Below are 72,089 nucleotides of genomic sequence, written 5' to 3'. Positions count from 1 at the left end.
ATAACAACTAGTAGATATTTGACTACTCCTGGGCCCTTAGTTGTGGTCTTTGTATGTCTATTCCCCACATGAAAAAGTGCCAAGGTGAGCTCATAATGTGGAGGTTGTGAGGAGGGGTGCATGGAATGTTTGCAAACTGTTGGCATCGTCTGCATCTTTTTGTGAAATGAAGGGCATCAACCTTGAGTTTTAACTAGTAGTAGCCAACACGCACCACCTTGGTTGCAAGGGAGCCTCCCCTGGTATGGAGACCGCAGATGCCTTCATGAAGTTCTCTCATGACATAGTCAGCCTGTTGGCAGTTCAGGCACTTTAGCAAGGGTGTTGTCAACCATGTTTTGAACAGCTCGCCATCAAGGATGGCGTAGTAGCTGGCCTTGTGTTTCAGGCATCGAGCTTCATTCTTGTCTGATGGCAACACCCCCTGAATTATGAAATTCTTATAAGGGGGGTCATCCAGTCTGGTTCCTCCTCTTCTCCGGCCATAACTTCTTTAGTGTCTATGGTAGGTGTTTGAAGCATCTCCTGGATGATAGTATTAAGGTGCTCGGTCTTTCTAGTGCTAGCCCGCTTGGAGAGCAAGTCTTGTTAGAGCTAGGGGAAGCAATATGAGCAACATGGTGAACAACATAAAGGCTAAAGCTTGAAGCTCAAGGAAAGCTTGAAGATGTTTTGACTTTTACATGCCTAACTCCCTTGAGTGGCATTTGTATTGGTTGTTATTGTGTATGTTTCATCTTAGTACATATGATATTTGTATTGCATCATTCATCATCATGGTTAGTGTGAAGAAAAGTTTCTAAGTTAGAAAAGTTTCTTCAAGAGGCAAAACTCTTTGTTTTAATTTATTACAGGTCTATTGAAGAGTTGAGTCTCGTATCAGTTTAATAGATTATCAATATCTTGTAATCGATTACTATTAGTCGATGAATACGACTAACTTTTGTGTATAAAACCTGTGTAAATTGTATCAAACTTCCCCAATTTATGGTTATTCTGTAGTGTTATAAGTTCTTTCTGTTAAGTATAGGTAATAAATACTTAGTACTTCCATTTTGTGTGTTTAATAATCATTTTCTCTCAATTTCAGGTTAATTAGGCAACTCTGAAAAGTGTTGTTTTTCACCTTCTCGCTAAGCCAATCTGCTGGCTTAGCGAGCGTCCGCTAAGCGCAACACTCATTGGCTAAGCGCAAGGAAGAATCTGGAAGAAGATGAGTTGTACAGGTTTGCTGAGTGTAGAAGCAAAGCTTCATGGTAAATCAAGAGTGATTCAAAGATGTTTTGATGATAACAAAGATGATAACAAAAGATGATGACAAAGGTGATGACAAAAAGCTCAAAGGTCAATAAAAGAATGAGTTCAAGATATTCAAGATAGAATCAAGAACACTTCAAGATTCAAGAGGAAAGTTGATTTCAAGAATCAAGAATCAAGATTCAAGAGATCAAGATCTCAAGATTCAAGAATCAAGAGATCAAGATAAGTATGAAAAGGTTTTCTCAAAAATTGAGTAGCACATGGTTTTTCTCAAAACATGTTTACCAAAGAGTTTTTACTCTCTAGTAATCAATTACCAGATTGTTGTAATCGATTACCAGTAGCAAAATGGATTTGAAAAAGTTTTCAAACTGAATTTACAACGTTCCAATTAATTTCAAAAAGTTGTAATCAATTACAATGTTTTGGTAATCAATTACCAGTGCCTTTGAACGTTGAAATTCAAATTCAAATGTGAAGAGTCACATCCTTTCACATAAAAGCCTTGTGTAATCAATTACACTGATGTGGTAATCGATTACCAGTAATTGTTTCTGAATAAATCAAAAGATGTAACTCTTCAAATGGGTTTTGACTTTTTCAAATTGGTTTTAAGTTTTTCTAAAAGTTATAACTCTTCTAAATGGTCCTCTTGGTCAGACATGAAGAGTCTATAAAAGCAAGGCTTTGATTTGCTTTTCAATACACTTTTTCAATCAATCATATACAATCCTTTATAAGCCTTGAATCTCTTTGAACTTCTTCTTCTTCTTTGTGCCAAAAACTTTCAAAAGTTTTCTGGTTTTCTAAACCTTGAAAACTTGTGTTATTCATTCTTTTCATCTCTTCTCCCTTTGCCAAAAAGAATTTGCCAAGGACTAACCGCCTGAATTCTTTTTGTGTCTCTGTTCTCCCTTTTCCAAAAGAATAAAGGACTAACCGCCTGAATTCTTTTGTGTCTCCTTTCTCACTTGTCAAAGAATTCAAAATGACACAGTCTGAGAATTCTTTTGATTCTTCCCATTCCCTTATACAAAAGTGTTCAAAGGACTAACCGCCTGAGAATTCTTTTGTATCCCCATTCACAAAGTATCAAAGGTTTAACCGCCTGAGATCTTTGTCTTAACACATTGGAGGGTACATCCTTTGTGGTACAAGTAGAGGGTACATCTACTTGGGTTGTTGACTGAGAACAAGAGAGGGTACATCTCTTGTGGATCAGTTCTAGTGAAGGGTACATCCACTAGGTTCAAAGAGAACAAGGGAGGGTACATCCCTTGTGGATCTTTTCTTGTAAAAGGATTTTTACAAGGTTGAAAGAAATCTCAAGGACCGCAGGTCGCTTGGGGACTGGATGTAGGCACGGGTTGTTGCCGAACCAGTATAAAAACTCTTGTGTGTTTGTCTCCTTCTTCCCTACTCTTTTACTTTCCGTTGTGCATTTTAATTTTTGCTTTTACTTTTGGTTAAGTTTTAGAAAAGTAAATTTTTAATTAGTAAAGGTTTAGGAATAATTAATTCAACCCCCCCTTCTTATTTATTCTGAGGCCACTTGATCCAACACTAAGTGCACTTCTTCATCTCACTAACCGCACCGCTTCAGTCCATCCGCTGAGCGAGAAAAGCACGTGCTAAGCCGAAATTCACTAATGTGCGCTAAGCGGACGAGCACAAACAAGGCCACCTATTTAAGCCTGAAATCAGATTTTGTGAAGTGAGTTTGGGGCTGAGAGATGAAGCTTTGCATGTATAGTGATTCTAGAGAGAGAAAGGTCCAAGTTCCAGAGAGTTTTGAGAGATTTTGTTGTGTGAAGATCTGCAGAGACCAGAGCTTGAAGCAAAAGTCGTTCTGAGAGCTTGAGATGAGTTTGTGAGTGGTTATGAGATCCTAGAGGTGAAGGAGACATCCTCACCACTTGTATGTTTGCAATCTTTCATCTTGTTCTTCTCTTTGTTGTAAAGGAGGCTTCCTGGTTATGGAAAGCTAAAATCCTTTGTTGGATCTTCCTTGTAGGTACTTGATGTAAATATCTTTCTATCTGTTTAATGATGTTTTGTATGTTCTCTGCTATCAGCTTTTCATTCTAGTATGCCTTTACCTTGATCACATAGATGCATGCTTTGTTAGGGTCATTCAATAGTGGAAACTGGTCTGATTCTGATGATTGTGATAGGACAGGGCTAAGTTGTCATACTATCATGAGGAATCGGGGTGCGATAATTTAGTTGTAGTATGTTTGTCTTAATGCGGTCTTGGTTGAGTTTAGTCCAACAAGAGGAATCTAAGGACGATGCTTGATCCGGATTAGGCTAAACTATCATGAGGAATCGGGGTTTAGCATCTCAGGAGACACCATAGAACACATGAGCATTGTTAGATAGAAAATATCCTTTTAGCATCAGGCACCTATTAGGAAGACCAATGCGTTTTCTACTTGTTTTTACACATCATTTCTCTCGCGTGATTTTCCTTCTTGCATAGATAGTTTACATACATGTTCATATTCACACTTAGGTTTTCACACCAGACACCTATTCATTGAAATAGCTTACCAAGTAATACAAGTTCCCCGAGAGTTCGATACTCGGTTCTTACCATTTTATACTACTTGTGCGATCCGGTGCACTTGCTGGAAGCGAACAGTTACACTATTGTTTGAGACAATAACTAATTTATTTAGGTGTCTCTACTTTAATCGATTACCAGGTGGTTTAATCAATTATTTCTCTTTCGCTTAGTTATTCAGAAGTGAGCAAGAACACTTTAATCGATTACTTTGAGTATCTAATCGATTACAATGTTCTTGAGTTATTTCCCGATGTTGGTAAAAACACTTTAATCGATTAAAAATATTATCTAATTGATTACTTTATTGAATTAATTGATTGCCTTGTAGATTTAATTGATTACAAGTGGTTATAATTGTTTTTTCTATAAATAATCAGCTTGTGTTCCCCTCCACATACATCAAGAGAATACTCAATATCTTGAAAATAACCCATAAGCCTCTGAATGAGCTAAAGATCTCGAGTTGTCATTAGTTAATAGAGAAGAGAAGAAAATAGCTTTATAGTAGCTCACAACTTCTTAGTCATTTGATTGTGAAGACTTTTTCTTAGAAGTGAGTTATGTCTCTTGAGTTGAAGAAGAACACCTCCTCAGTCCAGTAAGGTTGTTTGCGAAAAAGATTGATCAGGTTTTATTTCTTTTTATTGATTTTTTCTATGTATGGTTTTACACGTCTTTTGGTTATGGATGAATCGCTTAGGGCATGCTAGAATAGGGTTTTCTAATTTGGGCTAAGAGCAGGGCTCTCTTAGGCTTATATTCACAAATGAACCTAGTGTTGGGTGCCTTAGTCTCTTTTTCCAGGGTGGGAATTGTAGATTGCTTGTGATTGCTTGTAATGATTCTTGATGCATAGTGAAAATCTAATTCTAGTTTTGGATTAGATAACTGGATTAGCTTCTCTAGCAGTAGAGAGTGAACTAGTATAAAAAGACCGTGTCTTTCTTCTCTTGATCTAATCTTTTTCTCTCATTCAAGTATTAATCAAGTTTTATGAAAAGATTCAAGATTTATATTTGTGAAAGAAAGGATATTAATGAAGGATCTTTTTTAAGGGTGGATTAATTAAGTATTGATTACGTTCGATTCATATATATTTTTGTTGTATGATCCATACAAAAGTTTTTTTGTAACTATTTTTAAAAAGGTACATTTTGTTTTGAAAACCAATTCATCCCCCCTGTCTTGGTTTATTGAGTTTCATAATCTTTTTTCTATTGGTATCAGAGCCAAGTCTTGAAAGTTACTCAAGATCACAGTTTTTCTAAAAGGATGGGCTCAAAACAAATCACTTTCAAAGAGGGTGCATCTTTGAATCGACCTCCTTTGTTTGAGGGTGAACATTTTTCTTTTTGGCAAAAGAGAATCGAAATCTTTATTCAATCAATTGACCCCAGTGCATGGAATGCCATCATTAAAGGTCCTTTCATTCCTACTAAAGAACTGAATGGTGAATTAATACCTAAAGAATGGGATGAAATGAGAGATAATGAGAAAAGAAAAGTGCAAGATGATCAAAAAGCTAAAAACATTTTCATTTCTGGTTTGTCTTCTGATGAATTCGTTCATACTACAAGGAGCAAAAGTGCAAAGGAAATTTGGAATATGCTTGAAGTCACCTATGAAGGAACAACGGATGTGAGAAGAGCAATAAAGCACACTCTTGTATCCAAATATGAAGTGTTCTGAATGAAGAATGGGGAAACCATTTTAGACATTCATACAAGATTCACTCATATTGTGAACTATCTCCTGGGTCTAGGAAAAACTTTTGAAGATGAAGATCTGAACATCAAAATTCTAAATTGTCTTACAAGAACTTGGGAACAAAAAATTACAGCAATCAAGGAATCCAAGAATCTAGCGACAATGACAATGGAAGCTCTCTTCGGAAAATTGCTTGCCTATGAACATGAACTGACCTAACAATCGTATGCAGAAGAAACATAAAAGAAAAGGAAAGGAATAACACTAAAAGTTAACTCCTCAAAAGAAGAATACAAAGATAGTTCCAGCAGTGAGGAAGATGTAGAGAATTTCAATTTGATGGTAAGAAAATTTGGAAAATTTCTCAAGAAGTCCAAAGATAGAAAATTCTCCAAATCCTCCAAGAAGATTGAGAATAACAACAACTTCACATGCTTCGAATGTTGTAAGCAAGGTCATATCAAATTTGAGTGTCCTATCTACCTTAGAAAACATGTTGGCTAAAAGAAAGGAAAGAAGGACAGAAATAAAAAGAAAGCCTACATAGCTTGGAAAGACATTGAGTAAACAACCTCTGACTCTTCCAGTGATGAAGAAATTGCAAACATATGCTTAATGGCAAAGTCTATGAATGATCCATCAACCAGTGAAGAGAGTGAGGTAAATCCTGAATTTGAAGAACTTTTAGAAGCATTTAATGAAATTCATGAAGAAGCTCAAAGGCTTGTTGTTTTAAACAAAAAGCTGAAAAACGACTTCAAATTGCATATCACTAAATTTGCTTCAACACAAGTTGAGCTGAATAATTTAAAACAAGAAAATGAAAAACTCGTTCCAAGTTGTAAAGCCACTGGTTGTGATTATACCTCTACTTCTTTTTACATGGATGATTACAAGTCTTGGCAAACCAAGTTTGAAAATTTTAAAAAGGATCACTACTCTGAACGTATGAAGTTGCAAACTAAGCTTTCATATCTTAAAGATATGTTTGGAAAATTAAACAAAGGAAAGAGTGATCTTAATCACATGCTCAGTGTGCAAAAACATACTACAACTAAGACCAGCTTGGGGTATAACAAGCAAACCACCTTTTCAAAGAAAACTAAGTTTGTATCCTCAAAAGGGGTGAACCCAAACAAGATCTCCATAATAAGGAACATATGCTCCAAGAGGAAAATGTACTTGGATTCCAAAAGATTTATTTTTTAAGATTAACCCCATTGGACTCAACTTAAATTGGGTACCACCTCTCTCTAATTGATTGTCTTATAGGTGTGCCTAAAAACAAGGGACTCACTATGGTACTTGGATAGTAATTGCTCTAGGCACATGACAGGTGACAAGTCCAAACTCTCTGACTTTGTGTCAAAAGATGGGGGATATGTCACCTTTGGAGACAATAATAAAGGAAAAATAATGGGAGAAGAGAATATTGGAAATCAATACAAAACTCAAATAAAGAATGTTTTATATGTGGATGGACTAAAGCACAACCTCCTAAGCATCAGTCAATTATGTGACAAAGGCTTCAAAATTGAATTTAACAAGAATTGATGTCTTATAAGTGAAGCTATGTTAGGGGAGATTGTCCACATTGGCAAGAGAACAAGTAATATCTATATGCTAAACACTGAACATGCATCATTTCATAAGTTGAGTTGTTTGGTAAGATAGATGATTCTTGGTTGTGGCACTATAGGGCTCCACACATTAACATGCATCATCTTAATCATCTAGTTAGGAAAGACATAGTAATTGGTCTTCCAAAACTGAAGTTTGAGAAAAATAAATTGTGTGAAGCTTGTCAAAGAGAGAAGCAAGTTAAAAACTCCTTTCAAAGCAAAAACGTTGTTTCTACTTCAAAACCCCTTGAACTACTTCACATTGATTTATTTAATCCCTCTAGAACTATGAGTTTAGGTGTAAATTACTATGGCTTAGCAATAGTGGATGATTACTCAAGGTTCACATGGACTTTGTTTTTGAAAACAAAAAATGAAGCTTTTGAGGCTTTTCGCAAACTTGCCAAGATGATTCAAAATGAAAAAGGTCTTAACATTGTTTCACTTGGAAGTGATCATGGAGGTGAATTTCAAAATGAGTCCTTTTAAAACTTTTGTGAAGAAAATGGAATTCACCACAATTTTTCTGCCCAAGAACACCTCAACAGAATGGTGTTCTGGAGAGGAAAAATAGATCGCTAGAAGAAGGTGCAAGAACCCTTCTAAATGAAACAAGGTTACCTAAGTACTTTTGGCTCGATGCTGTACATACTATTCGTTACACCTTGAACAGAGTACTTATTAGACCTATTTTGAAGAAAACTCCTTATGAACTTTACAAAGGAAGAAAAATGAATATTTCTCACCGAAGATTTTTTTTATTGCAAGTGTTTCGTGTTAAACAACGGTAAAGACTCTCTTGGAAAATTTGATGCAAAGGCTGATGAAGCTATCTCTCTTGGTTACTCATTGCATAGTAAGGCATATAGAGAATTCAATAAAAGAACTCTGAATGTTGAAGAATCTGTACATGTAGTTTGTGATGAAACTAACTCTATTGTTCAAGAAAATCCTTTAGAATAAGATGCATGTTTTCAAGAAAAGGATTTTTCTCTTGAAGATGACATCAAGGCTGAAGAACTTGAACAAAGCAAAGAAATCTCTATGACAATGCCTAAAGAAGATCCTAGAGATAGAGAACTCAGAAAGATCTCTCCTTGGATAACATAATTGGAGAAATTTCAAAGGGTGTCTCTACGCGTTCTAAACTCGAGATTCTGTGTAACAACATGGCTTTTGTTTCTCAGGCTGAACCAAGAAACATTGATGAAGCCTTGTGTGATGAACATTGGTTAATGGCAATGCATGAAGAGCTAAATCAGTTTAAGAGAAATGAAGTGTGGGACTTAGTTCCTAAATCAACCTCTCACAAGTCAATCGGAACCAAATGAGTGTTTTGAAATAAACTTGATGAATCTGGCATCATAGTAAGCAATAAAGCAAGATTGGTTGCAAAATGATACAACCAAGAAGAAGGAATTGACTATGATGAAACCATTGCTCTAGTTGCAAGGTTAGAAGTTACAAAATTGTTGTTTGCATTTGCATGTATTACGGATTTCAGACTTTTTCATATGGATGTAACGAGCGCTTTCCTCAATGGTCACATTGAAGAAGAAGTGTATGTAGAACAACCACCATTTTTTTTTTTGGACTATGAACATCCTAACCATGTCTACAAACTAAAAAATGCTATATATGGTTTGAAGCAAGCACCAAGGTCATGGTATGATAGATTGGACAGTTTTTTAATTGAGCAATCTTTCACTAGAGGTCAAGTTGACAAAACTTTATTTATTAAGAAATTAAACAATAAATTGTTAATTGTTCAAATATATGTTGATGACATTATATTTGGTGCTACTGAAGAAACCTTGTGCAAGGAATTTTCATGTTGTATGCAGAAAGAATTTGAGATGTCTATGATGGGAGAATTGAACTTCTTTCTAGGACTCCACGGCAAGAAGATGAAACATGGAACCTTCCTCAGTCAAACCAAATATTGTATAGAATTGATTAAGAAATTTAGTATGGAAAAATGCAAAGAAGCATCTACTCCAATGGCTACTTCAACCTACCTTGACCTAGATGAGAAAGGTAAATCAGTGGATGAATCAAGATATAGAGGTATGATTGGTTCACTTCTCTACCTAACTGTAAGTAGACCGGATATCATGCTAAGCATTTGCTTATGTGCAAGATACTAGTCTAATCCTAAGTAATCTCACTTAACTAGCATTAAAAGGATCATTAAGTATCTTAAGAACACAACTAATGTAGGTTTGCAGTATCCCAAAGGTGCCTCCTTAAATCTATCAGGCTTTTCAGATTCTGATTTTGCAGGATGCAAATTAGATAGAAAAAGCACAAGTGGGACATGCCACCTATTAGGAAGCTCTCTAGTGTCTTGGAATTGCAAGAAACAAGCTTGTGTAGCACTTTCTACTGTCGAAGCTGAATATATAGCTACATAAAGTTGTTGTGCTCAAAGTCTCTAGATGAAACAACAACTTGAAGACTTTGGAGTAAACCTTGATCAAATTCCCCTAAAATGTCACAAAACAAGTGCTATCAATCTAACAAAAAATCTTGTCATGCATTCTAGGACCAAACACATAGATATAAGGCATCATTTTCTTAGAGATCGTGTGTTAAAAGGTGACTACTGCATTGAGTTCATAGATAGTGAGCATCAACTAGTAGACATTTTCACTAACCACTTGCTAGAGATATATTCTTTTTCATTAGAAATGAACTAGACATATTAGATTCATTTAGCATAAAATGACATTTTGTTTGCATAGTGTGTAATACACATTACTACTCATATCATTTGTTTTCATTTAGTTTGTGTCTTAGTTTATTGATTGATATGGATACTCACTAGTTTTTCAGAAAATCACATGATTTTCTTAGTTATTTCATGATTTCTCTTTGTTATAATTGATTACGCTTCGTTTTAATTGATTACTGTATGATATCTGTTTGGTAAGTTTTTCAAAACTTTCTGTTTGATTTGTTTTAAAAATAGGTATTATTTGCGTTTATAAAAATAATATGTATGATTGCATGGTGTTATGAAATAGTTTTAAATTTTAATAGTAAATATATGAATTTTGTAGTTGTTTATGTTTATTTTATTTCAATGAAAATAGTCATATATTATTTAATTATGTAATCATATATGGTGTTATGAAATAGTTTGAAATGGTGTTATTTTATTTCAATGAAAAATAGTCACATATAATTTAATTATGTAGTTGTTATTTTATTTACGAATTTTGTGTTTGAATTATGTATTCATATATGATGTTATGAAATAGTTATAAATGGTGTTATTTTATTTCAATGAAAAATAGACGTATATAATTTAATTATGTAGTTGTTATTTTATTTATGATTTTTGTGTTTGAATTATGTAGTCATATATGCTGTTATGAAATAGTTATAAATGGTGTTATTTTATTTCATTGAAAAATAGACATATATAATTTAATTATGTAGTTGTTATTTTATTTATGATTTTTGTGTTTTAATTATGTAGTCATATATGTTGTTATGAAATAGTTATAAATGGTGTTATTTTATTTCAACGAAAAATAGTCATATATTATTTGTAGTTATAAATTTTGTAGTTCTTTATGTTTATTTTAATAGTAAATATTGAATTTGACCAAAAAATGCATGTGCGTCAAGATTTGCCGATTATGGTTAGAACTAGAGGGTTAGGTCATGCCTTAGGTAGGATTATAGGCAAAGCCCTGGGGAGAGAGGATCATCATGATTTAGATGATGTTCCCCAGGGGCAAAGGCCTACAGCATTCGTACGTAGGCAACGGGAAGTTGCCCCTATTGCTGAGGATGATCCTGTGTTGCATGAAGACGTATATGCACATGCTGCAGAAGCTATTCATGATGTTGAGGGATTTCCAAGTGGGCCGCGTGACCCATCAGTGCTAACTAACTATGGTGACCATGTTGCAGTCATCGTATGGAATGGAGAGGTATTTAAAATTTTAAATTAAACTTATTTGTTAAGTATTTGTTATTATTTAAATTTGTCATAATTTTAATTATTATTTTTATAAGTTGTCGAATCATTTTTTTTTTCCGCAGGAACGTCTTGAATTGAAGTTATCCTCCCATGGAAGGAAGGTTCAGAAATTTGGGAGGCCTGCTCTAGAAATTGAAGGGCTAGTCGCTGCCATAGGATTAAGTCCTTTGATCGCATGTTCAGTAGACACTGGCGATTGGGGACTTATATCCGCTTTTGTGGAGAGGTGACATAAGGAAACTAGCAGTTTCCATCTTCCTGTTGGAGAGCTGACCATCACTCTGGATGATGTGGCGTCTCTGCGTCATCTTCCAATTATAACACAAATGATTGCATAAATTTAAAATTATGACTATCTTGAATCTACCTGAACAAAATGATTGCCATAGACGTGACCGATACATATTATCCGATGCACAAAAGAATCTGTTGGTGGTTGACTTCTAAGAGGAAAGAATGTCATGCTTTGTTGTTGTGACAACGATACAAGGATTACATTATACCTTGATGCACTATGCTTCACTGAAGAATTACTATTTTGTACAGAATGTAAAGCATCAACATACTCCTAGTAAGACAGATCACACTTTGTTGATATTTGGTTTTTGTTCATTGGTTTCTTTTGTGCACCTTTTGTGTTGACCTTTTTTGGAGGAGGACACATAGAGTTTTGATCAGGGTATGCAATTTCCTGAAGTTTACTCTTTAGAGAAACTTTACCACAAACATCAAGTTCCTCAAATCTCTTAGATATGGTTTCTGATGGAAGCTTGCTTGTGGGGCTTCAATGGAGGCTGGATCTTTGAGCTTCAATGGGGTCCTTTAATGGTGATTTTCCACCATTGAGATGCAGCGGAAGACAAAGGAAAAGAGGTGAGAGGAGGCGCCATCCATTAAGGAATAAGCCATGGAAGAAGGAGCTTCACCACCAAGATGAGCCATGGATAAGAAGCTTGGAGAGGATGCTTCAATGGAGGAAAAGAAAGAGGGAGAGAAAGAGAGAGGGGGGAGCACGAAATTGAAGGAAGAAAAAGGGAGAGAAGTTGAACTTTGAGTTGTGTCTCACAAGACTGTCATTCATCAAAGTTACAACAATTGTTACACATGCTTCTATTTATAGACTAGGTAGCTTCCTTGAGAAGCTTTTTTGAGAAAACTTCCTTGAGAAGCTTCTTTGATAAAACTTCCTTGAGAAGCTAGAGCTTAGCTACACACACCCCTCTAATAACTAAGCTCACCTCCTTGAGAAGCTTCCTTGATAAGATTCCTAAAGAAGCTAGAGCTTAGCTACACCCCCCCCCCCTATAATAGCTAAGCTCACCCCATGCCAAAATACATAAAAATATAAAAAAAAGTCCCTATTACAAAGACTACTCAAAATGCCCTGAAATACAAGGCTAAAACCCTATACTACTAGAATGGCCAAAATACAAGGCCCAAAAGAAGGAAAAACCAATTCTAACATTTACAAAGAAGAATGGATCCAACCTTGACCCATGGGCTAAAAAATCTACCCTAAGGTTCATGAGAACCCTAGGGCCTTCTTTAGTAGCTCTAGCCCAAGCCTCTTGGAGTCTTCTATCCAATACCCTTGGGGGGTAGGATTGCATTTTCCCCTCCACCTTGGAAAGGATTTGACCTCAAATCCCGAGGTTCTTCATACTCTAGGCTCCTTCCCTCGACACCTGTAAAAAAAACATATGTATTAGTGGTGTTGGGTATGTTAGAGTAGGGTAAGGTCTGAAAACCCCTTTCATGGACATCTTCCTATGAGGGAACATGGTTCCTCACCAACTCAATGAGTGGTGCTACAAGTATAGAAAAATATGGGACAAACCTTTTGTAAAAGTTTGTTAAGTCATGGAAGCCCTAGATTTCCCTTATACTTGGTGGAGGGGGCCAATCAGGAATGACCTTTATTCTCTTAGGGTCTGTGGGAACCCCTTGATCACTATTTAAAAAATTAAGGAAAGTAATGCAATAAAGCGTACCTTTTTCTGTATTTTCATGTTGATTATTCCAACAAAAAAATACGACAAACCTAAAGTGTCCCATATGAGCACCTAAGTTTGTATTAAAACCAAAAATAAGAACAAACCTACCTAATGAGTCCCTATGTACATCAATCATGAAGACGTTGGGTGCATGACTGATTTTACAAAAGAGGGTTGCAACACTCAACACATTCATCATATCACTTATTGTAGGGATTTGGTGCCTAATAATACCTATTTTGGGCACCAACAAAGCACAAGGATTTAAGCTCTTACGAACCAAACCCTCATCCAACAACTCCTTTACTTGAGGAATAACCTGAAGCCCAAGAGGTGTGGCAGTGCTAACAAGTGTCTTTTTACAAAAGAGAAAATGTGGAGGTTGTCTAAGAGGGAAAGTTTCTTTAATGTTTGTCTTTATTGTAAAATGGGTTTCCTTCTTAGCTAACCTCTTGGAGGAGACACTTACCTCCTTACACTTCTCTTTAACCACTAATGGTTATCCATCTTTTTGGGGGTAGATTTCTTCACTAGATTCTTCCCCTTTTGCTTCTTCACTTTCACTAGAGGAAGGTGAAGTAGTAGCCTCATCTTGGCTACTATAAATGTCTTGGCCCCTCATAATCATGGTTTTTGTGGTGGAGCATTGAGAAGTAATGTGTCCTCTTCCAAGACATTTAAAGCACTTTATTGAGCTAGTTTTCTCTTGCATACTAGCCTTAGGGGCTTGCTTTTCTATTGTCTTCCCCTTATCATCTTTGGGCTTAGAAGGTGTCACCCCTAAGATGCCTTGACCTTGGTCTTTCTTTGGATAAGAGTGAGAGCCATAAGATTTTGAAGTAGACTTCTTTTTAAGTTGTTGCTCTACCCTTATTTCCCAATCTAAGTTAGCCTCTACATTGTACTTCCCATGGAAGTATGAGAGGTTAATGTTAGCCTCTTGAGGCTTTCTTTCCTTTTCTCTTCTATGGGAGTGAGGTCTAAGATGTGACCTATGCCTTCCTTCGTAATAGTCACGAAGTTCTTCACTTAGGCTCTTGCAAGAGTTATGACTACTATAGGAGACATGTTTTTCTCTTTTCATTTCTTTCATTATTTTTCTTCTTTCTTCCTCTCTTATTTTCTTTCTTTCACCTTGACTTATTTCTTCAACTCTTTTTTTTCCTTTTTCTTTTCTCTCTTGTTTTTCTTTCCATAACTTGAGGGAACTCAACTCATTTAAGATTCTAGATAAAGGGTCTTTATGACTAGTACCCTTGCCATTAACACTAGAGGAATGATGACTCATGTTGGTTCCTAAGTTGTGGTTCTTTCTTGTTAGAGGTTTGAAAACAAAAGGTAAAAGAAACTATGGTTGAAACTAGCCAAAATAAACACTAAAAGAGGTGTGAAAGATAAGGGAAAAAACTAATTGGTAAAATGCAAACTATCTAGGCGGTTTGACAATGGAAGGTAAAGGAAATAAGCTATGAAAGTAAGCTAGAAAAGTAAACTAGGTGAATCCTAAGAGTGTTTGTATGACCGCATTCAAGGTTCCCAACAAAACACTCACTATCCTAAGGAAAAATTGCCTAAAATTTTTACACACAAATGGAAGTTTGGTAACCTATTGGAGGCTCCCAACACACTTCCAATGAAAGGCCTTTTTGTTACAAAACTTGAAAGCAATGAAGGTAAGTAAATTGCAAATTAAAAAATTACAAAATGTCCTCAATTTTGGTGGTTGTTCTCTCTTTGGTGATTCACTCAATTTGGAGTACTTCTTAGTCCAATAGCTCTTAAAGTGGTTGGCCCCTTGCTTCTTGACTCAAATTCTTCAAGGGATGACACCAATCCTCCTTTCCAATTCCTTGAAGCTCTTGTGCTCTGATTACCACTTGATGGAAGCTTGCTTGTGGGGCTTCAATGGAGGCTGGATCTTTGAGCTTCAATGGGGTCCTTTAATGGTGATTTTCCACCATGGAGATGCAGCGGAAGACAAAGGAAAAGACGTGAGAGGAGGCGCCATCCATTAAGGAATAAGCCATGGAAGAAGGAGCTTCACCACCAAGATGAGCCATGGATAAGAAGCTTGGAGAGGATGCTTCAATGGAGGAAAAGAAAGAGGGAGAGAAAGAGAGAGGGGGGAGCACGAAATTGAAGGAAGAAAAAGGGAGAGAAGTTGAACTTTGAGTTGTGTCTCGCAAGACTCTCATTCATCAAAGTTACAACAAGTGTTACACATGCTTCTATTTATAGACTAGGTATCTTCCTTGAGAAGCTTTCTTGAGAAAACTTCCTTGAGAAGCTTCTTTGAGAAAACTTCCTTGAGAAGCTAGAGCTTAGCTACACACACCCCTCTAATAACTAAGCTCACCTCCTTGAAAAGCTTCCTTGAGAAGATTCCTAAAGAAGCTAGAGCTTAGCTACACACACCCCCTATAATAGCTAAGCTCACCCCCATGCCAAAATACATGAAAATATAAAAAAAAGTCCCTATTACAAAGACTACTCAAAATGCCTTGAAATACAAGGCTAAAACCCTATACTACTAGAATGGCCAAAATACAAGGCCCAAAAGAAGGAAAAACTAATTCTAACATTTACAAAGAAGAATGGATCCAACCTTGACCCATGGGATAAAAAAATCTACCCTAAGGTTCATGAGAACCCTAGGGCCTTCTTTAGTAGCTCTAGCCCAAGCCTCTTGGAGTCTTCTATCCAATACCCTTGGGGGGTAGGATTGCATCAGTTTCCATCTCTTCCTTTATGGTCACTTGGGGCTCAGATAACCCTTGGTCTGAAAAACTCAATCTCCTCCAAAACATATGGATTGAATCTAGTGGGATGCTACCAAGAACATATTTAGATAGCTCACATGCACAAGGAAGACCGTGCATAGTTCTCATGACACAACCACAACAAGAAGGATTCATGCCAGCATAATGTACACGCTCAAAGTCAGCAGCAATCTGATTTAAAGCATACCTTTAAACCATGCCAATAAGCCTCTAGTATAAGGTAACTTTAAAAACATGTCCAACCACATGTGTACTTGTTTCAAAGGATGCTTTAATTTCAGTGTGTTGCAGCGTGATCATGTTGTTCATGGCATCCCAAACACTACATAAGTCTCCAAGCCTATTTTGTAATACTCTTTTTAAAGTCCAATGAGCAGATTCAACCCTACATTTGAAATACATAAAAAAACAATAAACAAATACAATAATTAAAATCCATCAATTCATCAACCCTAATACAAAAACTTGAACATTTTCATACATGTTTGTTGTTGTGTTTCCTAAGTGCATCACCTTATTCATCTAGGTTGTAACAAATTTTTCCTTGTGGGGGATTATCCATGTTTCGTTAACATAGTCAACAAACATTGGCCAAGGTGAACAAGCAATTTCGAACTTCTTAAGGCAACCATCGAACTGATGTTTCGAAGGACAATCAACCAAACTTCCCCAGGCATCCATGACATACTCCCAAGCATTTTTTTTTACCAATTAGGGATTTACATTTTGCCTTCACATTCTTGTTGATGTGAAACCTGCACAACAAGTTTGTACACTCAGGGAATACAATTTTCACTGCATTCATCAATGCTAGGTCTCTGTCAGTCACAATAACTCCAAGGAGGGCATCACGTCTTAGAAATAAACCTCAAAACCGTTTTATAGCCCATACCACATTATTAACATGTTCACCCTCCAAATATGCAAAACCAGCAGAGAATGTCATCCTCGTTGGTGTCACACAAACAAAGTCAAGTAGTGAGAGTCTGTACCTATTTGTTTTGTAGGTACTATCTATCAAAAACACCAAATTACATGCATTGCATAACTTCACTGCATCAGGGTGACACCAAAAGATATCGCGTACCACATCTTCATCCTTTAATCTATGCCAATGAATATATTGATCCCGTTCAAGAAGCTTCATTAGATGTTGCATTTCAGTATCACTTCCTCTAATGGAAGAACGTTATGCTCTTTTTGCATTGTATATTTGTTTGATTGTTGTACAACTATTGGCATTGTGCTCCTTCAACGTTAGCAGAATGTTTCTTGGTTTGACCATTGACTTTGTCATATCAGCAATAATTGTCTTTTCATCCTTAGTCAATTGCCCAGCGTATGTATGTCCAACTAATGACTTGGCCAATTCATGATTATGACTCCCACACATCAACTTCACCATCCAACCTTGCCCTCCAACCATTGGTTTCCCACGAAGCTTGAAGGGACACCCACATTTCCTACTTCCAATATCTCTTCTAACAAAATTTTTCTTCCTAGATTATACTCACCACTCATTTCACAACCAATTAACACAAATGAAGTCCTTCCTTTAATACCAGTGTTTGTGTCAAACCTCATAATCACCGCCACAAATTCGGTTTCATGAGCAATTGATTGAGCCCACTGAAAACATCATCTCAGGTAGCAAACACCTACAACGCAACCCAGACAAATTTAGTCTTCAAAGGGGACATTCATTTTATCAATTTAATAACAATAATGAACATTATTACCTGAGATGTATTGAACGCATCCGAACAATCAACATCAACATGTTATTCATTCACACCACACCCTTGTTCATTTTCATCATCGATATCAACTTCTTCAAACATTATACTATCATACATCCATTGATCTTCGTCCATCTTAACAACAAATCAAAAATTTCCATATGAAAAGCATACAACACAAAACTACACTATACACATAATATCATACAAAACTCTACATAATCTTTTACTGTAAACCATTTTATAAACATTGCAATTAATAATCATATATATTAAAAAGCAAAAACCCTATATCAATCTACATACGAATTATTTCAAATACACATATAAACAAATCATTTATTTTTAAAAATTTACATACAAACATATTAATAATTAAAAAACTTAAACTTTAAACAATTTTTAAAAAATTCAAAATATGTAAACCATATGGATCAAGTTGATCCGTATGTGTAATATCAACATACGGATCAACTTCATCCGTATGTTGAAATTACACATACGGATCACTGATGTATCATCATTTTCTCCTATTTCTTAACCCTTTTTGTCACCATTTTAATTACTGATTAGCCTTAATTATCAAATTAATTATGCAGTTTTATCATTTGGACCTATTGGACTAATTTTGTGTTTTTAATTTAATTTTAGGAGAATTATAAGCAATTGGGCTTGAATCCAGAATTGGGCTTGGACTTGAAGAGAGCAGACAATTTTATCAAATCTTATCTTATCTAGATCAAATCTTAACTTATCTAGATTTTATCTGATCTAGATATTATTTCATCTAGATCTTATCTTATCTAGATTTTATTTCATCTAGATTTTATTTTATCAAATCTTATCTTATCTTGTCTAGATTTTATTTTATTTATGGGCTTGGACTTAAAACCTTTGTAAGCTTTGGGGCTGAAAATATATAACAGCACCAAGGCTCTAGTTTGAGGATCCTCTCTCTCCTTTTTTGTTTTTAGTTTTAGGCTTCTCTTCTTCTTTTAGACACTTTTTCGTTTTGGAAGAATAATTCTAGTTTTCTTCGTTTTCTACTGATTAATGGAAGGCTAAGTCTCCAACGTTGTTTTCTCTTGAGGATCAAGCACAGTTTTCTTTGAGGTTCTATTATTACTATTAAATTCTGATCAGTTTTTCCTCTTCACCAGTTACTCTGTATTTTTTGCTATTAATCCATGCATGCTTAGTGCTTGATTAATTGTCTCTGTGCTTAATTTACGTTCATGCTTAATGATCGTTCATGATTAATTGGTGTATGTGTTGCTTAATCACATAATGAATGCCTTATGTTAAATTTCAATTAGTAATTTAATTTAGGGTTGGATTAAGTGGTTGAACTGATAAAGGATAAATTCTCGTAACCTAGGATAAGAGACTTGTTTGTGAATCAAGGGGAAGCAACGTGTTTTAATTCTGATATTTTCTAATTCAAATTTACTTGCTATTTAATTTACAAAAACAAACAACCCACCCCCCCCCCCCAATTTGTTATTGTTTCATTACTATCTGTTATGAAGTTTGGTTGATCATTGCTCGTTGGGAGACGACCTAGGATCACTTCCTAGATACAGCATTTTTAATGTTTATTTGATTCGAGTACGGCCTCGATCAAATTTGGCGCCGTTGCCGGGGAGCAGTGGGCCAAAGGTTCATAATAGCTAGTGATTCGTGTTTTATGTTTAGTTGTTTATGTTTACTTCTTTTGTTTAGTGTGTTCGTGTCGTGTTAGTGTGGTATTCTATTTTATTTGATGTTCTGTTTTGCAATTTAGTAGTACCCCTTGTTCAGCGCTTTTCCTGTTTCAGTTTATTGTTTTGCAATGAATAGTATTTAGCGACGGAATCAGAGACTGATTCTGCATTATTGTTCACACAGCATTACATTAGCGACTGAATTAGCGACGGCTGTTTACAATTTAATTGGCAATTTTTGTTTTGATAGTTAGGGTTGTTATTTTTGGCTGAATTTTTGTGTGGGAAGTTATTTTGACTCATATTTTGTGTGAAAAATACCAGGAACACTTGATGTGGCTGGATTTGAGAGATTCAAAAAAATTTGAGAACTTATTTTTAGCAAAACTTAAAATAGCCATAACTTTTGCTCCGGGTATCAAAACGACTATTATTGTATATGTATTTGGGGTAGAAAAATATTTCCCATACTGTGGCAACCTAGCAGAGCTTGGTTTAGGTCTCTAACTAGCCAAATTCGCCTGTTTACTAAGTTTTTTTATTTATTTTTCAAGTTTTATTATTCTATTTTTCTAAACTTTCCTTAGGCAGTTTCCATAGTTAGACTTTGAATTTTTGTTTGAAATTTTTTGTGCTATCTTTTCATGATTTTAGGATGTTACTCACAAAATTTCAGCTCATTTTGATATCGTTTGAGTATAGTTGTAGTTTTACCCCCTTGTTAGGTGCTTGTTGAGAAACACATTATTTGTTGCATATAGTGCATGACTAGGGGCAATCCAGGTGATTTACAACCCTTTGATCCTGAAATAGATAGAAACTTTCATACATTATGATACAATCCTACCCCGCAAGGGCATTGGATAGAAAACTCCAAGTAGATTGGGCCAAAGATGCAAGAGAAGGCCCTAGGGTTCTTACGAGCCTTAGGGTAGATTTCGGGCCCATGGGCTAAGTATGAGTCCACTTATCTTTGTAAATATTAGATTAAGGTTTCATTATTTTTGGGCCTTGTATTTAGGGCTCCATAATGTAGGTAGGGTACCCTAGAAATATAGGATTTTTCAGCCCTTGTATTTTAGGGCACCTAGACTAGTTTTTGTATTAGGGGTAGTTTTGTAATTTCACATGCACTAAGTGGATATTTGATGTGTGTGGTTGGAAATAAATTTAATTGAATTGGTAGAAGCCCAATCCAATTAAATTTTAGAGGGGGAGGTGAGCATTTGCTTACTACACCCCATTGCCACATCATATAGTGATGCAATCCTACCCCGCAAGGGCATTGGATAGAAAACTCCAAGTAGATTGGGCCAAAGATGCAAGAGAAGGCCCTAGGGTTCTTATGAGCCTTAGGGTAGATTTCGGGCCCATGGGCTAAGTATGAGCCCACTTATCTTTGTAAATATTAGATTAAGGTTTCATTATTTTTGGACCTTGTATTTAGGGCTCCATAATGTAGGTAGGGTACCCTAGAAATATAGGATTTTTCAGCCCTTGTATTTTAGGGCACCTAGACTAGTTTTTGTATTAGGGGTAGTTTTGTAATTTCACATGCACTAAGTGGATATTTGATGTGTGTGGTTGGAAATAAATTTAATTGAATTGGTAGAAGCCCAATCCAATTAAATTTTAGAGGGGGAGGTGAGCATTTGCTTACTACACCCCATTGTCACATCATATAGTCACACTTTGTGCATGTCCTTCATGCTTTTCATGCCTCATGACACCTAAGCACACTTAGTGGAGAATCTTGGAATTGATCTTGGATTAGTGGGCTGAACCATAACTAAAATTCACTAATCATAATTAGTGAAATTTTGGCTCCAAAGTTTGGCTCCACAAATTCAATTTCAAATTCAAGTGAAATTTGAATTTCCCTCCAATTTTGTGTGACACTTAGGCTATAAATAGAGGTCATGTGTGTGCATTTTTTTCAACTTTGATCATTTGAATATTAACTTCAGATTTCAAATCTCCTTTTGAGCACAAAATTTCGTGCTCTTCTCTCCCTCTCCCTTCATTCATCTCCTTCTTCCTCCAAGCTCTTATTCATGGCCTCCTATGGTGGTGAGCTTCTTCTAGACTCATCTTCTCCTTGAAGTGGCGTCTCCTCTCTCTCTCTTCCTTCTCCATTCCGCTGCCATTTATCTTCCAAGAAGCAAAGGAATCCATTGATGAAGAAGATCCTAGGCCTACAAGCTCCAATGGAGCTTGCATCATGTGGTATCAAGAGCATCTTCATCTAGGTGATGTTCTTTTGCTTCCTCTATCTTTTTGTTCGGTGAATTCTCTTTAATTCCTTGTTCTTCATCTTATTCTCCATGTATATCCTCCATTGTCTTGTGATTTGGTGTTGTTTAGAGTAGATTCAAAAAAAATAAACCGATTAAATCTTAGATCTACACTTGTTCTTGCATTTCTATGGTTCAAATTTTGTAGATCTACTCTTGAATCTTGTTTTTGTGTTGATTTTAGGTTCTATCAATTTTCATTCATAATATTCTTGTGCTGAACCTTTAGATCTAAATTTTTTTCCAAAATATTGATTAAAAAAAATACAAAAATCTATGTGTAAATCACTTAATCCATGTTGTCTTAGAGTCATGTTTAGTCATAGTAATTGTCACATTATGTTCTAAGTTTGTGTTGAATTTTATTTTGTTGATTGAATTCTAGATACATTTGTTCATGTATTCTTGTCATTCTTAGACTATCTTTTTAATTTTGAGTCTAATTCATGCATGTTATTTAGTTCATAACATGTTCTAAATCAATTCCTAGAAGTAGTCTTGTTCTTGAACTTTTTTTTTTGCTTTCTAAGTTTCCTACATGATGCCTATGATGAAGTTGAGTTGTGGTGCTGAGTTGTGGCTGGATTTGTGAATCAAAATAAGTCTTAAGCTCTCTATAATTGTGTTATTCAAGATAATTGAGCATAAGCAAACACAAATTGTAACTATCCAAGCCTTAAGCAACATAAACACTACTCTTGATTTCTAGGCTGAAATTGCTGGTGCTGGCAGCTTGAACATACGAACTTGTATAAATTACTGGTAATTGGTCACTACGTTTTTTGAGCTGAAACTTTTACTGAATTTTTTAGACATCTGGACAAAAATTATAAAAAAAGAACCAAGCGATTTGGATTAAATGAAAAAATAAGAAAAATCTCACAAGTTGGCAGAAAAATCAGTTTCCAGGAAAAAAAAAGTAAAGTGAAAGGAAAGTGTGCTTGTTGTTTTGGCTCAAAATTTGTTCTATAATTGGTGCCTATTTTATAACAATCCTAGTTATGAAATTTAAATTGAAAATTATTGTGAAAACAAGTGCCAAAACTAGAGGTTTCTTGAGTCTTTTTTTTTAGAGTTTTTCTACTCTACTCTAGAGCCATTCTAGGTTTCTCTTTGAGTCCTAGCTTGCTTTTTTGTGCTTTTCATTGCTTTAATTGTTGAATAATCCTTGGAAATTTGTCTTGTTAAAACTCTATTGGTTTAGCTTTCATTTCATTTTTTTGGTCTTTGGTTATTGCTTGTCTCTTTGTTTCCTTGCTTGTAAGTTGTCATATAGGGAATTGGAAAGGAGGATTGGTGCCATATCTTGAAGAATTTGAGTCAAGAAGCAAGGGGCCAACCACCTTAAGAGCTATTGGACTAAGAAGCACTCCAAATTGAGTGAAACACTAAAGAGAGAATAGCCACCACAATTGAGGACTTTTTTCTTTGTAATTTTGTAATTGGCAATTTGCTTTGCTTTCAAATTTTGTAACAAAAAGGCCTTTCATTGGAAGTAAGTTGGGAGCCTCCGCTAGGTCACCCTACTTCCATTTGTGTGTAATAATTTTAGGCAATTTCCCCTTAGGATAGTGAGTGTTTTGTTGGGAACCTTAAATGAGGTCATCCAAACACTCTTAGGATCCGCCTAGTTTGCATTTCTTGCACTTTAATTTCTTGCTTATTTTCATAGCTTATTTCCTTTACCCTCCATTGTCAAACCGTCTAGATAGCTTGCCTTTTACCAATTAGTTTTTACCTTATCTTTCACACCTCTTTTAGTGTTTATTTTGGCTAGTTTCAACCATAGTTTATTTTACCTTTTGTTTTGAAACCCCCAACAAGAAAGAACCATAACTTAGGAACCAACATGAGTCTTCATTCTTCATCTAGTGTTAATGGTGAGGGTTCTACTCCTAAGGACCCCTTGTATAAGATATTAGATGAGTTGAGATCCCTTAAGTTGTGGAAAGAAAAACAAGAGAGAAAAGAAAAAGGAAAAAAAAGAGCGAAAGAAATAAGTCAAGATGAAAAGGAGAAAATAAGGGAAGATGAAAGAAGGAAAATACTAAAAGAGTTAAGAAAAGAAAAACATGCCTCCTATAGTAGTCATAACTCTTGCAAGAGCCTAAGTGAAGAACTTCGTGACTATTATGAAGGAAGACATAGGTCACATCTTAGACCTCACTCCCATAGGAGAGAAAATCAAAGAAAGCCTCAAGAGGTTAACATTAAACTCCCATACTTCCATGGGAAGGACAATGTAGAGGCTAATTTAGATTGGGAAATAAGGGTAGAGCAACAACTTAAAAGGAAGTCTACTTCAAAATCTTATGGCTCTCACTCTTATCCAAAGAAAGACCAAGGTCAAGGAATCTTAGGGGTGAGACCTTCTAAGCCCAAAGATGATAAGGGGAAGACAATAGAAAAGCAACCCCTTAAGGCTAGTATGCAAGAGAAGACTAGCTCCATGAAGTGCTTTAAATGTCTTGGAAGAGGACACATTACTTCTTGTTAGTGCTTAGCTTTACTAAGCTTTAAAAGATTGGCTAAGATTTTGTTAAAACATAAGCACTTAGACAATGAAGGAAAGCTGGAGTTGCTGCACATGATGTCCAACGTTATGTCAAAGAATAAGATCGGGCTGCACAATGCACAATGCAAGATGAAATGTCAAATGAAGAATTGAAGTTGCAGGATTCACGATGTCGGATACAATGTCCTGACATCCTGCCCGAAAATACTGGAGTTGCTGCACAATGCATAAGTCAAGATAAAATGTCAAATGAAGAATTGAAGCTGCAGAATCCACGATGTCGGACACGATGTCCTGACATCTGGCCCGAAAATACTGGACACATAAATCTGTTATATCTTTAACAGATTACTGTGCAGTTAGCAAGAGATAAGATGATCTATCTTCTGGAACGAATTAAAAGATAATTAAAGTTCGAATTTCAAAGTAGAAGAGTTCGTTCAGGGATTAAAGATTAAAGATAAAAACTAAAAGATCAGACTGTATCTTTTAGTTCTTTAACTGCAGATTTTCAGGAAGAATGATAGATCTCCTCCAGCACAAGCCGTTGCAGCCCAGAAACGCACATTGCTATATAATCATGGAGGCTGCACGAGTTCTGTACCAAGTCCGGGATTGAAGAGTTATTTTGTGAGTTTTGGGACTTGAGTGTTTTGTGAGCCACCTTGATGATACCCTAACATCAAGTGTTGGACCTGAGTGTGTAGAGTTGATCTCTTGTGTGTAGAGTTGATCTCTTGTGTGTAGAGTTGATCTCTAGTGTGTAGAGTTGATCTCTTTTGTTCAGAGTTGATCTCTGGTGTGTCTTTGAATTATTTGTAAACACGGGAGAGTGTTTGAGAGGGAGTGAGCGGGGTTTCTCATATCTAAGAGTGGCTCTTAGGTAGAGATCGCACGGGTAGTGGTTAGGTGAGAAGGTTGTAAACAGTGGCTGTTAGACCTTGAACTAACACTATTTTAGTGGATTTCCTCCCTGGCTTGGTAGCCCCCAGATGTAGGTGAGGTTGCACCGAACTGGGTTAACAATTCTCTTGTGTTATTTACTTGCTTAAACTGTGCACACTGTCAAATACAATCTGCATGTTCTGAAGCGTGATGTCGTGACATCCTGTACGACATCTGTCCCCAGTATCAGAATTTCAATTGGTATCAGAGCAGGCACTCGAAGTCACTGAGTGAGATCTAGGGAGATAAATTCTGATGAACATGGAGAAAGAAGGAGGACCAGTGAACAGACCACCAATTCTGGATGGAACCAACTATGAATACTGGAAAGCAAGGATGGTGGCCTTCCTCAAATCACTGGATAGCAGAACCTGGAAAGCTGTCATCAAAGGCTGGGAACATCCCAAGATGCTGGACACAGAAGGAAAGCCCACTGATGAATTGAAGTCAGAAGAAGACTGGACAAAAGAAGAAGACGAATTGGCACTTGGAAACTCCAAAGCCTTGAATGCTCTATTCAATGGAGTTGACAAGAATATCTTCAGACTGATCAACACATGTACAGTGGCCAAGGATGCATGGGAGATCCTGAAAACCTCTCATGAAGGAACCTCCAAAGTGAAGATGTCCAGATTGCAACTATTGGCTACAAAATTCGAAAATCTGAAGATGAAGGAGGAAGAATGTATTCATGACTTCCACATGAACATTCTTGAAATTGCCAATGCTTGCACCGCCTTGGGAGAGAGAATGACAGATGAAAAGCTGGTGAGAAAGATCCTCAGATCCTTGCCTAAGAGATTTGACATGAAAGTCACTGCAATAGAGGAGGCCCAAGACATTTGCAACATGAGAGTAGATGAACTCATTGGTTCCCTTCAAACCTTTGAGCTAGGACTCTCGGATAGGGCTGAAAAGAAGAGCAAGAATCTGGCTTTCGTGTCCAATGATGAAGGAGAAGAAGATGAGTATGACCTGGATACTGATGAAGGGCTGACTAATGCAGTTGTGCTCCTTGGAAAGCAGTTCAACAAAGTGCTGAACAGAATGGATAGGAGGCAGAAACCACATGTCCAGAACATCCCTTTCGACATCAGGAAAGGTAGTAAATACCAGAAAAGGTCAGATGAAAAGCCCAGTCACAGCAAAGGAATTCAATGCCATGGGTGTGAAGGCTATGGACACATCATAGCTGAATGTCCCACTCATCTCAAGAAGCAGAGGAAAGGACTTTCTGTATGTCGGTCTGATAATACAGAGAGTGAACAAGAAAGTGATTCTGACAGAGATGTAAATGCACTCACTGGGAGATTTGAATCTGCTGAAGACTCAAGTGATACAGATAGTGAAATCACTTTTGATGAGCTTGCTATATCCTATAGAAAACTATGCATCAAAAGTGAGAAGATCCTTCAGCAAGAAGCACAACTGAAGAAGGTCATTGCAGATCTGGAGGCTGAAAAGGAGGCACATGAAGAGGAGATCTCTGAGCTTAAAGGAGAAGTTGGTTTTCTGAACTCTAAACTGGAAAACATGACAAAATCAATAAAGATGCTGAATAAAGGCTCAGATACGCTTGATGAGGTGCTGCAGCTTGGAAAGAATGTTGGAAACCAGAGAGGACTTGGATTTAATCCTAAGTCTGCTGGCAGAACAACCATGACAGAATTTGTTCCTGCCAAAAACAGCACTGGAGCCACGATGTCACAACATCGGTCTCGACATCATGAAACGCAGCAGAAAAGGAGCAAAAGAAAGAAGTGGAGGTGTCACTACTGTGGCAGGTATGGTCACATAAAGCCCTTTTGCTATCATCTACATGGCCATCCACATCATGGAACTCAAAGTAGCAACAGCAGAAAGAAGATGATGTGGGTTCCAAAACACAAGATTGTCAGTCTTGTTGTTCATACTTCACTTAGAGCTTCAGCTAAGGAAGATTGGTACCTAGATAGCGGCTGTTCCAGACACATGACAGGAGTTAAAGAATTCCTGGTGAACATTGAGCCCTGCTCCACTAGCTATGTGACATTTGGAGATGGCTCTAAAGGAAAGATCATTGGAATGGGAAAGCTAGTTCATGATGGACTTCCTAGTTTGAACAAAGTACTGCTGGTGAAGGGACTGACTGCAAACTTGATCAGCATCAGTCAGCTGTGTGATGAAGGATTCAATGTAAACTTCACAAAGTCAGAATGCTTGGTGACAAATGAGAAGAGTGAAGTTCTAATGAAGGGCAGCAGATCAAAGGACAACTGTTACCTATGGACACCTCAAGAAACCAGTTACTCCTCCACATGTCTATCCTCCAAAGAAGATGAAGTCAGAATATGGCATCAAAGATTTGGGCATCTGCACTTAAGAGGCATGAAGAAAATCATTGACAAAGGTGCTGTTAGAGGCATTCCCAATCTGAAAATAGAAGAAGGCAGAATCTGTGGTGAATGTCAGATTGGAAAGCAAGTCAAGATGTCCCACCAGAAGCTTCAACATCAGACCACGACCAGGGTGCTGGAACTACTTCACATGGACTTGATGGGGCCTATGCAAGTTGAAAGCCTTGGAGGAAAGAGGTATGCTTATGTTGTTGTGGATGATTTCTCCAGATTTACCTGGGTCAACTTTATCAGAGAAAAATCAGACACCTTTGAAGTATTCAAGGAGTTGAGCCTAAGACTTCAAAGAGAAAAAGACTGTGCCATCAAGAGAATCAGGAGTGACCATGGCAGAGAGTTTGAAAACAGCAGGTTCACTGAATTCTGCACTTCTGAAGGCATCACTCATGAGTTCTCTGCAGCCATTACACCACAACAAAATGGCATAGTTGAAAGGAAAAACAGGACTTTACAAGAGGCTGCTAGGGTCATGCTTCATGCCAAAGAACTTCCCTATAATCTCTGGGCTGAAGCCATGAACACAGCATGCTACATCCACAACAGAGTCACACTTAGAAGAGGGACTTCAACCACACTGTATGAAATCTGGAAAGGGAGGAAGCCAACTGTCAAGCACTTTCACATCTTTGGAAGCCCATGTTACATTTTGGCAGATAGAGAGCAAAGGAGAAAGATGGATCCCAAGAGTGATGCAGGAATATTCCTGGGATACTCTACAAACAGCAGAGCATATAGAGTATTCAATTCCAGAACCAGAACTGTGATGGAATCCATCAATGTGGTTGTTGATGATCTAACTCCAGCAAGAAAGAAGGATGTCGAAGAAGATGTCAGAACATCGGGAGACAATGTAGCAGATGCAGCTAAAAGTGCAGAAAATGCAGAAAACTCTGATCCTGCTACAGATGAACCAGACATCAACCAACCTGACAAGAAACCCTTCATTAGAATCCAGAAGATGCACCCCAAGGAGCTGATTATAGGAGATCCAAACAGAAGAGTCACTACAAGATCAAGGGAGATTGAGATTGTCTCCAATTCATGCTTTGTCTCCAAAATTGAGCCCAAGAATGTGAAAGAGGCACTGAATGATGAGTTCTGGATCAATGCTATGCAAGAAGAATTGGAGCAATTCAAAAGGAATGAAGTCTGGGAGCTAGTTCCGAGACCCGAGGGAACTAATGTGATTGGCACCAAGTGGATCTTCAAGAACAAAACCAATGAAGAAGGTGTTATAACCAGAAACAAGGCCAGACTTGTTGCTCAAGGCTACACTCAGATTGAAGGTGTAGACTTTGATGAAACTTTTGCCCCAGTTGCTAGGCTTGAGTCCATCAGATTGTTACTTGGTGTAGCTTGCATCCTCAAATTCAAGCTGTACCAGATGGATGTGAAGAGCGCGTTTCTGAATGGATACCTGAATGAAGAAGCCTATGTGGAGCAACCAAAGGGATTTGTAGATCCAACTCATCCAGATCATGTATACAGGCTCAAGAAGGCTCTCTATGGATTGAAGCAAGCTCCAAGAGCTTGGTATGAAAGGCTAACAGAGTTCCTTACTCAGCAAGGGTATAGGAAGGGAGGAATTGACAAGACTCTCTTTGTCAAGCAAGATGCTGAAAACTTGATGATTGCACAGATATATGTTGATGACATTGTGTTTAGAGGGATGTCGAATGAGATGCTTCGACATTTTGTCCAACAGATGCAATCTGAATTTGAGATGAGTCTTGTTGGAGAGCTGACTTATTTTCTGGGACTTCAAGTGAAGCAGATGGAAGACTCCATATTCCTCTCACAAAGCAAGTATGCAAAGAACATTGTCAAGAAGTTTGGGATGGAGAATGCCAGCCATAAAAGAACACCTGCACCTACTCACTTGAAGCTGTCAAAAGATGAAGCTGGGACCAGTGTTGATCAAAGTCTGTACAGAAGCATGATTGGGAGCTTACTATATTTAACAGCTAGCAGACCTGACATCACCTATGCAGTAGGTGTTTGTGCAAGATATCAAGCCAATCCCAAGACTAGTCACTTGAATCAAGTAAAGAGAATTCTGAAATATGTAAATGGCACCAGTGACTATGGGATTATGTACTGTCATTGTTCAGATTCAATGCTGGTTGGGTATTGTGATGCTGATTGGGCTGGAAGTGCAGATGACAGAAAAAGCACTTCTGGTGGATGTTTCTATCTGGGCAACAATCTTATTTCATGGTTCAGCAAGAAGCAGAACTGTGTGTCCCTATCTACCGCAGAAGCAGAGTATATTGCAGCAGGAAGCAACTGTTCACAACTAGTTTGGATGAAGCAGATGCTCAAAGAGTACAATGTCGAACAAGATGTCATGACATTATACTGTGACAACTTGAGTGCTATTAATATTTCTAAAAATCATGTTCAACACAGCAGAACCAAGCACATTGACATTAGACATCACTATATTAGAGAGCTTGTTGATGATAAAGTTATCACACTGAAGCATGTTGATACTGAGGAACAAATCGCAGATATTTTCACAAAGGCATTGGATGCAAATCAGTTTGAAAAACTGAGGGGCAAGCTGGGCATTTGTCTGCTAGAGGAATTATAGCAGCTACTGATATCTGAACGTGCCCAAACGAATCACTTAAAATTAATAGCACGTTCATTACTGGGCCAAAACAGATTTGACCGTTGCTTCACACGCCCCTCTACATTCTTCATTCAAATTTATATTTTCGTGGCATTCGTGTTTTCATCAGCACTTCCCAATAGCTCTCAGAAATTTACGAAATCATTCCAAACGCTCTGCTTTTCCATGGCTACCTCACCAAAAGAAACTTCAGCTCCTGGTTCACCCTCTGCACCATCAAACCAGGAACGACCTGAATTCAATATCCAGCCCATACAGATGATTCCTGGTCAAGCCCCTGTTCCTGAAAAATTGGTTCCCAAACGACAACAGGGTGTGAAGATTTCTGAAAACCCTAGCCTTGCAACAAGTCCTAGGGAAGTAGACCCGGAGATGGATAAGAAGATCCGCAGTATTGTGAGTAGCATTTTGAAAGACGCCTCTGTTCCTGATGCTGGTGAAGATGCTCCAACATCCTCCACCCCGAATGTTTCTGTGCCTGATGTTGAGAAAGATGTTCCGACATCTTCCGCTCCAAATGCTGAAGTCCTCTCTACCTCCAGCAAAGAGAGATCAACAGAGGAAGATGATCAAGCCACAAAGGAGACCCCTGCACCACGGGCACCAGAACCTGCGCCAGGTGACCTCATTGACCTGGAAGAAGTAGAATCTGATGAGGAACCCATTGCCAACAAGTTGGCACCTGGTATCGCAGAAAGATTACAAAGCCGAAAGGGTAAAACCCCCATTAAGAGGTCTGGACGAATCAAGACTATGGCACAGAAGAAGAGCACACCAATCACTCCTACCTCATCCAGACGAAGCAAAGTCGCAATTCCTTCCAAGAAGAGGAAAGAAATTTCCTCATCTGATTCTGATGAGGATGTCGAACTAGATGTTTCGACATCAAAGAGGGCCAAGAAATCTGGGAGAAAGGTGCCTGGAAATGTTCCTGATGCACCATTGGACAACATCTCTTTCCACTCCATTGGCAATGTTGAAAAGTGGAAATATGTGTATCAACGCAGACTTGCGGTTGAAAGAGAACTGGGAAGAGATGCCTTGGATTGCAAGGAGACCATGGACCTCATCAAGGCTGCTGGACTACTGAAGACAGTCACCAAGTTGGGAGACTGTTATGAAGGCCTAGTCAGGGAATTCATTGTCAACATTCCCTCTGACATAACAAACAGAAAGAGTGATGAGTATCAAAAAGTATTTGTCAGAGGAAAATGTGTTAGATTCTCCCCTGCTGTAATCAACAAGTACCTGGGCAGACCAACGGATGGAGTGGTGGACATCACTGTTTCTGAGCATCAAATTGCCAAGGAAATCACTGCCAAACAAATCCAGCATTGGCCAAAGAAAGGGAAGCTTTCTGCAGGGAAGCTGAGTGTGAAGTATGCAATTCTGCATAGGATTGGCGCTGCAAACTGGGTACCCACCAATCATACTTCCACTGTTGCCACAGGTTTGGGTAAATTTCTGTATGCTGTTGGAACCAAGTCCAAATTTAATTTTGGAAACTATATTTTTGATCAAACTGTTAAGCATTCAGAATCTTTTGCTGTCAAATTACCCATTGCCTTCCCTACTGTATTGTGTGGCATTATGTTGAGTCAACATCCCAATATCTTAAACAACATTGACTCTGTGATGAAGAGAGAATCTCCTCTATCCCTGCATTACAAACTGTTTGAGGGGACACATGTCCCAGACATTGTCTCGACATCAGGGAAAGCTGCTGCTTCAGGTGCTGTGTCCAAGGATGCTCTGATTGCTGAACTCAAGGACACATGCAAGGTGCTGGAAGCAACCATCAAAGCCACCACAGAGAAGAAAATGGAGCTGGAACGCCTGATCAAAAGGCTCTCAGAAAGTGGCATTGATGATGAAGAAGCAGCTGAAGAAGAGGAAGAAGCAGCTGAGGAAGAAGAAGAAGCTGCTGAGGAAGAGGAAGATGCAGCAGAAGATACTGAATCAGATGATGATTCTGAAGCCACCCCATGATCATCAGACCTTTATGTTTTTTGCTTTTACTTTTATTAGCTAAAGGGGCATGTCCCTTTGAACAATGGTTTACTATGGGTCTGTAATATTTGCACCTTAAGTTCATGCATTCTACTTTTGTCAAATTCTGTCTAAAAAGGGGGAGTAATAGTATTATGCTTGCTATTATGCATGATTGATACGATGTATGGCAGTAGGATACGATGTATGCATGATTCATGATTTTGAGGGGGAGTTGTATGTATATGACTTTGAGGGGGAGACTGCTGCTGATGATGACTGATGTAAGCTACTAGTAAGAGCATGAAGACAGGGGGAGCAGAAAGCTGATGTCACATGAGATGTCTTGACATCCTGGAAAAGACTAGTAGCTGATAGAAGATGCTGCAGTAAGCATGGAGACAGGGGGAGCAGAAGCAGAAAGCAGATGTCATGTGAGATGTCTTGACATCCTGGAAATGACTTGCAACTTGTCTAAACTACAGATTCCGCTGTGCTTGATTACTCTGATAATGGAAGTTGCTGATCCCACTTGCATAACTGCTCGTACCTGCTCAGGAAGTGTCTAAGTATGTTTTAGACAAAATTTGCCAAAGGGGGAGATTGTTAGTGCTTAGCTTTACTAAGCTTTAAAAGATTGGCTAAGATTTTGTTAAAACATAAGCACTTAGACAATGAAGGAAAGCTGGAGTTGCTGCACATGATGTCCAACGTTATGTCAAAGAATAAGATCGGGCTGCACAATGCACAATGCAAGATGAAATGTCAAATGAAGAATTGAAGTTGCAGGATTCACGATGTCGGATACAATGTCCTGACATCCTGCCCGAAAATACTGGAGTTGCTGCACAATGCATAAGTCAAGATAAAATGTCAAATGAAGAATTGAAGCTGCAGAATCCACGATGTCGGACACGATGTCCTGACATCTGGCCCGAAAATACTGGACACATAAATCTGTTATATCTTTAACAGATTACTGTGCAGTTAGCAAGAGATAAGATGATCTATCTTCTGGAACGAATTAAAAGATAATTAAAGTTCGAATTTCAAAGTAGAAGAGTTCGTTCAGGGATTAAAGATTAAAGATAAAAACTAAAAGATCAGACTGTATCTTTTAGTTCTTTAACTGCAGATTTTCAGGAAGAATGATAGATCTCCTCCAGCACAAGCCGTTGCAGCCCAGAAACGCACATTGCTATATAATCATGGAGGCTGCACGAGTTCTGTACCAAGTCCGGGATTGAAGAGTTATTTTGTGAGTTTTGGGACTTGAGTGTTTTGTGAGCCACCTTGATGATACCCTAACATCAAGTGTTGGACCTGAGTGTGTAGAGTTGATCTCTTGTGTGTAGAGTTGATCTCTTGTGTGTAGAGTTGATCTCTAGTGTGTAGAGTTGATCTCTTTTGTTCAGAGTTGATCTCTGGTGTGTCTTTGAATTATTTGTAAACACGGGAGAGTGTTTGAGAGGGAGTGAGCGGGGTTTCTCATATCTAAGAGTGGCTCTTAGGTAGAGATCGCACGGGTAGTGGTTAGGTGAGAAGGTTGTAAACAGTGGCTGTTAGACCTTGAACTAACACTATTTTAGTGGATTTCCTCCCTGGCTTGGTAGCCCCCAGATGTAGGTGAGGTTGCACCGAACTGGGTTAACAATTCTCTTGTGTTATTTACTTGCTTAAACTGTGCACACTGTCAAATACAATCTGCATGTTCTGAAGCGTGATGTCGTGACATCCTGTACGACATCTGTCCCCAGTATCAGAATTTCACTTCTCAATGCCCCACCAAGAAAACCATGATTATGAGGGGCCAAGACATTTATAGTAGCCAAGATGAGGCTACTACTTCACCTTCCTCTAGTAAAAGTGAAGAAGCAAAAGGGGAAGAATCTAGTGAAGAGATCTACCCCCAAGAAGAAGGACAACCATTAATGGTTAAGGAGGAGTGTAAGGAGGTAAGTGTCTCCTCCAAGAGGTTAGCTATGAAGGAAAGACATTTTGAAAAAAAGACAAATATTAAAGAAATTTCCCTTCTTAGACAACCTCCACATTTTCTCCTTTGTAAAAAGACACTTGTTAGCATTGCCACATCTCTTAGGCTTGAGTTTATTCCTCAAGTAAAGGAGTTGTTAGATGAGGGTTTGGTTCGCAAGAGATTAAATCCTTGTGCTTTGTTGGTGCCCAAAATAGGTATTATTAGGCACCAAATCCCTAAAATAGGTGGTGTGATGAATGCTTTGGGTGGTGCAACACTCTTTTGTAAAATCACTCGTGCACCCAACATCTTCATGATTTGTGTACATAGGGACTCATTAGGTAGGTTTGTTCTTATTTTTAGTTTCAATACAAACTTAGTCACTCATATGGGACACCTTAGGTTTGTCATACTTTTTGGTAGGAATAATCAACATGAAAATACAGAAAAAGGTATGTTCTATTGCTTTACTTTTCTTAATTTTTTAAATTGTGAGCAAGGGGTTCCCATGAACCCTAAGGGAATAAATGTCATTCCTGAGTGGCCCGCTCCACCAAGTGTAAGAAAAATTTGGGGCTTCCAAGACTTAACAAACTTTTACAAAAGGTTTGCCCCATATTTCTCTATACTTGTAGCACCACTCATTGAGTTGGTGAGGAACCATGTTCCTTCATGGGAAGATGCCCAGGAAATGAGTTTTCAAACCTTACCTTACTTCAACATACTAAACACCACTAATACATATGTTTTTGTTCTTTTTACAGGTGTTGAGGAAAAAAGCCCAGAGTTTCAAGAACCTCAGGATTTAAGGTCAAATCCTTTTCAAGGGGGAGGGAATGATGCAATCCTACCCCGCAAGGGCATTGGATAGAAAACTCCAAGTAGATTGGGCCAAAGATGCAAGAGAAGGCCCTAGGGTTCTTATGAGCCTTAGGGTAGATTTCGGGCCCATGGGCTAAGTATGAGCCCACTTATCTTTGTAAATATTAGATTAAGGTTTCATTATTTTTGGGCCTTGTATTTAGGGCTCCATAATGTAGGTAGGGTACCCTAGAAATATAGGATTTTTCAGCCCTTGTATTTTAGGGCACCTAGACTAGTTTTTGTATTAAGGGTAGTTTTGTAATTTCACATGCACTAAGTGGATATTTGATGTGTGTGGTTGGAAATAAATTTAATTGAATTGGTAGAAGCCCAATCCAATTAAATTTTAGAGGGGGAGGTGAGCATTTGCTTACTACACCCCATTGCCACATCATATAGTCACACTTTGTGCATGTCCTTCATGCTTTTCATGCCTCATGACACCTAAGCACACTTAGTGGAGAATCTTCGAATTGATCTTGGATTAGTGGGCTGAACCATAATTAAAATTCACTAATCATAATTAGTGAAATTTTGGCTCCAAAGTTTGGCTCCACAAATTCAATTTCAAATTCAAGTGAAATTTGAATTTCCCTCCAATTTTGTGTGACACTTAGGCTATAAATAGAGGTCATGTGTGTGCATTTTTTTCAACTTTGATCATTTGAATATTAACTTCAGATTTCAGAGCTCCTTTTGAGCACAAAATTTCGTGTTCTTCTCTCCCTCTCCCTTCATTCATCTCCTTCTTCCTCCAAGCTCTTATCCATGGCCTCCTATGGTGGTGAGCTTCTTCTAGACTCATCTTCTCCTTGAAGTGGCGTTTCCTCTCTCTCTTCCTTCTCCATTCCGCTGCCATTTATCTTCCAAGAAGCAAAGGAATCCATTGATGAAGAAGATCCTAGGCCTACAAGCTCCAATGGAGCTTGCATCACATTAGTTAGACATAGTGTGCATCTTGGTCATTCTGTGCATTGTGAGCATTCTGTTGAGGGTGATTCTGATTTTGAACATTCCACTACTAATTTTTATACTGAGAACATGGCTCAACCTCCACCTCGTGAGAGGACTCTTAGGGAGATGGCTGCACCTGATTTCACTTATGAAAGCTTGTGCATTCAATATCCTGTTGAGGGTGTTCCATATGTTCTTAAGACTGGACTAATACATTTGCTGCCCAAGTTTCATGGTCTTGCAGGTGAAGATCCTCTTAAGCATCTTAAGGATTTCCATATTGTTTGTTCCACCATGAAGCCCCCAGATGTCCAGGAAGATCATATCTTTCTAAAGGCTTTTCCTCATTCTCTGGAGGGAGTGTCAAAAGATTGGCTATACTACCTTGCTCCCAGGTCCATTTTTAGCTGGGATAACCTTAAGAGGGTGTTCTTGGAGAAATTCTTCCCTACATCTAGGACCACTGCCATCAGAAAAGACATTTCAGGCATCTGGCAACTTAGTGGAGAAAGCTTGTATGAGTAATGGGAAAGATTCAAGAAATTGTGTGCAAGTTGTCCTCACCACCAGATTTCTAAGCAACTCCTTCTGCAGTATTTCTATGAGGGACTTAGCAACATGGAGAGGAGTATGATTGATGCTGCCAGTGGTGGAGCCCTTGGTGATATGACTCCTGCTGAGGCTAGGAATTTGATTGAGAAGATGGCTTTCAACTCCTAACAATCCAGTGCAAGAAATGATGTTATTGTTCTTAGAGGAGTCCATGAGGTGGCCACAGATTCATCTTTATCTACTGAAAATAAAAAGCTTGAAGGAAAACTTGATGCCTTGGTCAACCTTGTAACTCAGCTTGCCATGAATCAGAAATCTACACCTGTTGCAAGAGTCTGTGGTCTATGTTCTTCTGTAGATCACCATACAGATCTTTGTCCTTCTTTGCAGCAATCTGGAGTCAATGAGAAACCTGAAGCTTATGTTGCAAACATTTATAATAGACCCCCTCAGTAGCAAAACCAACAACAGCAGAATAATTATGATATTTCAAGCAACAGATACAATCCAGGTTGGAGGAATCATCCAAATATGAGATGGACAAGTCCTCCACAACAACAACAGCTTGTCCCTCCTTTTCAGAATGTTGCTGGCCCAAGCAAGCCATATGTTCCTCCCCTAATGCAGTAGCAGCAACAACAACAAAGACAACAAGCAACTGAGGCTCCTCCTCAACCTTCCTTAGAAGAGTTAGTGAGGCAAATGACCATCCAGAATATGCAATTTCAGCAAGAGACAAGAGTCTCCATTTAGAGTCTGACAAATCAGATGGAGCAGATGGCTACTCAGATGAATCAAGCTCAATCCCACAATTCTGACAAATTGCCTTCACAAACTGTGCAAAATCCGAAAAATGTGAGTGCCATCACCTTGAGGTCTGACAACCAAATTCAAGTGCCTCCACAAGTAGCAACACCTGCACCTGAACCTGTCAAGCTTCATTCTACACCTGAAAAAGAGGATGAGATAGTTGCACAAAAGAGAAAGCTTCTTAACAAAAAATTTCATGCAGGTGGACCTTCTTCTAGTAATTCTGACTTAAAGCAGCCTCCTATCCCTCTTCCATTCCCACCTAGTGCAATTCCAAACAAAAAAATGGAAGAAGTGGAAAAGGAGATCTTGGAGACCTTCAAGAAAGTAGAGGTGAACATACCTCTGCTAGATGCCATCAAGCAGATTCCAAGATACGCCAAGTTTCTAAAGGAGTTGTGCACCCACAAAAGGAAGCTCAAAGGCAATGAAAGGATTAGCATGGGCAGAAATGTGTCAGCATTGATAGGTAAATCTGTTCCTCACATTCCTGAGAAATGTAAGGACCCAGGTACTTTCTGTATACCTTGCATTATTGGGACAGTAAATTTGAGAATGCCATGCTAGATCTAGTAGCATCAGTTAGTGTCATGCCTCTGTCCATTTTCAATTCTTTATCTCTTGGACCTTTGCAATCTACAGATGTAGTGATTCATTTGGAAAATAGAAGTGTTGCTTACCTTGTAGGTTTCATAGAGGATGTGCTGGTTCGGGTTGGTGAACTTATTTTTCCTATTGATTTTTATGTTCTTAATATGGAAGAGGGATTTTCCCATGGTTCAGTTCCAATTATTTTAGGCAGGCCATTTATGAAAACAACCCGAACCAAGATAGATGTTTATGTTAGCACATTGTCTATGGAATTTGGTGATATTGTTGTTCATTTTAACATTCTTGATGCCATGAAACATCCATCTGAGGATCATTCTGGTTTTTGTGCTGAGATAATTGATCAGATTGTTGATAATTATATGCTTGATTTTGATTCTGGTAGGAAACATCCATTTTTATCTGATCTGCATACTTGTCATTCCTTATGCATTGAATCTGAATCTGAGTTTGAATTTGATCTTGTGTCTGATTTTTATGCTGAGAATGAATCTGAATTTGAATCTAGTTTTGATTTTCTGGGTGTTGTACCTCTTGATGTTGATTTTTTAGAGTCAGAATGCACTAACCATGTTGCAGGAAGTACATCTACATCTGACTTGCTTTATGAGGTACAGGCTAAGGAACCTTCTTCTTCTCCTACCATGGTTCCTCCCACTGTTCAGCCACCACCCACACTAGAGTTGAAGCCCTTACCAGCAACCCTCAAATATGCTTACTTGGAGTACAAGGAAAAATTTCCAGTGATCATCTCTGCCTCCCTTGATGCTAAGCAAGAAGATAAATTGTTGCTAGTTCTCAAGAAGCACAAGAAAGCCATTGGATGGACTTTAGCAGACATTCCTAGTATTAGCCCATCTACCTACATGCATAGGATACTTTTAGATGATGGAGCTAAGCCAATGAGGCAGCCACAACGGTGACTCAACCCCGTCATTCTAGATGTGGTGAAAAAGGAAGTGACCAAGCTCTTACAAGATGGAATCATCTACCCCATTTCTGACAGCCAATGGGTGAGTCCAATCCAAGTGGTTCCTAAGAAGACAGGCCTCACAGTGATCAAGAATGAAAAGGATGAGTTTATCCCCACAAGAGTGCAGAATAGCTGGCGAGTCTGCATTGATTATAGGAGGCTGAACCAGGTAACCAGAAAAGATCATTTTCCCCTGCCATTCATTGATCAAATGCTTAAGCGCTTGACAAGTAAATCTCATTACTGTTTTCTTGATGGTTTTTCTGGTTATTTACAAATTCATATTGCTCCTAAGGATCAAGAAAAGACCACATTCACCAGTCCCTTTGGCACTTTTGCCTATAGGAGAATGCCCTTTGGCCTATGCACGCCCCTAGTACCTTCCAGCGGTGTATGCTTAGCATTTTCAGTGATTTTTTAGAGAGTTGCATAGAGGTGTTTATGGATGATTTTACTGTTTATGGATCCTCTTTTGATACATGTTTGGATAGTCTAGATAGAGTTCTTAGTAGATGCATTGAAACTAACCTTGTGCTGAATTTTGAAAAATGTCACTTCATGGTAGAACAAGGTATAGTTTTAGGGCATATCATTTCCAGTAGGGGCATAAAGGTAGACCCTGCAAAAATAGATGTTATTTCACAATTGCCTTACCCCTCTTGCGTGCGAGAGGTTCGTTCTTTTCTTGGTCATGCAGGGTTTTATAGGCGTTTTATCAAGGATTTTAGCAAAGTGGCCCTTCCACTATCCAATCTGCTGCAAAAGGAGGTGGAGTTTGATTTTGATGACCAATGCAAAGAGGCTTTTGATTGCCTCAAGCGTGCGGTGACTACCACCCCTATCATTCAGGCACCTGATTGGACAACCCCATTTGAGCTAATGTGTGATACATCCAATTACGCATTGGGGGTTGTCCTTGCTCAAAAGATCTCCTTACTTCACCTTACTTCTTTTCCGCCATGACTTAGGGAGTTTTCTTTCTTTTGACTCCTTCTTTACTTTTATTGCACTTGTCCAAATTTTATTGATTTCTTTGATTGTTCTTGATCTTATGATTGTGCTACATTGAGGATAATGTGTTGTTAAAGTGTGAGGGGGGGGAGAAGATTGTTCTTTAATTTTGTTGGGTATTCAAGTTTAATTTTATTAGGTTTTCTAGTTTAAGTTTGTTAGGTTCTAGGTTAATTTTGTTATTTTGGTTTTATGTTTGCGTACAACATTGCATGTTCCTCTTTGAATTTTGGGTTATGTACAGGTAATGGGTAATTGTTTTTGAAATAGAAGTTTCTTGGCATTTTGTGAATTGAAACCCTTGTTTTTCTCTACATGTCAAGTTAGTTTTGAAGGTTCAAATTGAAAGTGATAGATTTACCCTTGGTGAGAATTTGAGCCATCATCATCTATTTTATTCAGTGTGTTTTGCCCCATTGATTGCTTGCACAATAGCCTTGGCTTGACTCTTGTTGATACTTCTTGCTTCACATGCATGTTGGGAGATGATTTAGGCATTTTATTCTTATAAGCCTCTAGCCAAATGAGCCTACCCTGAATTAATTCCTTTGATAGCCCCTTTGAGCCTATGTTCCCCTTTCTTTGTTTTGAGCTCATTACAAGCCTTAAAGTGAAAAACCATGATTTCACCCTACCCTTAAGGAATTTTGGAGCTTTGGAATTGTTTTGGGAATAAGTGTGAAGGGGAGGTATGTTTCATTGGATGATATGTTTTTGTTAGCCATGCTTGATGAGGTATTTTGGCCATGCTTGATGTATATACATATATTGCCTAATCGTTGCTTTATTTTTCAAATGCTTTCAATTGCTACTGTTCACGTTCAAAAAATCAAAATCAAAAAAATAAAAAAAAATAGAAAAAAAATAGAAAAAGAATGAAGTTGAATAAATGAGGTCTTGGTTTGAAGACTTGGATTGGTTTAAGGACTTGGTTGATTTTGTTTTGGGTTTACTTTTTAATTTTGGTTTTGGGGTTTACTACTTTTTATTACTTCCCACTTATTCCCCATTGCTCCTCTATTCCTTTGGGTTTTAGCTACTATCCCATACTTTCATCTACCTTGTCCTTGGCCCCATTACAACCTTAAAAGACATTTTGATCCTCATGTGCATGTGTTTGTGATGTGGTTGTCAATTTTAGAGTCTTGCCAAGTCTATGTGGTGTTTGTTTTCATGGGTGCTTTGAGAGTAAACAGTAGCCTAGACACTTGAGAGATAGAGTGCATATCTTGTGAGGCTTTATCACTTTTCATTCTTTAGCTGATTTACTATCTTGCCATGTTTGAGATACTTGGATGAGTTTCATGACGGCCTTGATTCTTTAACTCTTTATGTGTTGTATGTTACCCATTCTTTTCATTCCTTGAGATTCATTGAGAAATATGTAATTGTTGTTGTGTTTGTTTCTCTTTAATGTCTCTGGATTTGTCCCTTGCTTTGTTTTTTTTTTTTTTTATTTTGCCCAGGAGTGCAAAAAGCTAAGTGTAAGGGGATTTGATGTGTCATCATTTTCTCCTATTTCTTAACTCCTTTTGTCACCATTTTAATTACTGATTAGCCTTAATTATCAAATTAATTATGTAGTTTTATCATTTGGGCCTATTAGACTAATTTTGTGTTTTTAATTTAATTTCAGGAGAATTATAAGCAATTGGGCTTGAATCCAAAATTGGGCTTGGACTTGAAGAGAGCAGACAATTTTATCAAATCTTATCTTATCTAGATCGAATCTTATCTTATCTAGATTTTATCTAATCTAGATACTATTTCATCTAGATCTTATCTTATCTAGATTTTATTTCATCTAGATTTTATTTTATCAAATCTTATCTTATCTTGTCTAGATTTTATTTTATTTATGGACTTGGACTTAAAACCGATTTGTAAGCTTTGGGGCTGAAAATATATAACAGCACCAAGGCTCTAGTTTGAGGACTCTCTCTCTCCTTTTTCGTTTTTAGTTTTAGGCTTCTCTTCTTCTTTTAGACACTTTTTCGTTTCGGAAGAATAATTCTAGTTTTCTTCGTTTTCTACTGATTAATGGAAGGCTAAGTTTCCAACGTTGTTTTCTCTTGAGGATCCAGCACAGTTCTCTTTGAGGTTCTATTATTATTATTAAATTCTGATCAGTTTTTCCTCTTCACCAATTACTCTGTATTTGTTGCTATTAATCCATGCATGCTTAGTGCTTGATTAATTGTCTATGCGCTTAATTTACGTTCATGCTTAATGATCGTTCATGATTAATTGGTGTATGTGTTGCGTAATCACATAATGAATACCTTATGTTAAATTTCGCTTAGTAATTTAATTTAGGGTTAGATTAAGTGGTTGAACTGATAAAAGATAAATTCTCATAACCTAGGATAAGAGACTTTCTTGTGAATCAAGGGGAAGCAACGTGTTTTAATTCTGATATTTTCTAATTCAAATTTACTTGTTGTTTAATTTACAAAAACAAACAACACCCCCCCCCCCCAATTCGTTATTTTTTTATTACTATCTGTTATGAACGTTTGGTTGACCATTGCTCGTTGGGAGACGACCTAGGATCACTTCCTAGATACTGCATTTTTAATGTTTATTTGATTTGGGTACGACCTCGATCAATCACCTCACTCACCCACCCAACAACATTGCGTACCTGATGTACCTTCAACGACAAACCAACCATCGCAACAATCACCACCGACCCGTAACACTTTCATCTCGACCGAAGCGGCACCTCTCTCAACAATGAAAAACCAACTCGAAAAGGAGAAAGTGAAGAACAAAGCACAGAGGCATAAATGAAAAAAGCTTCGAAACCAACTTAAAAAGGAAGAAGAAAGCACAGCGGCATTTACGAAATTAATTAAAATTGCTGGGTGCATAAACAATAACGCTGGTGCACCTAGCACCACCCCTCAAACTTGTGGGAATTATTCTCTAGAGTGGACGTCTTTTTTCAGTTATTTTAGACTTCACGAGGGAGCTTTGATGAGGCCCAGTTTCAAGTTGTTGGTTTGCTTTCACTTGGGCCTCATTATGGCCCACCTTATTTCTTTTCCTTTTGTCTTTCACTCCCTGTTTTTTTGCATCTCCCTTGTCCACCTAGCACACTAGTATTGTTGTCCAGTGGGCCCCCCTGGGCTCCTTGTATTCTTGTTGTGAGCAAAATGGTCAGACTGGACATTGACCACTTCTACCCCATTACCCAACGTGCAATCCTTTTGCCCACCAAGTAAATTTCCCTCCCTTCGACAACCTCCCCTACCTCGACGCCCTCCTTCACCTCAATGGCCACTACTCCAAGAGCATCTTCCTCCTCCCTATCACAACTTCAACTATTACGATCAAGACCGCCCATGTCTTCTTTTGCACCCTGATTATACTATGCACCTCCCTTTTCATCCACACTGTGGGTTGCCTTTGTTTCTTGCTTCATATTCATAACACTCATGTTAGACACTGGATGATCCATACAACTCTTAAGGTTTTGATGAAAACAAAGATATAAATTTGTGTTAACCATTTTGTTGCATGTAAGTCAACAGGATTGATGAATGGAAGCAACACCAAGTGAGATTTATCCATTAGTGGATACCTCAACTACTGGAAGCGAGAAGTACTCATCCAATCTATCCAAACAACAATTGGAATAAGCATTTCATTTGAATTATTAATTTATTCTAGTCTATATGATCTTATTTAAAAGGAACATATCTATGAATCTATTCTTAATTTCCTTTTATATGTCTAACAATCACATTGGACTATGAATGACAGATAAGAAAAGTCCTGATCCTATGAGACAGAAATGCATAGTGTCTACTTAATCAGGAAACAAGATCAATATGTTCATCGATCATATTATTCAATCCCAAAGATACACTCCACAATTTTGAGCATCTCTCTACCTATAAATATGACATCAAAGATTGAAGAACGACGACAAACAAGTGCAGAAAAACAAGAGTCAAGAGTCATGAGTAAAAAAATGAGAGAAAAAGAAAATCCTTAGTTAAAAAATACATTGAGCTTAAGAGAGTTCATTCTTCGCAATAGACAAAATACTTGTGAGAGATTAGAATCTTATTTTAAATTCACTTGTTGAGTGTTGTAAAGAATATCTAATTCTATATCAAACTTCTATTTGTGAAAGACAAGAGTGGCTTAATGATAAAATAATACTTGAGTGTTCTTAGATTTAGGGGAAATCTAAGGGTCATGCCAGTAGTGGCCTTGAGAATACTTGTAAACCAGAAGTGGAAGAAAATAATTCTTGTTGTAATCAAGTTTGACTAGTGGAACCCTTTACTAGTTGGTAAAAGAGATCTGGACGGAATTTAGGTTGAATGAACTAGTATAAAACAAAGTATTTTTATGGCTCTTCTTTAGCTTATCAATGTATTTCAAAGTCTATTATTGACACATTCTACACACAAGTTTTTTTTAAATAAGTTCTATACACCATTAAACAACAATCCACTCTCAGTCATTGGACAAAGGTTCTTAAAAAACTTGTTTATCACAACATCATCCATTTTGAAAAAGATTTTATATTTTGACGAACAATATTTTGTTTTAACTCATAAGTTCCAGATCCTCCTCTGCATTTTTAGATTTAGATGAACTAACATCAAGTCCCATGAAGTTGTCCTCCGATGTTGCTTCTAAATCACAATCTTTATGCCCCCACCTCAAACGTTCACACCTTCTCCCTACCAACGGAATTTCTTCTACTTCTCGAATTTCATATACAAAATCATTAATCTTCACTCTTTCTTTCTAGAAAATAGGTTCCAGTGAAGAGATGTTCATGAGCACTCTTGCAACGTATACTCTCTCTATATCCTTCTTGTTTTGATGCATAGCCATAAAGTTTCCTTTGGTTGCTAGCAACATTGAGAATATTTTTTTGCTCCACAGGTGGATGGGCACCTCTGTAACTCGTATCCACAACAATTTGTTCCCAAATTTCAAAGAAGGATCACATTTGACTAGAGAATGGAATATAAAGTACAAACCACCTTCTTCATTTGTGCATTATACCCTCAACATCTCTTGGGAGGCACCAAAGATAAAATTGCATCGCTGTTGAGGTATCTAAGTTTAACTCTATCTCCTTCTTCTGACAAGTAGATGTCGTTGAGCCTTTCAAAGAGGGTCAGATCCTTCAATCTCCTGGCCCATCTATCCACTAGCCACCCCTTTGTCTCTCCATCAACCTTCATTTTTGTGGTCCACTCCTTAATGTGATTGTCAATGTTTTCCTTCCTTTTATGTACTCTCCATTTTTGCCCGACATCTGTCGGTGGACATCTTACTACATTTGCATAAAGAGTATCTACTACCCCTTTTCCTTTGTTGTTAGGGACATTGTAGGTTTGTTCCCTTGCAACACGATATGTCCCTAGTTGTGGACCTTTAGGTTTCATGTCAGATTGTGCCCTACCATTCTTAGTCATCACACCCCTCCTTACTCCAATGTTAGAATTATTTTCAAAATGAGGAACATTAGCATTCATCTTAACATTCTCAATTTTGATTTCATCCAATTTTGTTTTCAAGCTCTTGACATCTCCCACCTCCAAATATCTCACAAAACCATAATGATTCCCCCACTTATCCCTTTTCCTGGCGATGTAAACTTGCCACACCTTCCCATACTTCATAAATACCTTCCACAAATCGAGTTATGTATGAGTCTGGGAATTTAGAGGTACCATTTTTCCTCCAAGTCAAGTTTGAAGTCTCCCATCCTCTTCCCTCTCTCTCTCCATTTTAGTTATCTATCTTTGCATTGTTAATCTACATTGAACAAAATTTCTTAATGAAATATGCAAACATCACAATGGGAGGTCATGAATGAGATTCCCTTCAATGCAATCAAGAAAATTTATTGATAACTGAGTAACTAAATATAAAAGAAATCTATCAAATTGAATAAATAACAACAGAAGCTTTTACTTAATACCAAATATTAACATAATACAAGAAGCATCAAAATTGTAACTTGGAACTTTACATTATAATTTCTATGTAACTTAACATTAAAAACTCAATACAATTACAAGGTCATGCCATAGATGCTCTTTTTTTCTCTTTTCCTTTCTAAGGCTTTCAGATGAAGAAATATTTTTAGGCATGACTAGCAACTTGAGTCTTGGTTCTTGTCTTAACATGTGTTGAAATGTTCTTCCAATCTCTCTTGCCATAGATAGCAAGCTCTTCAGGATATAGCTAGTTATGAAAAGGAAAAAATGACAAAAATAAATATCTAACACATTTGCAAATATCGAATAACCATGATAAGAAGAAAGATTTAAAAAATGAAATAGTTTAAGAGACACAATAGAACAGTGCCTGTGTTCTTCATGGATCCTGTAACGGTAAATGCTTTTAGTTGCTCAAAATAAACAACATAAAAAGGAACTTAAAGTAACTTCCTATTGCTAAAAATTAGATTAGGGATGCTTCATGCTTCATGCTTCAATTCAGAAAGAACATGGGTTTCTAAAAGTTTTATGTGCTGAGAAAAGCAGAAATTACCAAGGAATGACAGTATTGACTATTGAGATAACATGTATTATTTGATAAAAAAAAATAATATTTGACTAAAATGCAATTAACATGCATTATTCATCATCTAAAATAACACAGTAATCATCATCAAGCAAAAAGATGTAACATAGAGTTCATAATATAAAAGAGAGAAAACAACTAATAAATGGAGTTGGAGTCGGAGTCGGAGTCGACTGGGGAAGAAGGCTTGGGGCGGTGTTCTCTGACAGGGGAGGAAGATGTTTGAGGGTGTCTTCCCACTCCAACAACTCTTGCAACAATATCGGAGTCGGTAGGGGAAGAAGCTTTGGGGAAGTGTTCTTTGACAGTGACAGGGGGGAAGGTGATCGAGGGTTTCTTCGAAAACAGTGCCTCGTCAAACCCTAGGATTAGGAACCTGAGGAAGAATCCTAGGGGAAAACAGGGGAGAAAGGTGAACGAGGGTTTCTTCCCACTCCAACACTTGCAGTTCCGGGTATATCAAAAACAATGCCTCCTCGTCAAAGCCATCACCACCGCCAAACTGGGTCAGAGGCACTGACAGAGACAGAGACAGTGACGACAACTTGGGAGGAAACTAATCACCACCGTCAAAGTTACCTCCTAACATTTTTTTTCATAATTTCTTGCTCTTTCGTTTCAATTTCAACTCAAAACAAAACCATGATTTTCTCTTTCTCTTTGTTTCTTTCTTTGTTTCACATCCAAAGCCAATCCAATCGATCTTCTTTATCTTTGTTTCAGAATGCATTCTGTGCCTTCCTCTTTCCTCCTTTCTCTAACGACTATTTTTCAATTTCTTTCTTTTTATTTTTTTTCTTGCTTTGAATGTTCCGAAGGAAATCTGCACTCAACCTTCTATTTTAATTTTCTTTTTCATTTTTTTAATTCTATTTTTTTTGTTTTGAAAATTTTGTTTTTTTTTCTAAATTGGTTAATATGAATTTTTAATTTTTCTTAAAAATATTTCGTCCTTTAATTATATAAATAAACAAATGAATTAAAAATATATATATATATATAAATAAGCAATTGCTCTCAATTACTTTTAGTTATCCTAGTGCTAGTGGTTCTTTTTTAAAACAAAAACTAATTTTTTTATTCACACAATTTACATTTCAAATACGTAAACGATCAAAACAATTAGACATAGGATTGCTAGCTGCTCTTTTGTTGTTGTGATCGGTGTGAGGCAAATTTACTGTGCAGGGGTTCTTTTATAAACAATTTACGGAAGGGGGTCTCATTTATAACAAATTGCAGAGGGGGTCTGTTTCCTACGTGGGTGCCGCCATTGACACTAGCGGGAAGCGTGAACCGCCAGTGGCAATGGCGGGATAGTGGATACCGCTAGTAGCAACAGCGGGACAGGCACGGGGTACCGCCATTCCTCCTAGCGAGATAGGCTGAGTAGGAGTGAGAAAAACATTCTCAGTGCATACCGCCATTTCTCCTGGCGGGACATGCCTACGTGGGCAGTCCCGCCTTTGGAGCTGGCGGGATAGGGGCAGTCCCGCCTTTGGAGCTGGCGGGATAGGGGCAAGACGTACAAACCATAGCACAGGACCAAAACGCAGCCAACACATGGGTCCAAACCAATGTCATTCCATACATAAAGGACGTTAATTTTCGATACATAATCATAGGTAACGAGGTCACACCAGGGCCTATAGCAGCCTACGTTGCAAAGGGTATTCAAAATATGATCAATGCACTCACAAATGTTGGCATACACAAACACATTAAGGTATCTGCAGTTTTTTTTAACTAATGTAAATTTTTTTATAATGGTGCTCTCTCACTTTGATAAACATGATGTATTAAAAATTGAAGTTTTAATCTTAAGCATCATTTTTTTTAATTATAATCTAATGATTAAAATTAATTCTTCTCATTTTTCATTTAATACATCTTCATCATATTATATACATATACGTGCATGCATATAGACACACATATAAAGAGAAATAGAGAGATAATAATGATTGTGCATTATCACTATAAAAACTCCTAAGTGTTTGTTTTTCCAAAATGTCGAAGCAGGAAAAGGCAAATGACGAAAAAGGTGAGGCTCGTTATCTTTTTCATCGTTTAGCTTTTTATTTAGAAGACTGAAAACATTTTTGTGGGAATCAAACTAAAAAATTATTCTGTTCAAAGAAGATGGAAAACACAAAAAATGTACTCTTTCATGCACAAATTAAACAATTTTTTTCTCATTTTTTTTTATCTTTTTTGTTTTAAATTTTTTTATAATTTTAAACACATTTTTTATTCTTCTTTCTATACAACTAAACAAGAAGAGAACAATACTAATTTTCTTATCTTTTATTTCTTTCTTATCATACAATTTGAAAAAAAAAAAAGCATTTATATATTTTCTATTCCTTTTCCTTCCTTATTTTTCTCTTCTTACACTTTTTTCCCATAAATCAAACATACAGTTTTCTATATAATAATAACAATTTTAAACCACTCCACGTGGACAGGTTTGATGGGACTGAAGCTTGGAGAGTGATGCTGAATGATGAGACTCAAGCCTGATCTGATGCAGCTAGGTTCACATGCACTGAAATTTTTTTTATGCAGACTAGGGAGGAGAATAGGGCACTGTATTGGATAGGGAAATCAGAAATCACATGCATGCATGACAGCTTAATGAGTTAGGCATCTAGGAGGTGACTTCCATACAGAGTTACTTTAATAATGGTGTATAAATTTGTGTACGTAGCTTTTTGCTAAAATAATTCTTTAAATAGAGCAAACTTCAATCACACTCTGCACTTGCATAAATTTGAGACTGAAGAGAGTATTGTGAAAGAGGAAGAAAGAGTTTTGAAGTTTGATTCTATAGTAAGTAAGGATGTTTTATATTTATTTAATTAAAGTTTTCTTTCATTTTGTTTATTTATGATGTACAAATTTTTTATTTTGAAGTAACAAATATTATGGTTAGAATGAAATTTGAAGCTCAAATTTAAGTGTATTAATTTTTTAAATTACATTTTAAATTTAAAAAATATTAGTAGTAATTATTTGTAAGCCTTTTTGTTAATGGTTTTTGCGTCTGAAGTATTATTTGAGATATAATTTAATTTAAGACAAAAAATAATTACATGCTATTTCTTAAGTATTTTGTGGTTTGTTCTGAGTACGAAGTTTTATTTTACTTGTAATAAAATTTAGTATAAGTTAACAAAAAGAAATTGTAATTTTAATTATAAAAACAATAAGAAAAATATTACCAATTTTAAAAGTCCCGTCATTTAAATTTACTAACATGGGAATAACAATTTTTAGTTACTATATTTATTAGTAATTTATTGATTTTTAATAATCATAAAAGAAGTTTACTTGGATTTTTAGATTATTTTATACTAGATCAGGTCTAATACTTGTCCAGTTTTCGAAAAATAATAGGTGAATATTTTATCTCTCCAAGCAATCACTAGTGCAGAAAATTAAAAAATATAGTTGAATTAATTCTTTAACACTCACTAATTTTGTATCTCTTTGTTTTTATCACATATATCATATTAGTTATTATACTTGAATTGTATATATTTCTTTTATCTCCTTGTCTCACTAAGTTTCAAATTAGTTGTTCACCGAGTATTTTTTGCCTTATACGTGCATGTAATTTAATTAATTAACCATTGAGACTATTAAGTAGAGATGGAGGAAAAATTACGCCTTATTTGTCTGTCTCCTCCACTCCTATATATAGACAGTATACTTTCCTACTAATTTTCTCATATGTATATATATGATATATCCTTCATTACCGAATATATGTCATTTGAGTTAAGTAAGTTGTTCTCGTTAATTAGTACTAAAAAATGACTTCGAAGATACAAATATTGGGGCGCCTAGGCGTGTTGGCCATGTTCCGTCTGAAATTTTTTTAAGTGTAATCCTTTCATTTATAACCCTTCCATTTTGTGTCTGTCTGGAATTTTTTTGAAGTTGAGGAATTTTCCATAAATTATTTAATTAGAGTACTTTTTTTTAGAATAAAGTATGAATGCGTAGTTTAAGTTTAATAGAGGAAGCAAATAAATATTTGATATTTAATTGAAGTAATGATTTTATTTGTTAGACTAATATTTGAAGGCAAAGTTTAAGTGAATTAATTTTTTTAATTAGAATTTTTATTATAAAATTAGTATGAGTAATTATTTATTTTAAAACTACTATTGTTATGATTAATTATTTTTAATTTTGATGATGTAGGTATATCATGAATTCAATTATTACAATGTTGTATTTCAACGGAAGAGTATATGAAGACAATGATGGTGTAATATTTGAAGGCAGTAAAAAGGCCATTCAGATTAAACGCGGAATTAGTTTCAATGCTTTGAAAAAAAAATTGGAGATAAGGTAAAGTTAGAAAATAATAAAATTATTTCTACTATAAGTTGTAGATTTTTAGTTTCAGGAAAATATGTTGCGTTGCAAATTTGTGATGACGAAGATGTTGAAACTATGATCGAAAGTTTTCAACAACAACAACAAATGTCAGTTCTAGAATTGTACGTAGAAAATGATGTTGCTGGTGGTTCGATGTTTCATGCTGCAAATTCTGTTACGTCATGTGAACGTAATGTATCTCATCATGAATCGGAACTGCCAAGAAATATAAGTAATTTACATGATGATGAAGATGATGATGATGATGATTACCTTGCATCTAACTCATACGTTGAAGAGTCTTTCGATGAAGATGATAGTGATGATGGAATATCTGATACAGACGATGAAGTCACTGACATCGTTGAACCAGTTTCAATTGTTCACCCAACTGAAGGTAAATGTTTGTGAAATACAAAATTAGTTGAATACATCTATCTTTTTATGAGAATTGTATTTAATGGTAACTAAATAGGAGTAGTTTGTTGACATGATTTTTTTTTAAAATTATTAGGTGTACCACAAATTCAAAATCCATTTTGGAATGATGCTATGCATTATAATAATATCAATTGGAGTCATCCGGACGAGGAGGACATTTGTGGTCTGGACATGCCAACGACTTTTAATGTTGAACAAGAATTATATGTTGGCATGGATTTTGACAGTAAAGATGCGGTAAAAAATGCACTGAAACAATATGTGATGAAGGTGCATCAAACTTTTAAGGTTGTTGAAACGAAATCACACAAATATATCGTTTGTTGCCCCAACAACACCGAAGAGTCTCCTTGCCCTTTTTATATGAGGGAAATTTTATCCAAAAAAACTGATGCATGGAAAGTGACACAATGGGGTGGACCGCACACATGTCTAAATATGACTATGACACAAGACCATGAGAAGCTTGATTCAAATTTAATTGCGACTTGCGTAGTAGGTATGTTTTTTATGTTCATATTATCCTACTTTTGTGTTATTTGTTATTTTAATTTGTAATTTTATTTTATTATTTGAATTACAGGCATGATCAGAGAAGATCCATCAATAAAAATTTCTTTGATTCAAGAAAGGGTAAATAGTGAATTTTCCTATAAGGTTTCATACAGAAAAGCATGGATGGCCAAACAAAAGGCGATTGCAATTGAATATGGCAATTGGGAAGAGTCGTATGCGAAACTCTCGTCATGGCTAACACACATGCAAAATCATTCTCCTGGCTCTTACTTTCAAATACTACATGACGATTTTATTGTTGGTAATAGGGTAAGTCGCGAACATCGTCAGTTTCATCGAGTATTTTGGACATTTGGTCAATGCAAAGAGGCTTTTAAGTACTGTAAGCCAATCATACAAGTTGACGGCACACATTTATACGGCAAATACCATGGGACCCTGTTAATGACCACATCGCAAGATGGAAATGGTGGTGTTCTTCCTCTAGCATTCGTCGTGGTCGAAGGCGAGACGCTAACAGCATGGTCATGGTTTTTGGCCCACTTGCGTGAACACGTCACAGATAAGAATGGAATTTGTCTAATATCTGATCGTCACGCGAGTATAAAGTCTGTTGTCGCTAACGAACATCTTGGTTGGCAACCTCCCCATGGTTATCATGTGTACTGCGTCCGACACATAGCCAGCAATTTCAATCGCAAATTCAACAACGCGAAACAAAAAGAGTTGTTCAAGAAATTGGGTAAGGTTTATTTTATACATTAATTTAATTTGAGTTTGATGTCTACGTACAACTTTTGATGATAACAAATTTGATGCAGCGTACACTCCTTGCAAGCATGTGTTTGATCAAAACTTAGAAAAATTTCATCAACTGAGTCCAGCCATATCAAGATGGATTGATCGCATTTCAAAGGAAAAATGGAGCATGGCTTACGATACATCTGGACGACGATATGGTCACATGACAACCAACCTATCAGAATGTGTGAATAAGGTGTTGAAAGATTGTCACAGCATTCCAATAACAGCGTTGGTCAAGTCAACATATAGTAGGTGCCGAAAGTACTTTGTTGATCGTGGTCGCCAAGCCCAAAGACAATTAAGAGAAGGCCAAGTTTATTGTTCTAAGCTTGTTACAGAACTTAGGAAAAATCAAGAACAAGCTTGTTCGCACATCGTTCGCGTGTACGATATCCACTCGACAAGGTTTGAAGTAGAGGAGACCTTCAATCCTATAACGCAACGTGGCGGACAAAAATGGGCAGTTAACTTGAATGGCCATTATTGTCAATGCGGAAGGTATTCTGCGCTTCACTATCCATGTTCACACATTATTGCAGCTTGTGGTTACGTGAGCATGAACTACTACCAATATATAGATGTTGTTTACACCAATGAGCACATCTTAAAAGCATACTCCGCACAGTGGTGGCCTCTTGGGAATGAAACGGCAATTCCTCCTTCTGATGAGGCATGGACACTAATCCCTGACCCAACTACAATTCGTGCGAAAGGTCGGCCAAAATCAACAAGGATAAGGAATGAGATGGATTGAGTCGAACCATCTGACCACCGACAAAAATGTAGTAGATGTGGAGCTGAAGGGCACAATAGGCGCCGATGTCCAATGCAATCTGACCGTGGGAGTAATTCATTTAATTGATTTATGTATGTTACATGACTGACTTGTATTGCTTTAGGTTTTGTTCAATGTATTTACTTGTTGGTCTTCAATGAAATCGTCAGTTACTTTTTGTTGAATGTGTGCTTCTAATGAAATAAAATTACATTTAGAAGTTGAAATAAATGGAGTGGATCAATCGAGGTTGAGTGACATTGGTGTTGATCGTTAGTTAGAAACGTTAGTGTCTAAGTATTTTGTCTACCTTAGTTTTTTTTTTAACTATCTACAATGACAAACTATGGACTTAGTCATTATGGTTTAGTGTCTAAGTATTTTGGTTTAGTGTTTAGGGTCTAAGCCTTAGGTTTTAGTGTTTAGAACTATGGGATTAGTGCTAAGTTTTTTTATTTGAAGGGTTAGGGTTAGTTCTTATTTTTTTAGGGGTTAGGGGTTAGTTCTTATTTGTTAGGGGTTAGGGCTAAGTTTTTTTTATTTTAGGGTTAGGGTTAATTTTTTTAATTTGAAGGGTTAGGGTTACTTATTTTTTAGGGGTTAGGGGTTACTTCTTATTTGTTAGGGGTTAGGGCTAAGTTTTTTTTTATTTTAGGGTTAGGGTTAATTTTTTTAATTTGAAGGATTAGGGTTGCTTCTTATTTTTTTAGGGGTTAGGGGTTACTTCTTATTTGTTAGGGGTTAGGGTTAAGTTTTTTTATTTTAGGGTTAGGGTTAATTTTTTTAATTTGAAGGGTTAGGGTTACTTCTTATTTTTTAGGGGTTAGGGGTTACTTCTTATTTGTTAGGGGTTAGGGCTAAGTTTTTTTATTTTAGGGGTTAGAGTTAATTTTTTTAATTTGAAGGGTTAGGGTTGCTTCTTATTTTTTAGGGGTTAGGGGTCACTTCTTATTTGTTAGGTGTTAGGGCTAAGTTTTTTTATTTTAGGGTTAGGGTTAATTTTTTTTATTTGAAGGGTTAGGGTTACTTCTTATTTTTTCAGGGGTTAGGGGTCACTTCTTATTTGTTAGGTGTTAGGGATAAGTTTTTTTTATTTTAGGGATAGGGTTAATTTTTTTTATTTGAAGGGTTAGGGTTACTTCTTATTTTTTTAGGGGTTAGGGGTTACTTCTTATTTGTTAGGGGTTAGGGTTTAGTTCAAATATTTTAGGGTTTAGGGTTTAGTTCTTATTTTTTATTTTAGGGTTTAGTGCTTATTTTTTAGGGGTTAGGGTTAAGTTTTTTATTTGAAGGGTTAGGGTTAGTTGTTATTTTTTAGGGGTTAGGGGTTACTTCTTATTTGTTAGGGGTCAGGGGTTAGGGTTTAGTTCTAATATTTTAGGGTTTAGGGTTTAGGGTTTATTTCTTATTTTTTATTTTAGGGTTTAGTGCTTATTTTTTAGGGGTTAGGGTTAAGTTTTTTATTTGAAGGGTTAGGGTTAGTTCTTATTTTTTAGGGGTTAGGGTTTATTTCTTATTTGTTAGGGGTTTGGGCTATGTTTTTTTATTTTAGGGTTAGGGTTAAATTTTTTTTATTTAGGGGTTAGGGCTAAGTTTTTTATTTTAAGGGTTAGGGTTTAGTTCTTATTTTTTAGGGAAATAAAATTACATTTAGAAGTTGAAATAAAATTACTTTTTTCTGAATGTGTACTTCTAATGAAATAAAATTTCATTTAGAAGTTGAAATAAAATTACTTTTTTTAAGGGTAAGGGTTTAGTTCTTATTTTTTAGGGTTAGGTTTTTTTTATTTTAGGGTTAGGGTTTAGTTCTGAACATTTTAGGGTTAGGGCTAATTCGTAGGGGTTAGGGTTATGTTTTTTTATTTTTAGGGTTAGGGTTTAGTTCTGAACATTTTAGGGTTAGGGCTAATTCGTAGGGGTTAGGGTTAGGTTTTTTATTTTAGGGTTAGGGTTTAGTTCTGAACATTTTAGGGTTAGGGCTAATTCGTAGGGGTTAGGGTTAGGTTTTTTATTTTATGGTTAGGGTTTAGTTCTGAACATTTTAGGGTTAGGGCTAATTCTTAGGGGTTAGGGTTATGTTTTTTTTTATTTTAGGGTTAGGGTTTATTTCTGAACATTTTAGGGTTAGGGCTAATTCTTAGGGGTTAGGGTTAGGTTTTTTTATTTTTAGGGTTAGGGTTTAGTTTTGAAAATTTTAGGGTTAGGCTAATTCTTAGGGGTTAGGGTTAGGTTTTTTTATTTTTAGGGTTAGGGTTTAGTTCTGAACATTTTAGGGTTAGGGCTAATTCTTAGGGGTTAGGGTTTAGTTCACATTGAAGTTCATCGTTACTTAGAAACATTAGTTTGTTCCTTTTGGCTACCTTTGTTATTTGGTTTAGGGTTCATTGATTATTATAGTTTGATACGCGACATAAATTCTATCCATAAGTAAGCCTTAATAAACTGAATATCATACATTACGCCATGAATGTCAAATTACAAATATACAACAAAGCCTTAATAAACGGAGACATGCAAATCATTCATTTTGGTGTCCGTGATGCCGTGAGGATGTGCCACATGGTCGATCCCATCTTCGTGCTTGGCGATCAGGATTTCTTCTGCCCCGATGCCTCCTCGCTTCTTCTTCGTCAGCCTCCGCAGAAAATGCGTGACGCAAATCAACACCGAATAAGTCACCCGTATTAGGTATTTGTCCCGGTACATTCCATTGTGTTCCTAACGGGGCATTAGGTGTTGGAATTGGGCCATGATATTGCTGTGAAGGGGTCATTGTGGGCCATGAAAAATGAGCTTGTGTTTCCGCAACACCACCAAACGATTGCTGGCTTGCACAAGTATCAGTGTGATGACCCTGAAAAGGATACGGATACATCTGTGTCGGATACTCAGCAAATGTTTGTGGCGTGTAACGCATTCCATGGCCACGCTCCGCCATTTGTTGGGAATATTCTTCCGCTTCAACAGTGTCCCTTCTTCTGTCTATCCCCTGAGTTTCAATACTTGACTGAAGCATGTGAAACTGTTGTGCGGGAAATTGATGCTCTGATGCGGGACCATGTGACACTGGCTCAGTGACTCTCTCTTGCTCTTCGGATAAAATTGTAATTTTTTCCACATAAGGCACGAGATCATCAACTGTCCATGTATTCCTCCCTTGAGGAGACACCATGTATTGTAATGTCTCCGCAACTTCAGCCTGCAATTATAAGGGTAACAAAATTAATGGCCATCATTAAATAAAAGTTCAAGTTAAAATTTGAAAAAAATTAAAAAATACCAATGTAGCCGTCTTTGCATTTTCTGGGTCAACAAACATCTTTGTCTTTCGCCTATACCAGACCATGTAGTCCGAGTTAAAACTCAATAGGCCTTCTTGTCGGGGATATGCGTCGACCCTAAATGCATGGCGATTATTCCACTGCTGAATCATTGGGGCGAACAATTGCCCCCAATTTTCGTCATGTTTCCCCTTTAATGTTATGCCATGAATGTTTAGGGGTTGTGAAGGAGACTCTAGAACTGGTTGCTGCATCCCAAATTGTCTCAAGACTCTGTCCGGTTGGTGCCACGCGAGACTTCCGACTAAACAAACGGGAGGCAACATGATATAACGGTTGATGGGTAAGGCTCCCACACGAGGCAACAATGATATAACGGTTGATGGGTAAGGCTCCCACACAAACTGCATATAACAACATAGTTGTGAACATTGTAGTAAAATAAGACATATAATTTTTTATTTTACAAATACAGTAGCATGGTTCTTACCTCATGATGTTTCATAATATCCAACTTGCGACGAAAAACTTTCACATCATCATTGTCGATATGTTGGTTTCCACGTCGCAGCCACCTACAAAGAATAAAATTTAATATACCCTAAAACCATTTATTCTATTGAAATGAAAGACGCTATTAAAAATGACTGACCTGTGCCCTAGTGGTATATTTTCTATTTGGGAAGGAGTCCTCTTTGGAGCCAAGGTTGGACATCGTTCCCATGCCCACAATTGTAGTAAGATGCACATACCTCCGATTGATTTAGTTTTATAATCGGTGGCACTGCACATCTCTCTGTATAGAAAACCAACTACGGCAGCTCCCCATGCATATCTGCTACATTCTTCAAAGTCACGTAAAAATTGAAGGTACCTTAGCGAAACAATGTTACTGGTTTTGTCAACGAACAAGACACCTCCAATAAATCTCAGTATCCATGCACGGGCAAACCTTCGTACTTGTTCTTCGTCGTCGTCATTATTAATTTGATCAAAATGGTGAGCCAGCCAACTTAATTTAACCACACTACCTTTAATTTCACCTTCTTATGGTCTGACTCCCAATAAGTCCTCACATAAATCATCCCAATCAAGATTTGTTGGACCGATTAATGGTAAACCATCCACACTTATACCTAACAACACAGAGACGTCTTGTAGAGTGATAGTACACTCTCCGCATCTCATGTGAAAAGTATGTGTTTCAGGCCTCCATCTTTCTATCAGAGCACTAATTAGTGAGGCATTTATTTTTAAGTATCCCATCTTGATAATCCACCCGAAACCAGATTGTTGAAGAAAAGGAAAATTTTGTTCTGGAATTTGTTCTTCCCCTTGATACGTGGGGACAGCTCGTCTGATATGTAATTTCCTTTCTTCTTCCCCATTCCAAACATGTTCTGAAACATGCTTAGGTTGCATCCATAATACATCAGTATCGATGGGGTCAGATTTAATGTTAATATGTGATGAAGATGATGATGAAGATGTCATTGCTACTGCAAAATAAAATATAATACATGTGAAGAAAACTTTAATTTATTAGTAAACTTTAAATATATAACAATAAATTTGTAAAAAATCAAACTGGCCAATTTTTAATATATTCTATACATAAATTAAAATACATGTAAAAAAAACTTTAATTTATTAGTAATATTTTTTTTCTACAATTAACAAATAAATAATTGAATAAAATATGGACTAACAAATTATTTATAATACAAACAAATATTGAAATGCAAAAAATCATTTCAACAATATATATACAAAAATAATAATAATGTACAATGTATCATATATTTAATCACGTAAATTTTCTAAAACAAATAATATTAACGTACAAATTAAAACTAACAAATAATATATATACCATTCTAACTAAAAAATAATTAACTCAAATAATATTAAAGTATCAACTCATTTATTTAAAATACAAAATTATAATACTAAAAAGATAAATTTACGTGTGTCAAGTGTCTAATATTACAATTATTTATTTAAGTGTCAAATATTTAATATTACAAAAACTAAAAATTTACGTGTGTCTAAAATTTATAAATATATACCTAAAGTTAATATTAACTTGTGCCTAATACTAAAAAATCTAATATTACGTATGTCATCCTAAAGTATCATGCATGTATATATATATTTATTAAGCTAAATTATCATCCGTCTAAATATATACCTAATACTACAAAAGCTAATATCACACATATAAAATTTAAGAATATATACAACAACTAAATATATATACACGTAATATTTTTATACTAACTAAACAAATATATAATATTGTTTTCAATTATACTTACTCATACAATTTTTTTGACGAGAGATTAAGTTATAAAATAATTTCTTATTTAAAACTCATAAGAATAATTAGTTTGTCAACCCCCTGCAAAAGTACATCATATATTTTAATTCTACGAATAATTAAGAATACAATTAATTTAGATTCTATACAACATATGTAGTATACAAATAAAATAAATTTAGAAAAATAATTGAAACAAGTTGATAAGAAAGAATAATTATTTTAGAAAACTTTATATTTCTCTTGAGTTAGAATATATTTTATTTTACAGATATTTCTAGAATTCATAATAAAATTCTCATTCTTTGATAAAAAAAAATTAATAATAATATTCTATGTTGTAATTACTACTAATACTAAAATATTATATACAATAACCAAATAATATCTAACAATATATACAATAACTAAATAAAATTTTAATTCTAACTAACCAAATAATATTTTCATATTAACTAACCAACCTAACCAAATAATATTTTCATACTAACTAACCTAACATGTAAAAAATAATAACACAATAGCTACTCATACGAACTAATTTAAACTTAGAACTTTTGTTAATAATAACTAACCTACTATTTACATACTAACTAACTTAGAATATTTGTTAATACTAATACAAACTAACTTCAACTTATAATATATATTAACATATTTACTTTGAAAATACTTACCAGGAATTTATGTCAAAGGGTAAGGGCACTTGAAGGATGAAAGCACAGCAACAACAAGCAGTAAATTTCGAAGAAATTTGAACCACGAGCACAGCACAGCAAGCACAACACAAGCACAATAATCTCTCACACTCAAGAACTCAAGAAGAAAGAAAGAGAAAGCAAACTCAGTAAGCTAAGGAGAAATGTATGAGTTCAACATTTTTTTTTATAGCTGAAAACTTAAACCCCAACGTTCAAAATTTTTTAATGTTCACATGCTATATACTAGACTTTTCAGAACTGAAAACTAAACGCTGCAAGGTGTGCAGACGTGAAAGCTTTAACGTGAACCCTAGGTGCAGGCTTCAGTCCCATCAAAAAAAAATTTCAGAGATAACATGTGAAGCAAGTAGGTGCATGCATCAGCCATCATGCTTCCCATGGTTCAGTCCCATCATCAGAAGCCTGTCCCGCCAGCTCCAATGGCGGGACTGCAAGCTGAAGGAGTCCCGCAAAAGCCAGTGGCGGCACCAGCCTCGTCTCTCTCCTAGTCATCCCATCCCGCCAGCAGCAATGGCGGCACCCCCTCTCCCCCTCTCTCCTAGTCAGCCTGTCCCGCTGCTACGAATGGCGGCACCCCCTATCCCGCCATTGCCACTGGCGGTTCAAGCTTCCCGCCAGTGTCAATGGCGGCACCCACGTTCAAAAGTGACCCCCCCCCCCCGTAATTTGTTTTAAAATAAACCCTCTTCCGTAAATAGTTTTCAAAAGCATCCCCCTTCTGTAAATTTGCCTCGGTGTGAAGATAGTCTAGTATTCAAGCATAGATAGCACCATAATCATTGCTGAGAGAATTCTAAAAATCTCGGCTAATATTAACCAATTTTTATGTCAAACAACCAATCTGACAATTTTCACAAATATTAATCATTTTCATTAATGTTAACCAATATTATTGGCAAATGAACAATTGTGTGAAAAATTAACTGGATTCTATACATTATTAGATTTATGATTTTTGTTCTTAAATTAAAATAAAGTCTGTTCTCTTAATTATATATTTTTTATTCTTATGATTCAAAATAAATAAATAAAAACTTAAGAGATCTTAACCAAGTTTCACTTATACCAACATATTAGTTTATGTATATTATTTAGTAAATAGACAAATAATTGTTGTTACAGTGGAATTCAATTACTCTTACTAATATATTTGTCAAATAACAAATGTTAATCCAAAATTTAGTTTTGACAAACTAATGGTTAACTAAAATTGATCGATTTTAAGTATTAGGAATCAAATTTGTAATTAAATTTTTGTATGGACAAAAATTTCACATTTACAAAACCATGAGAATTAAAAATATATTTAAGTTTTTTAATAGAAAAAAAATTAATAAAAGTGCAGCACAAGACATGTCACTTCTTTTTTTTTTTATACTCATGATATTGGTGAAAAATATCTACCAATTTTATTGATGATTTTAGTTGAATTCTCCTTTTTAACCTTGTTTTTTTCAATCTAAAATATTTGAACCTTAGACCTCAAGAAAATTTAATTCAACACCACTCAAATTAGCAACTTATCAATTTTTACTTTTTTTTTACGAAAGAGATGATTTCTTTCAAGGCAAAACAAAACAGGCCTGGTGTAGCCATAAACCATTCCCCATACATACGAATAAATGTGTAACTACACACCCTTCATCAAAATAGTCTACAGTGTAGGTATAGGAACAAATCACAAATGTATGTCTGATTTCGTCCGGAGTGCTACTAGGTGCACCCAGCAGTTTTGCTGGTGCACCCAGCAATTTGTGGGAAAAGACTTAAAAGCCCCTCAGGAATTTTTAAAAAAAATAACTCTCGCCTCTCTCTCTCCCCCGCCTGCTTCTTCTTCCTTCCTCGGACGGTTCTGCTTCTGCTTCTGCTTCTTCTTCTGCTTCTTCATTCTTCTGCTTCTATTTCGAGATTCTGCATCTTCTTCGTTCTTCTTCTTCTTCGCGCCGCGATTCTGCATCTTCTTCCCAAGTGAAGGCTTCTTCTTCATCTTCGTTGCCGCCATTGTTGCCAGGATTAGGAGGAAGGCTTCTTCTTCGCGTTTCTGCTTCTTCTTTGAGGTACGTTTCTCCTTCACGTTTTTGCTTCTTCCATCATTGTTGCCGGCGATGGCGGAAACCGCTATCGGGAATTTGTTGGGCTGTTTACGGATCAACTTGATCCATAAGAGGCTTACGAATCAAGTGAATTAAAAAAAGACCAAATATTTGATACATTGTGAGCTTTTTTTGAAATTAGGGTATTTTAATTTAGGGTATTTTAATTTAGACTATACAATCATTGCCTGCAAATCAATGCTCCCCCTTTAATTAGGTTTGCTTGCCTTATTTTGTTTTTGGTTGTTTCAATATTGTTGAACTTGAACATTGTAATTACTGACAATGCTCCCCCTTTAATTAGCTTTTTTTGGTTGTTTTTTGGACACATTTGAAAAAAATCTTGTCCCAGTTAGCACATAATATCCCTTTTTCGTAGACATACATATTAGTTAGGATGCTCCCCTTATATGATGAATAGAATAAAGCACACATCAGTGGTTACATTTATGGGTCTATTTAGATAAACTTTTCTATATATATAGATATATCCTCTTTTAGGGAATTATCCAAATAGTATATATTGATTAGCATTTTTTTTATCAGCAAAATAGGATATATATATATATATATTAATAAAAGAGTACCAGAGGTACTATAATTACAACGTGTTATAAAAATCCTAGTGGATCCACATGTGATGCTACTTTCGGACTGATGTGATCCACCCTACAAAAAAGAATACATCAATAATACCCCTTGGCTTGTGAGGCCTCCTAAATTAATGCCCCACATCTAATGAGCCCTCCTAATCTGCTGAGAAACATATTGTTAGGTTGGTAGACCAATAATTAAAGTGGATATTAAAGTCTTTCTCCGATGCTCGAAGCCAAGACCATAGCAAAAATAGTCCATCATCCATCAGCATAGTAGCGTTGAATGATTAGCATGAATTACTTCATTTAAAAAATTCCAAGAGATACCTAGTGCTTGTATGAAATTATCCAAATATTCCAAACCAAATATTGCTAGTAAAACTAGTCTCATTATTACAAAGATAAAAATCATAACTAGAGTAAGCACGGGCACAAAGATGCCACCCCCACCAACACCTTACACAGTCCTAAATGCTGATTCCTAGGAATCCTAGTTGACAATTGAGTTACATAACATGGTTGAATACAGTCAACTTGAATTATGTTCGAGGAAAATGAAATCGTTTATGTATTTTACAGGAGAAGATGACTCGAGAAATGAGTCAATCTGATAATTCTACAACAATTTCCTCCAATGATGCTTTTTGCAGAAGTGTTGGGGAAAGATGAGTGTGGATGTGTTTAGGAGGCTTACATAGTATTGCATTTAAGTCCAACAAAAAATTCAGTGGTGTAGGATGTAGTTCCTCTAGTTTTGAATCTAGTGAAAGTTCTCAATTAAAGGAGGAGGTTGTTAGTTTGAAGGCTAAGTTAGTGGCTTCAGAAGAAAATATCAACACATTACAAAATGTAATGCTTGCATATATACACATGAAGGAAGGACATACTCCTCCAGAGTTAGGTGCTATGTTCGGAAATACAAGTAATCCAAGGGTGATCATTTTATTGAACGTTATATCTTGTATAAATTTTATTAATTAATTGTGCTAACATGATGTATTTATTTTATCTTTCATAGGATGAAGAGAGTGGACAAGATCTCTAACACCTTCTACCCCGACATACATATAAATAAATAAAAAATATAAAAATACTAATAAACAAATTCATGTGGATAAAAGGTTCACATTCACTTCACTATTACCAAATAAAACTTATTAAAAACATATCTGGCTCAGAACAAGGCCGTCAAAGTTTACAAAAGAAATTTTGTTAAATCAGTGAGGTAAAATAAAATAAAATAACATCATGCAACTAAAATAAAAATGCATCCCCAATGTCAAATTCTATCAGAGCATTGTGTTCCTGCGTCCTCTAGCATAAGGTTCTCCATAGCCATCAACCTAACTATCCGCTCCCACGAACACAAAGTTCGAGATTATCACAGGATCCAAATGTAACGACCCGCCTCGTCGCTATGATATCACCACTCTAATATGCGATAATTTCAATTTTTAAAAGAAAGCTTCCTTAATTTGCTTATGAAAATAAAGTAATTTTGTCTCGACATGCATTCACCCAACAACACGCCATTACTTAAGTGAATATATAATTATGTGGGAATAGTAACTCGGTACACGTCATACATATCATGGAAATTAAATTTGTTCATATATATATATATATATATATATATATATATATATATATATATATATATATATATATATAATCTGAGGTTTACATCTTCAACTCAACAGAATAAAACTTGAAAACCAACTATGGAGGAGTTGATTACAAAACACAACTCTCTTTCCCAAAATAATGCCAACGTCATCACGTCAGCTCGGCGGCTCCTCACCAGAATCTTACTCCCTGCACCCTGCTGCTGTCATTCTGCTCCCACGAACAAGGTTCGCGATCATCACAAGTATCAACCACACGATACAAAATTGCAAGGGTGAGTTCATTATAAAAGAACCAATATCAAATCCAAATAACCACAATTAGCAAGAAACATAGGCAAATATTATGAGCTTACACAACATTCATTATTCAACATCCACGTTCGACAATTACTCATCATCCATCCATGGATTCAATCAATACTACTCAAAATGATGCATGCACCTGACTCAACTCTCAAATGCAATGTGGTACGTACCAACAACCAAATCCCAGGAAATAGCCTAAGCGTGTCCACACGACACTCTCACTTAGGAAACCATGCAAAGTTCGTCGAGACCACCCAATCGTGCACCATAATTGCCCCCCCCCCCTAGGTGATTAGCCTGGGGCCACAAGGAGTTCCCTACCAGGTGACGCGCCCCCTTAGTATAAAGTACACTCTGCCACAACTATTCTATTTTTTGTGTCGTATGAGGTATGAACCATTGGCACCATCAAGTGCAATGACCATGGACAAATTAAAGCGCCTAAGCATCCCCGCAGCGAATGCTTAGATTCTTTAACCACACTAGTCCCCCATGAATGGGCCATCCGACAAGGTCAAAGCACCCCCCTATGAACATACACTACATATGACGTATGAACGTGGCCACAAGCAAGTGCCAATGACCATGGACCAATTAAAGCACCTAAGCATCCCCTCATAAATGCTTAGATTCTTTAACCACGCTTGTCCCCCACGAATGTGCCATCCGACAAGGTCAATGCACTTCCCCCCCCCCCCACGAACATACACAACATCCAACGTATCGAACATGGGCACCATCAACTGCAATGACCATGGACAAATTAAAGCGTCTAAGCATCCCCGCAGAGAATGCTTAGATTCTTTAACCACTCTAGTCCCCCACGAATGGGCCGTCCGACAAGGTCAATGCACTCCCCCATGAACATACACAACATGCACATGCCAATGCATTTCCAACATCAATCAACATTCCATTTTCATATCATTCTCAACATAGACATCATCTCGTCTCAATGACGTTATCAACAACAACAACAACCTCATTTCATATTCGCATAATCATCAACAATAACATCAATTCATGTTGACATGGTCTTTATTAACAATGTCATCTCAAATCAATATCATTACGATTATCAATATCACCACATATCAACTAAAATCCTCAATAACGACATCAATAAAAATCGCATTCCGCACATGTATATTTCTTTCATGCTTGAGATTTACACTCCCCAGGTCTTCAAACAACACAAATCAAATAAAGACACCAATTTCATTCATCACAATAAATATATATCACATCCCATTCGTCAAAACATAGTTTTTCCTAAAAACCAGCATGCATATCAATAACATTTATATCGCATCTCATTAGTTAAAAACATTATTTCTCTTGGAAACCCCGCATGCAAATCAAGGACAATTATATCGCATCCAATAGTTAAAAACATTATTTTCTATAAAGGAAAAATCAGCATGCAACAGGGACAGGCAGTTATTCTCATAGCTAGGTTCCCTGACCCTAAGTATGGTGTTAAAATGGTAAATTTTTATAATAAACTCCCCTCACATATTGTGAGCTACCCGCGGTTTCCTCGTCACGTCACTTGGAGATTTCTTTTTCTCCCCCGCTTGTCGGTTCCACGCAAGCCTCTACCATGCCAAAATGAAGGAGACTTAATATGGATTTCAGAAACAAGGCTAACAACCATGCCCTGGGTCAAACACCCACGTCACTACATGAAAGGGCTGAGAGCATATCGGGTTTTACAAAGGGACATCATTTTGAAATTCCGATCACGCCAATATGACCAGGGTTCAGTGTAGGTCACGAAAATAACACTCATTTCATGAAGAAATAACGTTTTACAAAGTCTTTTTCTCTAGGGTTTTTCAAAGGAAGCACAAAACATACCATGGTGGTTCCAAAGTCAGAAAAGATGCAAAGACAAGCTGAAACTACCAAGGAACAAGCATAGAATCATGGTTACCTCAAGGAAAATCACGAAGGTCAGACCGGGCTTTGTTCTCAACCGAAACCATGAGGCAAGTTGGAAGATTCCGCTTCGGTTGAAGGGTTCCTCTCAATATGGGGTTTCAACGGAGAAAAATGGCGGTTTGTGGTGGCTACTGGTGGCTGTAGGTGATGGAGAAAGTGCTTGGGATGTTGGAAATGGTTTTGGAAGAAAGGAGGAGAAGGAAATGGCGTTTTTCCAAGGCTACACGAAAAGCAAAGGTTGAAACACTTAAGTGCTTCTGCTCGCGGGAAAGGAAGCCTTCCTCAGATGCCAGACATTGTATCAGAGATCGCAACGGTCATATCGTGGACATCTATCAAATGAACCCCCAGACCAAATTTCGAGAAGATCCAACAGTTAACGAAGGCTGGGAAGCGTTTTTACCGAGACAGCTTCATGTAGCTTGCTTGAGAAGCTTCATTAAGAGGCTTTCTTGAGAAGCTTCCTCGTGGCTTCTTTGAGAAGCTTTCTCGAGAGGCTTCTTTGAGAAGTTATATTTTTATCTACCCACACCCCTCTATTAACTAAATTAACCTCCTTGAAAATAATTACGGATAAAATAACACAACAAAATAATCAAACATCAAATATAATTACTAATAATATATATCCAAAAAAATTTTGTGACATATTTACTTACGGAGATATTCCTATGGAACCAAATGAGGGCAAAGATATTAGAGAATATTATAATCATGTCTAGACTATTACGATCTTTTTCCCGTATCTCTTTTCGCTCAAACTCCTCCTCATCATCTTCTTCAAGAAACTCCAATTTATTAAATGATCAAGACAACAAGACCCAAGAGGTCGCCCCAAAACACAATCTCTTCGATGAGGAAGTCCGATTCGAAGATATCAATCAAAACATGGATGACTGGAACATTCCAGAAATCCCTCAGGATCAACTATACGTTCCTGAAACAATAAAAGACAAACACAACTTTGATTACATAATCAAAACAGTAGAAAACAATATTCCTCTAGGACAAGATATAGGGGAAGAATTTCATTTGCTTTCAAAAAATTCAATTTATGAACATAGCCGTAAGTATAAATATCTACACATCGGTTGTGTACAAGTAGCCATCAAGCCCTTAATTGATATGGGCATAGATGCAGCAGTTTTAATGTGTCTAAGAGACATTAGGCATAATCAATTTGAAGACTCCCTAATTGGAACAGTCGAAACCAGCCTAGGACAAGGTCCAATATATTTTAACTGTTATCCAAACAAAACAGTGAGTCTGATGGACAGAAACATTCTTGACTCTCTGTTCTTAAACATCCACTTTCATGGCCTTGACATGAAAGAAGGATCAATCCCAGCAGCCTTAATTTATAGGATCCAGTACAAGGTCATGAATACTTGTGCATCTAGAGTCCTGTTAAAACCTCAAAAAGGAGAAACAACCTTGTTTAGCACTGATATGACAAAGGCTAACGTTTCTCTCCCGAGAAAAATAAAACGGGATGAGGTAACTCTTCCCGAAAGATGGGTTATGGATAAGGCAACACCGTCTATTCCCCGACCCGCTCCGACCATAGAACATATCAAGCAAGATAACTCCGGAAAGGTAGAGATAACCTTCAATAGGAGAAATTCTTTTTCATCAAGAATAGAAGCCTCTAGGTCTGAATATGAGTCAGCCAGAAGGTCTTTTTCGGCTAGAACCCGTTCAATTCCAGTAGGACTAACTAGATCTGAGTCACACAACCAGTTCCATACTGTAAACCTCCAAGGAATAGACACCACTTCTAGCATACCTAGAACAACATACAACCAAGAACAAGAGGATGACCAAAAGTCGATCCAATCCCCAACATACTCTTCTATGGAACCTTATGATGTTATCTGACGACTTTAGCATTGATAAGGAAACCCTTAGGAAAGATTTCTATTCTCCGGAGAATGAACCTCAAAGGAGGTGGTTTTTCCAACATTACAAGGGTACAAACAGAAAACAAATCCAAGACAAGTTCTACGAATTTGTCGAACGAGTCAAAATTAATGTCATGTTCTTTGATTGGTTTCATGCTTATGCCATCAGAAAGGATATAGATTACCCTTGGAAACAAGACATCATAGGTGATCCAACAACAAATGTCATAACAAATTGGCAAGTTAAGGATGGTGAGTTAATCCAATCGGAATTACCTCCCGCAACACAATATCAACTACCAAATATCAAAGACAATAACAATAAACCTGTCATGGCAATTCCATTCAAGACAAAAGATGTCAACGAGGAAGTAACCTCTAAAGACATCAAGAGCCTAATGGAACAGGCGAATTATACCAATAAATATTTACAAGCTTTAGGAGAAACCATAAAAACTAAGGTAGTTCCTAAACAAAAATCAATTGAGGAAGCTTCGCCAAGTATCCCCATTGAAAAACCTTTATTCAAACCTTTCAAAGTTAGTGAGAAGGCTAAACGAAAAATTAGGGAACTTAGAAAAACTAAATCCTTAATTGAAGGCGTAGGTGATAACCATAGTGAATTACTTAACAAGATTGATAGTTTACTTAAGGTCATTCCAGATACTCCCCAAGCCTCGGAAAATACTTCCAAAATGGTAACAAGAAGTACCTCCAAATTAATTAATGTTATTAATGAAGATAGTGACCAAAGCTCAGATAACACAACTGAGATAGGATCAGTGTCAGAAAAGAATATAAATCCAATTAATTCCAAACACTGGAAAACACCCTCCAAATTATATTATCAACGTCCAACTGCCCCTGACCTACTATTAGAGGAAAGAGGTGAAAAAAATTTTAAGAGTTTTAGTGCAAACAACATCTATGAATGAAACATAGATGCACAAACGGAGTATAACATCATGAATACACTCCAACATATGACCATGGTAGCCACGACTTACCAAACCTCCCATGAATGTTCAGAAGAAACCATTATAGACATCTTAGTGGCAGGATTTTCTGGACAACTGAAAGGATGGTGGGATAATTATCTCACTAACGAAGAAAAGTCAAAAATTTACAGCGCAGTTAAGACAGATCTCAATGGAAAAGTCATTACTAATGATGATGATAAAGAGATTCCTGACGCTGTTAACACATTAATTTTTACAATAGCCCAACATTTCATTGGAGACCCATCCTTGTGGAAAGATAGGTCTGCAGAATTATTATCAAATCTTAAGTGTAGAACCTTAGCAGATTTTAAGTGGTACAGAGATACTTTCCTAACTAGGGTTTACACAAGAGAAGATAGTCAACAACCTTTTTGGAAAGAAAAATTTCTAGCCGGTCTTCCCAGATCATTAGGAGAAGAGGTTAGAGATAAAATCCGTAGTCAATCTGCCAATGGAGATATTCCATATGAAAGTTTAAGCTATGGCCAATTAATTTATTACATTCAAAAGGTAGCCTTAAAAATTTGTCAGGATGATAAAATTCAGAGGCAATTAGCCAAAGAAAAGGCTCAAACAAAGAAAGATTTAGGTTCTTTCTGCGAACAATTTGGTCTACCGGCCTGTCCAAAGCAAAAGAAAAAACAATCTTCAAGAAAAGAAATCCATGAGAATAAACCGTTCAATACAAAGAGATTTCCGAGGAGGAGATACTCACACAAACCATCAACCAGTAGAGAAATAGAAAATCCTAGACAAAAAACAAAATAAAAAATAACGTGCTACAATTGTGGAAAACAAGGCCACATCAGCAAATATTGTAGACTAAAAAAGAAGTTAAGAAACCTCAACCTAGAACCAGCAATTGAAGAACAAATAAACAATTTGCTTATAGAAACCTCAGAGGAAGAAACATAAACTTCATCCTCCGAGCCTTCCGATGAAAACCTAAATCTAATCCAACAGGATGACCAACTATCATCAACAGATGATGATGATGGGCAAATCAATACTCTAACGAGAGAACAAGATCTCTTGTTTGAAGCAATCAATTCCATACCTGACCCCCAGGAAAAGAAGGTTTTCCTGGAAAAACTTAAGAAAACATTAGAGGTAAAACCTAGGCAAAAGGATTTTATCACAAACAACAAATTCGATGTAAGTAACATACTCAAGAGATTAGAAAATTCTTCAACCAAGCCAACGACAATCCAAGATCTCCAAATAGAGATAAACAATCTAAAAAGAGAAGTAAAAGAACTTCGTCAACAACAAGAAATTCATCAGATCATTCTTTCTCAGCTTGAGGAAGATAGTGATCCTGAAAGTGCCAACAACAGTGAGGAAAACCAACCAGATAATTTAGAAGATGATATGTTTATGGGATTAATCAACAAGATTAAAATCCAAAAATTTTACATAAACATAAAAATAATTATTAACGATTTCGTTTTAGAAACAATGGCCCTATTTGACACAGGGGCTGATTCAAACTGCATTTTAGAAGGATTAATTCCTACAAAATTCTTTGAGAAAACCTCAGAAAAATTAAGTACGTCAAACGGCTCAAAATTAAAAATTAATTTCAAGCTATCAAATGCAATCATTGAAAACCAAGGTCTTAGGATTAACACAAACTTTCTTCTGGTAAAAAACCTTAAGAATGAAGTAATCTTAGGAACGCCTTTCATTAGAGCCCTGTTTCCCATCCAAATATCTAATGAAGGAATAACCACAAATTATTTAGGAAGAAAAATCATATTTAATTTTTCTACTAAACCAATTTCCAGAAATATAAATCTTATAGAAAATAAGATTAATCAAATTAACTTCTTTAAAGAAGAAGTATCTTTTAATAATATTCAGATACAACTGGGAAAACCCCAAGTAAAAGAAAAAATTCAATCTTTATTAAAACATATTGAATCAACCGTCTGTTCTGAATTGCCACATGCATTTTGGGATAGAAAGAAACATATTGTTGATCTCCCTTATGAGAAAGACTTTAGGGAAAAACAAATCCCCACCAAAGCCAGACCAATCCAAATGAATGAAGAACTTCTTCAATACTGTCAAAAAGAAATCAAGGATTTGCTTGATAAAGGCCTAATCCGGAAAAGCAAAAGCCCATGGTCTTGTGCGGCTTTTTATGTCAACAAACAATCTGAGATTGAGCGTGGAACACCCCGCTTAGTCATAAATTACAAACCACTAAATCAAGCATTACAATGGATTAGATATCCTATTCCAAACAAAAAGGATTTGCTTAACAGATTAAATTCTGCAAAGATATTTTCAAAATTTGATATGAAATCTGGATTTTGGCAAATCCAAATCCAAGAATCAGATAGGTACAAAACAGCGTTTACTGTACCTTTCGGGCAATATGAATGGAATGTGATGCCATTCGGACTAAAGAATGCCCCTTCAGAATTTCAAAAAATTATGAATGATATTTTTAATCCCTATTCAAAATTTGTCATTGTCTACATAGATGATGTTTTAATCTTTTCCCAAAACATTGACCAACATTTCAAACATCTCCAAACCTTCATCCATATCATTAAACAAAATGGTTTGGCAGTCTCCAAATCAAAAATCAATCTTTTCCAAACTCGAATTCGATTCCTTGGTCACAATATTTATCAAGGTACAATCATTCCAATCGAAAGGTCAATAGAGTTTGCTAGCAAATTTCCCAACCAAATCTTAGACAAAACCCAGTTACAAAGATTTCTAGGTTGTCTAAATTACGTAGGAGAATTTGTCCCCTACTTAAATAATATTGTCAAACCATTGCATAATAGGCTAAAGAAAAATCCGCCTCCTTGGTCTGACCTCCATACCCAAACAGTTAAAGAAATCAAAGTCAAAGTCCAATCCATAAAATGTTTGTATCTTCCCATTCCACAAGC

At 36.5% G+C, this 72,089-nt stretch overlaps 1 protein-coding gene, 1 long non-coding RNA gene and 1 other non-coding gene across 3 annotated transcripts; all 3 read right to left on the bottom strand.

Moving 5' to 3' along the window:
* Positions 1-36,400: 36,400 nt before the first annotated feature.
* Positions 36,401-36,507, bottom strand: LOC112998905 (small nucleolar RNA R71). The gene has a single exon (XR_003264084.1). It is a non-coding gene; the product is annotated as a small nucleolar RNA R71 (small nucleolar RNA).
* Positions 36,508-45,836: 9,329 nt separating this feature from the next.
* LOC102667322 (uncharacterized) lies at positions 45,837-47,265 on the bottom strand. The gene is made up of 2 exons (XR_417517.4): positions 46,597-47,265; positions 45,837-46,115 (listed from the first exon to the last, which is right to left on the bottom strand). It is a non-coding gene; the product is annotated as an uncharacterized lncRNA (long non-coding RNA).
* An 8,322-nt stretch (positions 47,266-55,587) lies between these two features.
* On the bottom strand, positions 55,588-56,704 carry LOC121173257 (uncharacterized). The gene is made up of 2 exons (XM_041007901.1): positions 56,666-56,704; positions 55,588-56,584 (listed from the first exon to the last, which is right to left on the bottom strand). Exons 1-2 carry the CDS (start codon positions 56,702-56,704, stop codon positions 55,904-55,906), a joined length of 720 nt encoding a protein of 239 aa, XP_040863835.1. The 3' UTR covers positions 55,588-55,903.
* Between the last annotated feature and the right edge of the window lie 15,385 nt (positions 56,705-72,089).

This window comes from Glycine max, chromosome 13, assembly GCF_000004515.6.
Source record: "Glycine max cultivar Williams 82 chromosome 13, Glycine_max_v4.0, whole genome shotgun sequence".
Classification (NCBI taxonomy): domain Eukaryota; kingdom Viridiplantae; phylum Streptophyta; class Magnoliopsida; order Fabales; family Fabaceae; genus Glycine; species Glycine max.
This window is presented reverse-complemented; position numbering and strand designations above follow the sequence as displayed.

Bases quoted from the DNA above. Each gene is read 5' to 3' on its own strand.
- LOC121173257 (XM_041007901.1), bottom strand. From the start codon at position 56,704: ATGTTTGTTGACCCAGAAAATGCAAAGACGGCTACATTG. The intron at 56,585-56,665 runs GTATTTTTTAAT...TTATAATTGCAG, and splicing joins ATGCAAAGACGGCTACATTG to GCTGAAGTTGCGGAGACATT.